Raw genomic sequence first — 72,089 nt, 5'->3', positions numbered from 1 at the left:
TACACATCCTAAGGGATCCATCCTTCTTCTTAACGAACAGTACTGGAGCACCCCATGGCGATAAAATCGGTCTAATGAACCCCAAATCAAGTAACTCCTACAATTGAATCTTCAACTCCGTTGGAGCCATTCTGTAAGGTGACCTAGATACTGGCTCCGCTCTTGGTACCAATTCTATAACAAAGTCAATCTCTCGCTGTGGCGGCAACCCCGGAAAATCTATCAGAAACAAATCTGGAAACTCACACACCAGTCTAGTCTCACCTGGTCCCACCGGGACCACACTAGAGGTATCCACAACGCTCGCTAGAAATCCCATGCAACCTTCCTGCAACAGGTCTCTAGTCTTCAATGCTGAAATCATTGGTACTCGTGGTCCACTAACCGTCCCCACAAATACAAAGGGTACCTCCCCGTCGGGTTTTAAAGTCACCATTTTGTGCTTGTAGTCAATTGTTGCCCCATACTTCGATAACCAATCCTTCCCTAGAATCATATCAAAGTCATCCATCTCTAACTCAATCAAATCCACAGACAATTCCCTACCATCTATCTCTACTGGCAATGCTTTAATCCATTTCCTAGAGACTACCAGTTCTCTCGTTGGCAACAAGATCTGAAATCCCCTAGCATACACACCACTAGGTCTACAAAGCTGATCTATCACTCTAGCAGATACAAATGAATGGGTAGCCCCTAAATTAAACAATACAGTATACAAAGAACCAGCACTAGACATCTGACCTGTCACATTTGAGGGACTAGCCTCCGCCTCAGTATGTGTCAAAGTAAATACCCTGGCAGGAGCAAGACTGTCACTCTGCTTCTGCTCCTCTTTCTTGACATGAGGGCAATTCCTCTTTAGATGACTGGCACTCCCACAAACAAAGCAGACCCTGATCCTGCACTCACCCTGGTGTCGTCGCCTGCATCGCGGACACACTGGAAAACTCCTCCAGTTGTCACTGCCACCCTGACGGCCAGTAAAAGCACCCCGTGCCCTTCTATCTGAACTGGGAGGAACAAAGAAATCTGGGGCCTTCCTCTTCTGCTCACTAAAGCCACCACCATGACTGGTCCCGAAAAAAGGAGGCACTGTCCTCCTGGCATCGCGCTTAACAGTGCTCTCTCTCCATATCTGATCTTCGGCCCTCTCAACTGTAAGGGCCTTGTCCACTACCTGGGCATAAGTAGTAGTCTCTGGATCCAAAGTAATATTCACATCTCGGGCAATCATAACGTTCAACCCCCGCACAAACCTATCCCTTATTGCCGCATTCGTCGGCACTAGGTCTGGTGCAAACTTCGCCAATCTGTCAAACTTTATAGCATACTCCGTCACTGTCGATCGGTTCTGAATCAGGTTGGTAAACTAATCAACCTTCGCAGCTCGACTGCCACACTATAATACTTCTCATTAAACAAGTTTATGAATTCTTCCCAGGTCATAACTGATACATCCCTTCTCTGAACCACCACGTCCCACTAGATGCGGGCATCCTCTCTAAACATGTAACTAGTACAAGCTACCCTCTCATTTCCCTGAACCCTCATAAAATCCAGAATTGAGGAGATCATATTCATCCACTACTCTGCCCGCAGTGGGTCTGGTCCACCCTCAAAGGTGGGAGGATGCTGCTTCCTGAACCTCTCATACAAAGGTTCCCACTTATTCTCCATAGTAGACTAAACTGGCACTGACCCTGCAACCTGCTGCACTGGCAGCCCAATAACCTGAGGTGAGGCCCGCTGCCTCAGCTATCGAAGCTCGTCCTCTGTTCGCTGCAATCTTGCTTCCATCTCGGCAGACATCTCTTGCCAATTTTGTGGGGTAGGTGGAGGGTCCTGACCCTGGTTGTCATCCTTGGCCCTACTGCCACAGAGTCTAGCTGATTGTCGAGGCATCTCAACAAATATGCCTGCAACCAACGACGCCGCTCATCAAGCATGATAACAACATCCCAAAACCACCTCCCAAACACATTAGCCATCCACAAGCAATAACTCATATAGCATACAGATATCATATAACACACAACGGGCCATGCCCTGACATCATGCATATGTTAACTCATTCATCATGCTCTATATAAGATAAGCAGGCAAACAGGGCATTCAAGCATACCAACCAACCCTGAGTCGAGCTTGTCTCTGACAGCGAGCGTACATGTTCGGTCAATCTCCAAAACCATTAACCTTGGCTTGCTCTGATACCAAGTTGTAACGCCCTACTACCTTAGAGTCGTTACTAAGTGAGTTTAAAACGTGCAATCACTCGCTAATCGAGGTTTTTAAAGCAAAAGTGTAATTAAGCAATAACCAGAGTAAAAACTTTAGAAATAACTCTATACCATTGAAAATCATAAAAGTTTAACACTTGGGATCCCAAAATACTGTTTAGAAATATTTACAACATATAAATACAACCAAGTCAGCTAAACGACAAAATCTAGGTTTTATTACAATCATCTCCCAAAATCCACTAGCTGTGGCAGCCAGGCAGACCAAACATGTACACGCCGCTTCATGCCTGCTACACTCATGGTTGGTTGGCTTTCACCTTGCCCTTACCTGCACCACAGAGCATCCGTGAGCCGAAGCCCAGCAAGAAAACCCACAGACAGATAACATATGCCAAACATACACCAGACATATAATTAGGCCATCAATACGCTAACACACATACGACCAAGTCGTCCCAGACGATTTACCAGGCCCTGGGTTCGCGGTCTACACCGTGAGGATATCCCAGGTATCCTTTAGGGTCCCACCCTGGCAGCTCGCACTCCACGTCCTGAACGGGGTATGGAAATAATCTAATATAATATTACATTATACTATAAAATAATATTACATTATATTATAAAATAATATAACACTAAGTTGGATATTAAACTTATTAATTTTTCTATCCTAATAAACTAATTTTGATATTTAATACTATATTTGAATATTAATTTTAATAAAAAATTTATTTTCTTTTATTATTAAAAACAATATTTGCGGTGACAATTCAAAACTATTTGAAGCAAGCATATAAAAAATTTCAAAGCAATTGATGTTTATTTGGGGCGACGCTGGAAACCTTTTCCGACGACATATTCAAAATATCCCTTCATTTCCAATACTATTTGCAGGCGACAAGTAACACTTTTGGTGATGACATATTTAAAAATGTAACCCTAAATGTTCATCAGATACGACGAATTACATCGTTAGTTGAGGCAACAATGCTAACTATTTCAACGACTATTAAGGGAATGGTGTCACCCTTAATAGTCTTCCTTCAACAGCAACAGGTGAAGACGTCGCCAAAGGGTCGCAATAGGTACGAGTTTATTTCAACGACTTTGTAGTGGCGACATGTCACCCCTAAAGGGTATAATAACGGTGATAGTGTGGGTCTTTAGAGGCACCCGTCGTTGCTAATGGGCCTATATCTTGTAGTCGATGCCGTAGGTGACTAGTTTTTGCGTCATTACTTTTTAGACATCTACAACTGATAGTGTCAATAATACATTGCAGCAAAACCATACCAAAAGAAAAAAAAACTAACGGGGTTAGTGATACATTCTTGCCAATACCATGTTGTGAATGCAAAAAATAGGACATGATCCTGAGAGGGCCATAGTCAACACTCGAGAGAAATGTTGAAGCTTACCCCTAGTGACCTCGGGCACGCCAAGCAACTTCGTGTCTCACCCCATGCAAGACCCTTGCCTCACGCGAGACCTTCGTGTTACTGTCCCATCTCTCCCCATGTGAGGCCCTTGCAAGGTGGTGACCCTTGGTACACCTCACCTCGCCTCGGCTAGATGAAAGTCTGAGGGGCCACGTTCTGTTATGCGTCGGCGTGCACGCCCACCAACGGCCTCATACCCTTGGCCCTTGGCAGACCGCCTCACGAGATATCAGCATCCCGTGCCTCGTGTACCATCGCACCAACACCCTCGCTCCCCTGACCCTCGCCAGACCGCCATGCGAGACATCAGCGTCTCGTGCCTCTGGCCCGTGCCTCGTGCACCAACGCCCCTGGCCCTCGGCAGACCTCGTCACGAGACATCAGTGTCTCGCGCCTCTGGCCCGAGCCTCGGGTACTAGCGCACCAAGGGCCTCGCTCCCCTGGACCTTGGTAGATTTCCTCACGAGACATCAGCGTCTCACACCTCTAGTTTATGCCTTGTGCACCAACGGCCTCGTGCCCCTGGCCCTCGACAGACTGCCTCACGAGACACCACCTCGCACACAGTCCTTTCCCATGCGACAGGCACCTCGAGGCTCTGACCTCCCGTTCCTTATGGGATCGTATCTACTATGATGACCCATAAAGGCTCCGACACTTAAAGCTTAAAAGAGCAGGGTGCATGATGAGTATATGAAAATCCATGAATGACTCAAAAGAGATCATACGAATACGAAGTACGCACGGGGGCACGACTCTGAATGCCTGAGGTGTCTGACCCTAAAGACCACACCAGACCTGGTGTGCTCCTTCCCAGCCAACCTCTAACGTTTATACTAAATAGACGGTGGAGGTATAACTAAGAACTATAGTGGAGGTGCTCCCGTAGACCTTGAGCATGTACAATGAGCCAATAGTGCTCTACTATATATATGACCTCCCTTCACCTGAGAAAAGGAGAGGATTTTTGGAGAGAAATTTGTAACCACACATTGTTAATGGGAATAGACACTACACATTCTTTCTATTTTTCATTTTGAAATTTCAGCATTTTCATTTTTGTGTTCTGGAAATCATGAGAAATTTTTCTTGAAGTTCATTTGATTTGAATCTATTTCTTTTATAACTCATAAAGTTCTCGATCTAACTTAGTTCATGAGTTCTTTCCGTCAACAGTTTGGCGCCTTCTGTGGGAAGGGTAAGTGCCAAATCACTGTTCTTCCATTGATTCTGGCAAAGGAAGATGCTGAGACGCTCTAAGAGATTGAGAGAACCACACTCGATGGAGGTCAGCTGAAGGCCTCGATAAGGAATCCTCCGCCATCCAAAAATGTGGATGCACCAAAGGAGCCCAGAGTTCCTAAAGATGAAAGGGAAGAGTCGTCCCCAGCTACCGCACCTGATGAGAACCGTCCGAGATTAGTAGTTGCTCCCATAAGAGATGTCAGAGAGTTTCCACCCCCAAAACCACCATAGGTGCAGATCTCTAGCCGGCAAGATCCGGGTCCATCGATGCACAGGCCTGACAAGAATCCCTGAGTTCATTTTGTAAGCTCGAGCTCTATGTCTCGATTTTAAAAAGATGAAATACGTGAATTACATCGAAAGATCCAAAGGCTAGAAACCACCTTAGAGAATATGTAAGAGGTGTTGAATGGCCTTCTAGAGGGGAAATCAAGCATGTCTCTTATCAGGAGAAAAGAGAAAGGCCAAGAGGGGGCAGAAACTGCAGTTCTAGTGGATGATGGTAAGACTCAGCTTTCCACGAGTAACATCCCTCGGATGAAGCAGCGTGAACGTCCCGGACAATCAAAACATTCCCAGAGGCCAGCAGAAGAACAACGCAGACCCTCGTAACAAAGTCAAAGTTGCTTCAAGGAAAACACCCTTAGACTTAAGGGAAGAGCTCAACAAGAAAAGGACGAACAAGAGGACTACACCTCCTATGGCTCCCAGGAAGACAAAGGGAAGGGAAAGGCTAACCCGTCCACTTTGAGAGACTCCTTGAAGAAAAGGAGACAAGACCTAGACAAAGAAATGAGGAGCCTCCGGAGTAAGATAATCACTGTTTCTGGAGGGCAGGCTTTCGACGGCGGGTTCGTATTAAGGAAATCCAAGCCGTTCGGCTCCCAGCAAACTTCAAAGAACCTCCCATGACTCCTTATGAAGGAAATACAAATCCCAAATACCATATGGACACATTCAACAACCTAATGAAATTAAGAGGAATCAGTAGCAGGGCCAAATGCCACTGCTTTGCTATCACGTTAAAGGGACCTAAGTACAAATTGTTCAAAAGACTCCGGCCAGGGTCCATCAGGTCTTGGCAACAATTTTCTGATGAATTTCTCCAACAACATCACGTCGTGCCTGATTACACGATGTCAGGCACCAGCCTCGCTAAGGTAAAACAAGGGGAAAATGAGATTCTAAAGAGCTATATCGACAGGTTCAATATGGAGGCAGCCAAAGTATGAAGCTTTACCCATAGAGAATTAAAAATGGCCATTACGGCCGGAGTACGCCTGGGTAGTAAATTGTGGGATAACATGCTTAAGAGGGAGATCACCGACTTGGACGATTTCTACGAACAAGGACAGAAATATATTTGTGTTGAAGATTTTCACGAGAGCCTTAAGGCCAGAAAAAGCAGGTCCCCTCCAAAACCCTCAATCTGGGAAGGCCTAAGCAGTGCAAAGAAGAAGAGGGTCTATGAAGGGTCGAGAGATGATAGACCTCAAAATCCCTAATGTCTTGATGAGCGCAAATAGGCCCCCTACACCTTTTGTACTGTCCTAACACACACTAGGGAACATATCTTCGTCACAAATGAAAATCAAGTCCCTTTCAGAAGGTCCCCGACAATGAAAAAAGACGATCAAAATGAGACCCCAATAAATATTGTCCGTATTATAAAGATATTGGCCACACCAGTGCAGAATGCACTCATTTGAAGATAGAAATCGAAGAGCTTATACGCAGAGGACACTTGGGCAGATACGTCCGCAAAGAACACCAATGATCGGAAGAAGAAGTATCCTCACCACGAGCACGAGAAGTAGCCCCAGAGGTGCAAGGAGAAGTTAGGACCATCTTCGGAGGGCCCGGGTTCAGAGGCGAATCAAGGAAGGATAGGAGACAAATATGCCAGGGAAGTCAGGCAAAGTCCACCTCCATGCATTTTAAGTTTGGAGAAACACCCCCAAAGACTTTTAAGGTGGAGAATGATTCGATAACCATCACGGAAGAAGATGCATGAGGTTTTCATTTCCCTCACAATGATCCCTTGGTGTTGATTATCCAGCTTGCTAACATGAGGGTGCATTGGGTCCTGGTGGACAATGGATGCTCCATAGACATCCTGTATCGCCCAGCTTTAGAGAAGATGGGACTTAACATCAGGCCCCTAAATCCCTACAATACCTCCCAATATTGATTTACATGAGATTCGATATAGCCCATAGGCACAATTGAGTTAGCCTTCACCATGGGAGAACAACCCAGACAAACCACCATAATGGCAAACTTTGTCGTGGTCGACTGCGCCTCGGCCTTTAACACGGTATAAGGAAGACCCTCCTTATGAGAATTGAAGGCGATAACCTCAGTATATCACTTATCCATGAAATTCCTTACTCCTGGGGGGATAGCAAGCATGAAAGGAGAATAGAAGGAAGCAAGGGACTGTTATAACACATCCCTTCGCATGGCCATAAAACTTTCAGTGCCTATAGTGATGGTTGTATATGGAAGCACAAACCCACACGAATTGGACCTGAGGGTCATGGAGGAACCCAGGGCCGAGCCAGTAGAGGAGTTGGAAGAGGTCATAGGGAAGTTGAAGGTAGGAAGAAACCTTCCGGATATCATGAAGGAAAAGATGGTAGAATTTCTAAAAGTTAACCTCGATGTATTTCCCTGGAGTCACGAGGGCATGGTGGGGATAGACCCATCAATAATGTGTCATCACTTGAACATCAACCCAAAAGCGAGACCTATGAGGCAGAAAAGGAGGGCGCTAGATCAAGAAAGATACACTGCCCTAAAAGAAGAACTTGACAAGTTGAAGGCGAATGGGTTTATCCGAGAAGCATTCTACCCAGTATGAGTATCCAACCTAGTTTTATTCCCGAAGCCCAATGGAAAGTGGAGGACTCGTGTGGATATTACTAATCTCAATAAATCCCGCCCTAACGACAACTACCTGCTTCCTATGGTAGATCAGTTAGTAGATGCCACAGCTGGGCACGAGCTACTCAGCTTCATGGATGCATATTTCGGGTACAATCAAATACCCATGAACCCGGCCGATGAGGAGCACACTTCGTTTATAATAGACAAGGGGCTTTATTGCTACAATGTAATGCCTTTTCGGTTAAAGAATGCAGGTGCTACTTATCAAAGGTTGGTAAACAAAATGTTTGCAAGTCAAATAGGAAGAAATATGGAAGTATGTGTAGATGATATGTTGGTAAAGAGGAGGGACAGAAGAGCTCACAAGCAACCTTAGTGAGACGTTTAACACCCTCCGAAAATTAAGAATGAAGCTAAACCTGCTCAAGTGCACATTTGGAGTTTCGTTAGGGAAGTTCCTTGGTTTTATGGTGAATTCCTGAGGTATTGAGGCCAATTCTGACAAAATCAAGGCGTTGTTGGAAATGAGCCCACCACGAAGCAAGAAGGAGGTGCAGTGCTTAACAGGGAGAGTAACAGCCCTCAATAAGTTCATCTTCAGGTCCACTGACAAATGCCTCCCTTTCTTTAACATCCTAAAAGGGAGCAAAAAGTTCGCTTGGGATGAAGATTGTCAGGAAAATTTCACTAACCTAAAGGAACACCTTGGAAAACCACCCATTTTGGCTAAGCCAGAAAATGGGGGAAAATTGTACCTGTAGAAAGAAGTGTTCGAGCATGCTATAAGTGTCGCCCTGGTAAAAGGAGAAAAGAAGCATCAACAACTTGTATACTATGTCAGCAAGCGGTTAGTAGACACAGAAACCCAGTACCCAGAAATAGAGAAGTTAGCATATGCCTTGACAGTGGCTTCGCAAAATTTGAGGCCCTCCATGCTCATGCTATTGAAGTGCTCACCAACATCCCTTTGTGTCAAGTCTTGCAAAAACCGGAGACTTTGGTAAGGTTGTTAAAATGGTCAATTGAGTTAAGTCAGTTTGACATCATTTATACCCCAAGGACATCGTTCAACGGGCAGATACTTGCATATTTTATAGTTGAGTTTGCATATCGACCCCACGAGGAGGGAGAAATAGAAGAGAATGAACCAACGGGCAAAGGGGAAAAGCAGCTTGAAGAATGGAGCCTCCAGGTGGACGGGGCATCCAACGAAGGAGGAGCCGGCGCTGGTATAGTAATGATGGGACCTGAGGGACATAAGATGTATTGTGCATTAAGATTCAGATTTGAAGCTTCAAACAACGAAGCAGAATACGAAGCACTACTTGCTGGCCTGCGACTAGCCAGGGAGCTGAAGGTAACACATTTGCATGTCTTTAGTGACTAACAGTTAGTAGTATTTCAGGTGAAGGGCGAATATCAAACTAGAGGCCAAAAATGGCTGCATATCTTGCCAAAGTGAAAGGGTATTTGGATAAGTTCGAAAAATACACCATAGAACAGATCCCAAGGGAGCAAAATACAAATGTTGATGCTCTCGCAAAACTCACCTCTACTCGAGGCGAAGACATGATTGAGTCTGTCCTTGTCGAATACCTCTCCACGCCAAGCATAGCACAAGATGAGGTTCACATGGTCAATAATCCTGAGGAGTCATGGTATACACCCATCTCGAGGTACTTAAGTGATGGAACGTTGCCTTTGGAGAAAAAAGACGCCCGTAAGCTGATTTACAAAGTCACGCAATACACCCTAGTAGATGGAGTTTTGTATAAAAGAGGCTTCTCCACCCATAGTGTAAAGACAAGGCAGAGGCTTTAAAGGTCCTGCAAGAGATACACGAAGGAGAGTGTGGAAATCATGCTGGGGGCAATCCACAGCAGAAAATGCCGTACGGCAAGGGTATTATTGGCCTACCATGGAAAAAGGACGCGGGCGATTTCGCAAGAAGATGTGACAAGTGCCCACAACATGCAAATTACCCTAGACAATCACCAAATGAGTTGGTCAGCATGACCAGCCCGTGGCCTTTTCCTGTGTGGGGGATTGACTTGATCGGAGTGTTACCAATAGAAAGAGGAGGAGCAAAGTATGTGGTTGTAGAAGTAGATTACATTACTAAATGGGTGGAAGCAGAGTCTCTAGTCAACATAATGGCTAAGAAAATCACCACCTTTGTCAACAAATTTATTGTCTGCAGGTTTGGAGTACCCTACAAGATAATCTCTAACAATGGGACACAGTTTGAAGGAGGGTTATTCGAAGAATATTGCAGAGAAAAAGGAATCAAGAGGATTATCTCCACTGTAGTGCACCCGCAAGCCAATGGACAAGTGGAGGCCATCAACAAGATCCTAAAAAGGAACCTGAAAACGAAGTTGGAAAAGTTGAAAGGAGCCTGGGTCGAAGAACTGCCCAATGTTCTTTGGGCCTACAGGACCACGACCCGTTCCACTACTGGAGAAACTCCTTTCGCCTTAGCCTATGGGTGCGAGGTTGTTCTTCCAAAACAAATGAAAATCAACTCCTTCCGCATACAAGCATATGATGACCAGGCTAACCACGTAGCATTGGCTGAAAATTTGGACCTGCTGGAAGTGAGAAGAGAAAGGGCACAACTGAAGTTGGCAATGTACCAACAACAGTCCGCTAGATACTATAACTCAAGTGTGTGAGAAAGGACGTTCAAGGTCGGAGACCTTGTATTAAGGAAAGTCCTGCCAAACACTCGAGACCCTAGTGTGGGTGTGTTAGGGGCAAACTGGGAAGGGCCCTACCATGTTGCCTAGGTGGTGCCCCCTAACACCTACAAGCAGGCACGTTTGGATGATACCATGGTACCTAGAGCACGGAACGCAGAGCATCTAAGAAAATATTATCAGTAAGACCTCCATGTTTGAGGCAAGAATATTATTGATTTGTCTAATAGCCATGAAGTAGAGGGCTAACTTAGACCCCTTGATCTGTAGTAAGAACAAAGTCACCGTAGGTAACTATGTACTTTACTCATTTCCAATGAATATGTTTCTCTTTGGCATCCAATGAATATGTAGTAAGAACTCTCGTGTATGAGCAAAATGATCACACTATCTAACTCTCATTTTCAATAATTATCAAAGTGCATGAGCAAAATGATCAAAGTGACCGACGAGATAAATCTTGCCAACTACTTGGGGGGCAGAGTACACAACAAAAAAAAAGGGATCCTAAAAGAGACCATTATATAAAAAGGGGTCCTAAAATAGACCCTTATAAATAAGGAAGAAGACCTTGCAAGGCTCCTATTGAGTTCACGAGGACTAGCTACCCTTATGAACATCAAGAAGGTTAAAAGGTCCTACAAGAAAAGCCTCCTAATAAAGGCTAGTACCTCCATGAGAGGAAAGGTCTCAGAAAGAGCATCCACCAATAAGTATAGAGTGGCCACCAAGCCATTTGGCCAAAAAGGGTCCTAAAAGGGACCCTTGCAAAAATAGTACTATGCATAATGACGAGAAGGACGCTTCTTGCAAGAAATAATAAGCGAGCACAAAAGTATATGAAAGGATGACTGGAACTCAAATGGTCAACATATCCTTATAGATACAATCAAAGTGCACCAAAGAGAGACCTATCAATCCCCTTTTTGCGACTTCAAAAGGACCTCAAGCATAGAGAAGAAAAAACAAATGATCACATATATATATATATAAAAAAAGTTGTGATAATGTGGCAGGACTTAGAAAAGTTCCAAAAAAAATGAGGTTCAAATGAGCATACAACCAAATTGAATTAAATGATAAAAACTACAGAAGCAAAATCTCAAGGCCTCCCGCAGCGAGCATTCCACTCGGCCACCTTGGCGACGACATGCTCACCAAAGGAGGATAAATCAAAGTTAGGATTTTGCCTCCACATTCCATAGAGGGTGCACTCTATGGATTTTTATTCAATCTCAGCCAAATTCACCTCTAGGAGATTAACCCTCTCCTACAACGTTGCAACCTTGACTTCCGCTCCCCCAAGATTAGCCTCCAGGCGAGCGACCCTCTCCTGCAACATCACAGCCTTGGCTTCCGCTCTCCTCCTCTTTTTTTAGGATGAAGAGGCCTTCGCCAAGGCATTCTCCAGCTTGAGCTTTGTGTCAGTAAGCTCCCTCTCAAGCTCCTGAACTTTGATTGCTAGATGGTCCCTTTCAGCGTTCAACGAAGAAAGGTCCTGTGCCAAGTCGGCAAAGCGTTGAGCCACTAGAGAAGCTTGCAAGGAAGCAAAAAGAGAAAAAAATGAAATGATGAGCAATCAAAGAACCCAAAATAAAAAAATAAAAAAAAGAAAAGAAAGAGAAAACCCAATGTAAGACGTATGAACTCACCCAGGCTGTGGAGGGCACAAGGGTCATCCCAAGCTCCGTCATGGTAAAATTCCAGAGACCTCTCCACTCGGTCTTAGGAATACCCTTGACGACTCGGGTATACCTTTGCCCGTAAGAGGCCGCCATACGACTCACCCAGGACGTCCCCTCTAAATCAGGGGCTCCTAGGTGAGCAGGGAAAGATGACCCACTCACCGAAGGAGGAGGAGGCGCGAAAACATCAGAAAAATGGGGCCACGAGGGACCAAGATTAATGGGAGCATGAGGAAGATTATCGTTGTCCTCAGAGAAGAGTATGAAAAAGCACCCTGGCATGGCTTGGGGACTGCAAGATTTAGAGGCAATGTCGTGGTCCACAAGGGCAAAAGGAGGGCACCCCCTGGGAGACGGAGATGATCGGGGTGGGCATTTAGATTATGGGGAAACCTCCTCATCCACCCACTCCGCATCACCCCCGTCCGAGTGAGGCTCGACTAGAGTCGCCTTCTTCTTTCGTTTGGAAATATGCCACAGCAAATCGGGCTCCAAAATAGTGGATAAGGCAAAGCGGTTAAGGTTGGCCACGATGAATAGATGGGCGACCATTTTTTTAACGGGGTCGGCATCCAGAAAGGTGTCCACTGGTGCTGCCTCCGACTTAGGAATGCTGGGGATACTAAAGCTCCCTGAATAATCAACACAATTATCAATATGAGCATAAGTTCCAAAATAGCAAATTTTGAAGTACTTACCTGGGGATGACCGAAAATGTTCATGTATAGTAAGGGGACCTTTCACAAAGAAAAAGTCCTGCTTCCAGGACCCCGGGTTGGACACGGAACCCCCTTTCAGGAAGACCTGAGAATTGGCTTTCTGCAGGAAGTAGAAGCCTTTGGGTTTAGGGATAGGCATAAGGTTGTACATAAATTGCACCTCTTAAACCGTAGGAGCATGATGGTTAAGCTCCATAAACCCCATGTATAGGCAGCTTAAAGTCAACCAGCTGTTAGGAGCCAGCTGGAGCGGAGCAAGGTCGAAATGGTCGAGGACCATGAAGAAGAACGGGTGTAATGGAATGGTCCCACCTACCTTCAGGATGTGCTCACTCATGGCCATGTACCCCTTGGGGGGATTATCGACCCGACACTTGTTAGAAAGAACGTACAGCTTGTACTCCTTTCCAATATGGTATTTCTCAGATAACTCCAACAGTCGATTCTCCGACACATTGGACACGATAGTAGATGCCAACAGAGGACCAAAATCTTGCCCCTCGGGAGCCACCTGTCACCGCACTCTCTTTGACATATCTGCAAAATCCAAGGAAAAAGGTGAGGTCGAAACAGGGCACTTTACCCTCCATTTTTTCTTTATAGCAAGAGTTTTCCACCAAGGAGTTGTGTGCGGAAGCACCGAACAAGGGTGGATCGAAGACAAGGGTTGAGGGGAACCCGGGGTGACCTCATGGCAACTATAAGGGGAGAACGGGGCAGGAGGTTTAAGTGGGAGGTTTCCCCCCATGAACTCCAACTCCATTTGTAGAACAAAAAGGCTCACTTTAAGATTTGTAATGTGGTCACTAAGGTCAAAGGGGAAAGGGACTCCATCACCCCTCAAAATTGAATCTATTTTGCTCTCCATCACCCAGATTTTATGGCTAAGTTCAGTCATGTGCTCAAGGTGACGTATACGGGCCTTCCTCAAAGTTTCATAGTCGTGGTAAGAGTTATTCTCAAGGGACCCCGAGTCTAAAGATAAGTCTATAAACTCGACCTCTGGAGGAACGCCAGACGATCCTTCATATTCCATGAAACCTCGCCTCGTTGATAATAAGGGTGCAAGTGTAAGTGAAGGGTGTGCTACAAAACACAAAGGAATAGGCTCAAAACCTCTAGACACAAATTCTCGAAACGACCAACTACGGGGCACAAACAAGGGCATGTGTGTGGATTAGCTCACAAGGAGCTCCAGCCAAGGCAACCCATCCTGAGTAGTGCTAATTTAGACCTATTGAATGTAAGAAAGAAAGAAAGTATACCTTGAGTAAGTAATATCGAGCACTGTCATGGTTGAAAGAAGGCCAAGGGTTAATAGCATAGTTGCGATCAAAAGAAGGCCAAGGGTTGAAAGCACCGTCACGATCAAAAAAATGCCAAGGGTCAAAAGCACCGTCGTGGTTGAAGAAATGCAAAGGGTTGAAAGTATGCGTCTGCAAATATAAAGGAGAAAGGTGTTTTAGTCTCCCAGCACCTATATGGACGTTTGCATAAAAGAAAGGAATTTAAATAATAAAGAGGAAAGACAACCAAAATGAGTTTGTGAAGACACTAATACCACCAAGCTAAGAAGAGGAAATGTAAATGTTGATCCGGTTCTTCGGCAACAGATAATTATATGAATAAAGAGATGGATTAGTGCTAAATGATGAATCATAATATGTGAATAATCTCAAAGGAAGGTTATAACTCATTTACTCTTTTTAAGTGGTTCGAAGGTTAAAATCCCTCTAGTCCACCAGTCAGTATTATTGATATATCTCTGGTATTCCTTACAGGGGTGTTTCTTTACAAATTACAAGCCAACCCCTTCCAATGCCCAGGGTCTCCATATTTATAGGGAGAGGACACCTGGGTATTGGCAAAGGCGGTCACCCGTGACCTTCTTACCCATCATGTCACTTCTGTGACACTGATGATTAATTCCTAAAACATGACAGTGAAGTGTGGTCTAATCGATAGGTAAGGGGGATAATGGGCCACATGGCCCGAACCAGTCGTGGGGTGCCTGAACACACACGTTTATGCTGCGTGTCTGAGATTTCAAGAATGGAGTAGACACGTGATGTCTGATATGCGCACGTTTACATTGCGTGGTTGACTTTATAAAGGGTCGGAGGTGTCAGCTCTAGGTCGTACCTCGAGCTTGATGTAGTCTTAGCTCGTGGTGCCCACACTGCTGACCCGATGCCTTCGAGTATTCTTACTAAACCTTTGGCTACCTCGAGCTAAAGAGGTAGAGACTCGTAATAGCAGCTCCAGGTAGATGGCTTCCACGTGGCTGATAGGATTATGCCCTTTTCCAGCTCGCTAATAACCCGTGGATATTTAGGGCATACATTTGCCCCCCAAGCCCCTGCTCGTGGCATATGACGTCACCTGTGGCCATAGTGGGGGCTTTTAGGCTTCCTTGTCGACTCTTCATGTTCCGCCCATTGCACTGGTATCAGATACGTGGAGCATCGTGGTTGGTGACGGTTCGTCTTCCGAGAATCGCATTAAATGGCCTAGCCTATCTTTGGCCGTCGTTTCGTCTTTCGAGTTATGACCCTCGTATCCCACATCAAGACGATCGAACGACCCTCATTCTTTTGCCTTTTACGTATATATAGGGTTGGCCACCTTTTGCATTAGCCACCTTTTATTTGAAAAAATTTCTCATCTTCTTTCTTCCCTCTTCTCAGTTTCAAAACCCTTTTTCCTTCAGGTCATTGTTCCAGACGTTCCTGAGTTCCAGACAAGAGGGTCTCTCCGTGACTCCGGTTCCAAAGATTCCACCAGGATACCAACTCCTACGCTCTTTTCAGTTTTTATGCAGCAAAAAACTTCTGTAAGTCCTCTGCCTACTGTATGCTTTAAATGTTTCCATTTTTCTTTACTTAGGTAAACTTCCTTCTTAGCCGCATACTGTAGGTTGTTCTTCTTTTGTTTTTCATTGATGGTATTTTGTGCGTAGGTTTTTATCCTAGGGGTATCGACCGTAGGACAGAGAATGCTTAGGAACATGACTCATAGGACAAAATTCTGGGGTGATATTTCTGGGTTATCTTTTTAAATGCCTATTTGGAGAGGGGAAGGCAACAAGTTTCTGGGGTGCAAAAACCGGGTAGCTTAGGGGACACGCTTCACAGGCAGTTTTGTCTTTCAAAACTTTCCCTCCAAGGCAAACTTTATCTTGACCCTCCTGACACACGGATCCCGAGCAATCGGGGACCTGTTGGGAGCACAGGCGCGTGTTCATAGAACCGCGTGGTGTCACTCATCGCGGGCTGAGATTACCTCAGCCCATGTAAAGGAAACCATTCTTCGTGCTAGATTCTTTCTTATGCTTAGGTCGCCTTTTCTAAACTTTCTTCTTCTTTGCTCTCTAGGCGACCAGATGGGACCCGGGAAGAATATGCCCAAGAAGAGTGTCGGCAGCTCTTCATCCCAGCAGGCCAGCAAGGGGAAAGAGGTGGCAATAGACTCCCCAATTCCCCACTTCGGTCCCACCATGGAGAAGGAGGTCGAGGTGGGACCTGACGCCTTCTTTGAGGCCGAGAGGATCGCCTCGCAGGTTATAACCCAGGGGAAAGTCAATAAGATTATGCTTTCCCACAATATCGAGATAGGGAAGGGCGCTCTGATCGCCCGTCCTCCCCTTGAGGGCGAGCGAAGCTGCGCACCGCTCGATGAGGAGTTCGCGGCCTAGAGCGATGAACACCTCAAGGCTGGGGCCTTTCTCCCCCTGGACAAGTACTTCGCGGATTTCATGAATTTTGTGAAGCTGGCCCCCTTTCAGCTCCCCCTAACTCTTACCATCTGTTAGGGGGGTTGAAGTACCTGTCCAGAAGCAGGAATGGGAGGTCCCCACATTGGAGGACATCCTCTACTTTTTCTGCCTCAAAGCCAGCCCGGATCAACGGGGGCGAGGTGACAGGTTCTACTACCTGACCCGTTTTCCCAACTCAGCCATGGTCATTGAGCTGCCCAGCCACCCCAATGACTTCAAGGATCAATTCTTCATGTCAACGGGGTTTCGCAACTGCGAATACCATTACTTCAACCGTCCTCGTAAGTTCCTTCTAACTTTAGCTCACAAGATCGCTGCTGATTAGTATATTTCTATTCGTTATTGACTTGAAAACTATCGTGCAACTATTTTTGCGAGGACGGCTAAGTCGGTGACCCTTGGGGGTCAATACGAAACCTTGGCGGGGTTTCCCCCAAGTGAAAAAGACTACCGCCAGCTTGCGTTTGATGGGATGATGCTGGCGTGTAAGTTAATTTCTCCGGGCCAGACTCTAGCCTTGAAGAGGCCGCGGACCATCCCTGCAGCTCGCGAGATTGCGCCCATCCCCGAGGACGAGGTCGTGGATGAGGATGAGGACGAGGAGGCCGAGGTGCCCCTCGTGCGCTGGAAGTGGACTCTTGAGGTCGCCCAGGAGGTCAACGCAGAGCGGACCCAGTCCAGGGCAGCAGCCGGCCCCTCTGGCCAAGGTAACCCTTACTTGTTTAGGGATTTAGACAGGGCTGCCGCAAACCTACGGCTTTCTAGGTTAAACCCCAACCAACTCGTTCACCGCCACCAAAATGACCCAGCCCGCAACATCACGCTACTTCAGTGTGTTGACTAACTAGTGTTGCATCATGACATGGGCTGCCCTAGGGGTACTATAGTAGTAGATAATACACTGGCCTTTAGGTCGGCCTTCTTTGAGGAGTATGGGACCAACCTTAGGTCGTGACCCTCTCTTTTGGAGGGTGTAGTAGCTTCGGGTCTTAGGCAGTACGTAGAGGAGTCCAGGCCTGAGGCGGATCCAAACCCAGAGCCTCCTCTCACTCGTGAAGTCATTATCTTAGACTCCCCCATAGAAGCTCCGGGGTCGGAGGTCTTGACAATAGATTCTTCCTCTAGCTCGGAGGGTAGGACCTTTTTCAATACATTCTTTAGATTTTTTGCAATCAAAATATTTTTACATGCATACTTATGATTTGTCTTTATTTCAGATGAGGAGATGTCGCAGCCCGGGGACAACGTTCTGCGATCTATGTTCCAGGGGGAAATCCTTCCTCCAGATCATCCGGGCCCTTGGTGAAGAGGCTCCGGCTGGCCAAGAAAACCGCCAGGACCTCCTCCAAGTCTCCTTCCAAGGGGAAAAGCCAGGGTCCTTCTGCCATAGAGAAGGTACCTCCACCCCCTCCTGCTATAGAGAAGATGGCTCCACCTCCCCCGCGACCTCTTGTCTCTACCTGAGAACAGGAAGTACCAACCGGGACCTTGCCAGCTCCGATTCTCGGCGTGCGCGTCCCAGTCAACCCTCAGGCCTTGGAGAAAATCCCCGAGGTCTTTAGGGGGATGGTTTACGAAACCGCGACCTACATGGTGGACCACTGCTACAACGCCACCTCGAGGGACTTGCAGGAGATTGAGACGAGGAGCCCCGAGCATGTTATGGAGTCTTCACTGGGGATGACCCTCTCTGTGAGTTTGCCTTACCACCGGTTCTTTCTGTTTTTTTTTCTAAGACACTTGCCTTATTATCTTTTTGTCTTGCAGGCGGCTTTGGCTCTCCACCGGAGCATATCTTGGTCCAAGGCCAGGATTGATGAGATCAGGGGCGAGCGTCAGGCTGCCCAGGCCGCCCTCGCGTCCGCTCAACAACAGGAGCAGGATGCCAAAGCTGCCCTGGTGACTGCCCATGAAAGCGAGAAGGTTGCACAGGCTGCCTCGGTTGCTGCATAAGCCGACCTGGAGGCATATCGGGCCAAGCTGCTGGAGGCCGAGGCTACTAAGGTTACCTTGGATGCTGCGAAGGTTGAACTTGAAGAGGCCAAGGCCACTCTTGTGGCGGAGAGGGCATCTTCCAGCTCTTACATGGAGGCCATGTTGTACCATTGTTGAGCCTTCAACAAGGATGCTGACTTTTCCTTCCTAGGGCCGGACGTGTGGGAGTCCTTCTTGGAGAAGTTCAAAGATCGCCTTCAACAAGAGGCGCCCTCTGAGACCGAGGACACTTCCACTGCAACTGAGAAGGATGCCGAGGGGGTGACTTCATCGGAGCGGCCTGGCGGGGTTAGGATTTTTTTCTCCTTTTCTTTTATTTTTATTTGTAACCTTACATTACGAGGTTTTTTATCCTCGAGACAATTCGTATCCTCAGATTTATTTTAATCCATTTACATATTTTTGTTTTGACCTTATTGTTGCTCCTCTTCAATGCATTTGGTGAGAACTTAGTTTCTGTTGGTGTTATGATTGACATCTTATGCTTTTTAGGAAAAAAAACATATGTTAATCAATTTGAACCAACTTCTAAGTCTTAGGACCTGGTTGTATCCAGGACATTATTTTTAAAAACTTAGTTCCTGTTAATCCTTTATTGATATCGCATGCTTTTTAAGAAAAACATCGATCAATCAATTTAAATCAACTTTTAAGTTTTAGGACCTGGTTGTATCCAGGACATTGATTTTAAAAACTTAGTTCGCGTTAATCCTTTATCGATATCTCGTGCTTTTTAAGAAAAACATCAATCAATCAATTTGAACTAACTTCTAAGTTTTTGGACCTGGTTATATCCAGGATATTGATTTTAAAAACTTAGTTCGCGTTAATCCTTTATCGATATCTCATGCTTTTTAAGAAAAACATCGATCAATCAATTTGAACTAACTTCTAAGTTTTTGGACCTGGTTATATCGAGGATATATGCCCCCCAAGTAATCTGGAAACGGTCTTTCATGGTTACTTGACGTTACATCCACAAACATATACGATAATGCAAAAAGATTAACTCTTATTACTTAATAAACTAAAAGATGGCTTTTCTAACTAAGCCTTACAAAGATATTATTGATAATATTTCTTTAAGTGTATAGAGTTTCAAGTTCGTGGGACTGCTTCTCCATTAAGCCGAGCAAGCTTGTAGGTTCCTTCTTTCACGACCTCGGTTATTTGCTAGGGCCCTTCCCAGTTTGGTCCCAACACTCCGTCCTTGGGATCAATACTGGCTAGGAAGACTCTTCTGAGTACCAGGTCGCCAACGCTAAAGACGCATTTCTGGACCTTTGAGTTGAAATAACGAGTGACCTTCTGTTGATAATGCGCGAGCTGCAGCTGTGAATCTTCTCGTTTTTCGTCAATTAGGTCGAGGGACGCGCAGAGCAATTCGTCATTCCGGTCTTGGTCAAATGCCTGGACTCTATGCGAGGCTACCTTTACTTCGATAGGAAGGACTGCCTCACTCCCGAAAGCTAGGGAGAAAGGAGTATGACCCGTCGACGTTCGATGTGAGGTATGGTATGCCCACAATACCTGGGGAAGCTGTTCGGGCCAGACTCCCTTGGCTTCATCCAGTCTTTCCTTAAGGCTTGCCTTAGCATCTTATTGACAGCCTCAACCTGCCCATTGGCCTGGGGATAGGCTATGGAGGAGAAGTTTTTAACAATGTTGTGCCTCTCGCAGAATTTGGTGAAGAGGTCACTATTGAACTACGTCCCATTATACGACACGATCTTCTTTGGTAGCTTGAATCGACAGATAATACTCTTGACCACGAAGTCGAGGACTCTCTTTGAAGTGATAGTCACCAGCGGCTATGCTTCTGCCCACTCTGTGAAGTAGTCGATAGCCACCACCACGTAGCGAACTCCTCCCTTTCAAGTTGGGAGGGCACCAACTATGTCAATACCCCAGACCACGAATGACCATGGGGACGAGGTCATCTTCAGCTCGACCAGGGGAGCCCGGGCAATTGTGGTGAATCGCTGGCACTTGTCACACTTTTTGACGTAGGAGATCGAGTCCTTTGACAAAGTGGGCCAATAATACCCTTGCCTTAGTACCTTCAGGGCCAGGCTTTGCCCTAGTGTGATCTCCAGAAAAACCCTCATGCACCTCCTGCAAAATGGTCTTCGCCTCGCTTGGCAGAACACACCGTAGGAGAGTTAAAGAGTGTCCATGCCGGTATAATATCCCATCTATCACTGTATACCTTGGAGCCTGGTAAAGTACCCGCCTTGCATCGTTTCGCTCCTCGGGTAACTTTCCTGCTGTGAGATACTCAAGGATGGGAGTCATCCAAGTCAGTCTGGCGTCAATCATCTCGACCTCCGCCCCGACTTCCTCTATGCTTGGTCTTTCCAAGAACTCTACTGCCACCAGCCCCAAAGTCTCTGCCTCCCCCGAGGTAGCGAGCTTTGCCAGGGCGTCCACGTTGGCATTATGCTCCCGGAGTATCTGCTCGATTGAGTCGCGCTCAAATGCGGATAGCTTGTTCTTTACCTTGGCCAGGTAAGCAGCCATCTTGGTTTCCCGTGCTTGGTATTCCCCTAACACTTGGTTTACCACAAGCTGGGAATCGCTGGAACACTGGACGGAGCTGGCCTTCAGCTCCTGGGCCACCCTTAGCCCAGCCAATAAAGCTTTGTATTCGGCCTCGTTGTTAGAAGCTTTGAATCCGAATCGTAACACCGAGTGGAATCGATGTCCCTCTGGGGATATCAATATGATTCCAGCCCCAGAGTCATTCTCGTTAGACGAGCCATCTACGAAGACCTTCCATGAGGACTGAGCTGAATCTTCTCGGAACCCTGTGCACTCTGCCACAAAATCAGCCAGGGCCTGGCTTTATATTGCAGTTCGCGGTATGTACAGTATCTTAAATTGGCTGAGTTCGATAGCCCACTTCAACAGACGCCCCGATGCTTCAGGTTTCTGCAAAACGTGCCTTAAAGGTTAATCAGTTATGATGTGTAATGAGTGGGACTGGAAATACGGCCTGAGCTTTCCAAAGGCCATAATAAGGCAGAAATCCAACTTTTCACTCAACGGATACTGGGATTCAGCTCTGAGAAGCCTCTTTCTGATGTAATAGACTGGCTTTTGAGATCAGTCTTCTTCTCGGACTAATATGGCGCTAGCTGCATCTTCCGTGAAAGCTAGGTAAAGGAAAAGAGGCTCTACTGCCATTGGTTTGGACAATACGGGCGGCTCGGCTAAATGAGTTTTCAGGTCGAGGAAGGCACGTTTGGAGCAGGTTGTAGAATGGCAAACACTTGTCGGTAGATTTAGAAATAAACCGATCAAGGGCCGCCACCCTTCCTGTCAGACTCTGGACGTCTTTTCGCGACTGGGGTGAGGGCATCTCGAGTAGCGACCTGATCTTATCGGGGTTCGCTTCTATTCCTGTGGTATTAACAATGAAACTCAGGAATTTTCCTGACGCGACCCCGAAAGTACACTTTTGGGGGTTTAGCCTCATGCCGTATTCCCTCAAAATCTTAAAGCATTCCTCCAGATCGGAAACATGGTTATCGGCAGTTTTTGACTTGACCAACATGTCATCAACATACACTTCCATATTTTTCTTGATCTAATTGGTAAACATCCTATTTACCAACCTCTGGTATGTAGCTCCTACGTTTTTCAGCCCGAAAGGCATGACCTTGTAACAATAAACGTTAGTTGGGGTCATGAAGCTAGTGTGTTCCTAGTCTACTGGATTCATGGCGATCTGATTATAGCCCGAGTATGCATCCATAAAAGACATGAGCTTGTGCCCCGCCGTGGCATCTACCAATTGGTCGATTCTTGGCAAGGGGAAGCAATCTTCGGGGCAGGTTTTGTTCAGATCAAAAAAGTCGATGCAGGTCCGCCATTTCCTGTTGGGCTTCGGGACCAACACAGGATTGGCGACCCAGATCGGGAACTTTGCTTCGCGGATAAAGCCGCACTTTAAGAGTCGGGCTACTTCCTCCTCTAGGGCCTCAGCTCGGGTTGTTCCCAGGCACCTTTGTTTCTGGGATTTTGCAGGAACACTTTTATCCAAGTGGAGGGTGTGCATGATGATGCTCAGGTTGATCCCTATCATGTCTCCATGAGACTAGGCAAACACATCTAGATTTTCTTGTAGAAACCTAATCAACTCTGCCTTCCTTTCGCCACATAGATTTTTCCCGAGCTTTACCACCTTCGAGGGGTCTTGTGGGTCGATATTTACCTCCTCGAGCTCTTCGATGGCCTGGAGCTCGGATCTATCATCGCCTATTCTGGGGTCGATATCATTATTTAAGATGATATCCTCCCCTTTGGCATTCTGAGGTTTTTCAATCTCAGGACTAGGCACAAGTTCCTGAGATTCCTCATTCCCGCCCTAGATGGTCATCGTCTGCTGCTCGGGTTTTGATTTTCCCTTCATAGAAATGCTATAGCATTCCCTAGCAATGAGCTGATCACCTCAGACAGTGCATAACCCTGTGGAAGAGGGGAATTTTAGCATGAGGTGGCGGATGGAGGTTATGGCTTCAAACGCTATCAATGTACGTTGGCCCAAAATAGCATTGTACGCGGCGGGACAATCAATGACCACAAACTCGAGGAGTTTCGAGACAGTCCAGGGTCCCTCTCCCAAGATGATCACCAGCTCGATTGTTCCTATTGTTGCCGACCCTTCTCTAGAAAATCCATATAGCATCATGGAGGTGGATTTCAACTCAGTAACAGATAAACCCATCTTTTCCAGCGTAGACCGGAACAACAGGTTCACCGAGCTCCCATTATCAACCAGAATCCTCCTAACTCTCTGGTTGGCGAGCTGGGCGGCTATGACCAACGGGTCGTTATGAGGGAACTGGACGTGACTGGCATCTTCCTCGGTGAATATGATTGGTTGCCTCTCCAGTTGTTGCTACTCCGGGACAAACTCCACTCCGTTATGGGATTTTAATTCGTTGACATATCTCTTCTGGGCACCCCTGCTCGTGCCGGCCAGATGGGGGCCTCCGGAGATCATGGGGAGCTCTCCTCCTATCACAGGAGGAAGGGTGTCCTGATTTATCCGAGACCCGGGCTGACTTATCAGAACTTCCGGAGCTGGTTGACCGGCGAGAACTCTATTCCGCACATACTGAGCCAAGGGTTCGGCTCTGATGAGAGTCTCGATCTCATCCTTCAGGTGCCTACAATCGTCAATGTTGTGGCCAATGTCATTGTGGAATCGAAAAAACTTGGAGGGGTCCCGCTTAGCCTTCTAGTGCTTCAATGGTTCCGGCTTCTTCCAGGGGAGGCGAGTAGAGTTTGCTAGGAAAATGTTCTCCCTAGTGTTTGTGAGCACGGTATAACTCGCGTAGACTGGCTTAAACTTTTCTGCGGGCTTGTTCTTTTTTGGGCCATGTTGGCCACCTTCGCCACTCCCCATTTCTCTTGCCTCCACCCAACTAGTTATTCTGCGTAACAGTTTGGGTCGCTGTCACGACCTTCGTTCCCACTCCAGCAGGCTGATCAGAGGCTTGGCTGGTCTCGCGGCCGATGCTCGCACCTCCTCCAGGTTTATCCATCCCTGGGCCCTATTTAGGAATTCGTTTACGGTGCTGACACCTTTTCTCTATATCTCTTCCCAAAGTCCGCCTCCAACGAGGATCCCGGTCGTCAAGGCCATAAGTTTGGAACTATCATCCGTGTCCCTGGCTTGAGCCACGATGTTTGCGAATCTGCTCAGGTAAGCTTTCAAAGGTTCGTCGGGCTGTTGCCTTACGTTTGCCAAGGTGTCGGCTTTGATACGGGCAGCCTGAGAAGCTTGGAATGCCCTCTTGAAGTCGGCAGAAAAGGTTTTCCACGAGTTGATGGACTGCTTTTTATTCTGCTTGAACCATTGCCTGGCTGGCCCAGTCAAGGTGGAAGGAAATATTAAGCACCTCAGCTCGGGGCTGATGTTGTGGGCCATCATCAGGGTCTTGAACATACCCAAATGATCTAACGGGTCCCCGTCTCCATTGAACTTAGAAAAGTGTGGCATACGGAAACCAGGTGGATATGTCGTGGCAACTATGCTAGGGGCAAAGAGCTCGAGTTCGTCCCTGAGTCGTACTCATCTTTTTCTTTTTCCGATAGGAGCTTCCTCATCAGCTCCTCCATCTGAGCTAGCCGCTTCAGGGTTCGGTCCTTACTTCCTTGGTTGTTCTGGGGCTGTTCAACAGCTCCAGTTCCATTGTACGCGTTAGGCGGGTTATTGTCCCTCCTTTCTTGAGATAGGTTATGTGGGACATTCCCGCTGTCACGTACTTCCGATAGACCCTCCCCTTGGTGAGCACGACTATCGTTTCTAGCTGGTTCTCCTCTCTGAGAGTTGAGGCGATCTCGGAGGTTGGCCCGAGGGCTTTGAGCCAAACTCAAACGATGGCGCAGGTCTTCGCTGGACATGCCACTTAGATTACTCCCAGTCCAGTAAATTCCGTTTGAAAAGCTTGGAGCCCGCTGCTGAGGGTGAGGATCCGGGATTTCCCTGGGCGCTCGGCTGCGATGGGAAGGTCCGACGGAAGGAGGATTTCTCCTACTGCTCCCATGAGCCGGAATGTCTCGGACTAGATAGGGAGGAGATGGGTATCTTATTGGTGATGGGGGATGCCTAACTAGTGATGCGATCCTGGCCCCGTCGGGGCGAATTAAGCTAGGTCACAGCCGCTCCGCTCTACCATCCCCTGCGTCCTTCCCTCAGCGGTCTGATCGTGGTGCAGGACGGCTGGCCGGGGCGGGCTGTCGCCGCAACCCCTCCCCGGATCTCCTTCGCGAACTGCCTCGGGCCCTCCTGGGTGTACTCAAGGGTGGAACTGAGCTTGGAGTTAAGGTCCAGACCGAGTAGCTGAATTATTGATCAGCCCTAGGAAGTTCCTCAAATACAGTTTCCTGGCGGTGTGACGTGGGAGTAGAATTTGATGTCGAGGGTCTGACTGACCGACTGGGTCTGGACCGGTTACCCCGTCGGGACTTATGAGTCCCACCATGCCTCTTTTCAACGTTAGCATCGGTTGTAAGAGGGGTTAATCGGGCCAAAACCTCTTCCATCTGCTTGTTTGCTTTCGCCAGGTGACTCCTCAACTGTGCATTTTCCATTTCTACTGCCGTGTAGAAATCCGGGTTCGGATTGGGCGGCTGGGAAGCCGAACATCCAGTGTCGTCTTGGCCCATAGGCTGCTTTCCCGGTCGCTTTTGAACCTCAGGGTTTTGCTCATCGGATATGGCGGCATGATGGGCCTCCTGCCCTTCACGTTGATCCGCTTCATTACCATGCCTTGAGCGAGTAACCACCATGGTTGGGTTTTTGCAATATCACCAATCTAAATACTCTCAATGAAAGCACCAAATTGTTGACGTGGTTCTTCGACAACAGATAATTATATGAAAAAAGAGATGGATTAGTGTTAAATGATGAACCGTAATATGTGAATAATCTCAAAGGAAGGTTATAACTCGTTTACTTTTTTTAGGTGGTTCGAAGGTTAAAATCCCTCTAGTCCACCAGTCAGTATTATTGATATATCTCTGGTATTCTTTACAGGGGTGTTTCTTTACAAATTAGAAGCCAACCCCTTGCAATGCCCAGGGTCTCCATATTTATAGGGAGAGGACACCTGGGTATTGGCAAAGGGGGTCACCCATGACCTTCTTACCCATCATGTCACTTCTGTGACACTGATGATTAATTCCTAAAACGTGACAGTGAAGTGTGGTCTAATCGATGGGTAAGGGGGATAATGGGCCGCATGGCTCAAACCAGTCGTGGGGTTCCTGAACACACACGTTTATGCTGCCTGTCTGAGATTTCAGGAATGGAGTAGACACGTGATGTTTGATATGCGCACGTTTACATTGTGTGGTTGACTTTATAAAGGGTCGGAGGTGTCAGCTCTAGGTCGTACCTCGAGCTTGATGTATTCTTAGCTTGTGGTGCCCACACTGCTAACCCGATGCCTTCGAGTATTCTTACTAAACCTTTCGCTACCTCGAGCTAAAGAGGTAGAGACTCGTAACAGCAGCTCCGGGTAGATGGATTCCACGTGGCTGATAGGATTATGCCCTTTTCCAGCTCGCTAATAACCCGTGGATATTTAGGGCGTACAGTAAATATTATGCTTGAGATGAAGGTCTATTTAGCCATTGTATCCACGGCTTAATCAATGGCCAAGAAGGGGGCTTGGCACTTGCCTTGGGATCTACGGAGCACAATGCTAGGCTCACTTTCACTCTCAACATCTCATAATAGTTTTCAACTCCAAAGTATGTTTCTCTATAATGCCACAATGAAGAAGCAAGCTAATACCTCACGGGCATCCTAAAAACATCGCACCTAGAAGTCTACCAGAGAGCCTGAAGACCCTCTCATAGAATGGAGGGCAAGTGTGAATGCCAAAAAATGGATATGATCCTGAGAGGTCCATAGTCAACACTCGAGAGAAAAGTTGAAGATTAGTCCTAGTGACCTCGGGCACGCCAAGCAACCTCGTGTCTCACCCCATGCAAGACTCTTGCCTCACGCAAGACCTTCGCATTATAGCCCCTTCTCGCCCCATGCGAGGCCCTTGTGAGGTCGTGACCACTGGTACACCTTGCCTCACCTCGCCTAGATGAAAGTCTGAGGGGCCATGTTCTGGCGTGCGTCACCTCGCACATCCACCAACGACCTCGAATCCCTGGACCTCGGCAAACCGCCTCGCGAGACATCAGTATCTCATGCCTCTAGTCCGCACCTCGCGCACCAGCTTACCAACGGCCTCATGCCCCTGGCTCTCAGCAGATCGCCTCATGAGACAATAACGTCTCGTGCCTCTAGCCTACGCTTCACGCACCAGCGCACAAACAACCTCGGACCCCTGGCCCTCGACAGACCGCCTCGCGAGACATCAGCATCTCGCGCCTCTAGCCCGCGCCTCGTGCACCAGCGCACCAACGACCTCGTGCCCCTGGCCCTCTGCACACCGCCTTGGGAGACATTAGGTTCTCGTGCCTCTAGTCCTCGCCTCGTGCACCAGCGCATCAACGGCCTCGCTCCCCTGGCCCTCGGCAGACTCCCTCGTGAGACATCAGCATCTCGCACCTCACGCACCAGTGTACCAAGGACCTCGCACCCCTGGTCCTCGGCGGACCACCTCGTAAGACACCACCTCACACACGGTCCTTCCCCACGTGACAAGCACCTCGAGGCTCTGACCTCCCGTGTCTTGTGGGATCATATCTCCCATGATGACCCATAGAGGCTCCAACACTTAAAGATTAAAAGAGTAGAGTTCATGATGAGTATAAGAAAACCGAAAAATGACTCAAAAGAGATCATACGGATACGAAGTACGTACGGGGGTATGGCTCTGAATGCCCCAGGTGTCTGACCCTAAAGACCACGCCAGACAAGTAGTAATTGTACGAAAGGGGGACCTGACGTGGTCCTTCCCAGCTAGCCTCTGACGTTCGTACTAAACAGACGGTGGAGGTATAACTAAGTACTAAAGTGGAGGTGCTCCTGTAGACCCTGAGCATGTACTAGAGCCGACCACCACGCCCCTGGCACCACTACTATCTATAGACTACATGCGCAAGGCCGTATCCCTAGGGACCACCATTTACAGTGAGCCAATAGTGCTTTACTATAAATATGACCTCCCTTTACCTAAGAAAATGAGAGGATTTTTGGGATAGAATTTTGTAACCACACATTGTGAATGGGAATAGACACTACACATTCTTTCTATTTCTCATTTTGAAATTTCAGCATTTACAATTTTGTGTTATGGAAATCATGAGAAAGTTTGCTTGAAGTTCATTTGATTTGAATCTATTTCTTTTATAACTCACAAAGTTCTCAATCTAACTTAGTTGACGAGTTCTTTCTGTCAACACACGCCCACAAATAAATCATAAAAAATACATTCATAAGAACTCCAAACAATATAATATACACCAAAATCATATTCGAATTGAAATATACCTTAAAAAAATATAATCAAAACCATAAGATTTAATACAATATTTCAAGACATCTAATATATTATTTCATATCTACATTCTTCAATAAAGAACCAAAATTAATATAAATCTGTAATACATTACAAATAATAAAACAAAAATAAAAAACAGAATGCATTACAACTATAGAAGAGTCACAAAAGTCGTAGCGCCACCACTAGTCATGCTCATTGGCACTTGCAAAACAACTAGACACATAGAGGAAGAGAGGCACTTGTTCGCAAAGAAGTAAACATGAAAAAAGATGAAGAATAAATACCTTCTCTAGTCCACGAATAAGATGTAGTCGGGATGATTAAGAGTTTCAACCTCTGCCTATCTGTAGCAAAGAATGTAGTCACTCAATCGTCGTGCTTGAAGAGATGAATTGATGCCACTATTGTTGAGTATATATGAACTATGAGATAACAAGAAGGAGAAAGAGGGCTAGTGAAATGACAAGAGAGAGGAGTCGATAAGAAACAGAGGGGGTGGTGATTGAGAGATCACAGGCGGCTAGAAATGGAAATATGACGAGAAAGGGTTAGGTGGTAAGGGGAAATGGGATTTTGGCCTTGTTCATTTCTTTCATTCATTTTTTTTAAAATATTTTTTATAGACTATAAGCATCGGTATATCACTGACATCTATAGTTAGGGCATTGGTGTCAGTATACAACTCATGTCTATACCCAAAACACAATGATACAAACCACGCCAACTTATGACAAAACCCATAACAAAAATTAATTCCTTGGACCGTTCTGTTGTATATTTGAATGGAAACCATAACCCAACACCTATAGAAAGAAATGAAATTATGTTTCTGTCCAAATAAGCAAATATGTCATGGTTGTCGGAGTTTATGCATCGCATATAGGCCTTAAGGACATGTATAACGATGTGAACCTTGGTATAATGAGGATGCCACAACTAAGGAATATGGAACGTGATTGATAAGTCAAAGTATGAATGCCTCAGACAAAAGTCTAATAAGTTTGAAAGCTCTTTAGATAACCAAAGAGGAATTTATTTGTGAGTAGGGTTTCGCTATTTATATTTAACTGTCGTGAGACATAAGCAATCACCTTCCCAGCCTACCTTCAAACGTCATAGTAAACCACAAACTTTTCTAAATCTGAAGGAAGACTATTCTCACCTTTTAAATCAAAATTATTCTATAATTTTATTGAATGAAATATCCTATTTATATTCTTTACAAAGTGAAATTTCTTTCATAGCAAGAAAGGGAAAATACCATGGATAAAAAACAAAAGAAACTACCCTAAATAGAAGAAAACATAAGGTTGTTGCCCAAAACAGAATAAGGAAACTTCCAAGTTTCTTTCTCTCCAAGCTACATGCCCATATAAAGGACAATAAAAAGGAAACTAAAATAAATGGCGCATGCCTTATTTGTGTAATAAAAAATAGAAACTTATCCCTCAAAATATTCTAACTTCCTTGGTTGAATTATTCAAGAACATGAAGTATGTTGATGTATCTTTGTTGAACATGTGATCCTTTTTCTACGAACCAAACACATTGAGTCAATAAAACAATAGAAAATTAAGAGAATTGAATAAATAAAATAAAGAACACCTGTAATTTATAGTGGTTCAACCCTAAGAATTGGTAAAGACCTACGTCCACTTGACACTTTTATTTAATGGAATCTTAAACCCAAGATTAGAAGAACAAGATTCAATTAAGTTTCTTGAGCGTAAGAGATAATACAAAATAGTAGAGTTTCTCCATTTAAAGTGTGCATGAAAAATAAATGAATCATTCGATCCTGTATTTATAGACTTCTTGACTTTACATAATATGCTTTGGGCCTTAGACAACCTTTTATCATGATATTTACATATAAATGAATAAAAAAATACATTCAAAATAGATATTTTTAGAATAAGCTGCTCGAGCTCCGTGACTTGAAAATTATACTCGATCAACTACATATACAACGACCAACATTATTCTTATTATATAGCTTTTGAAGCACATTCTTCACTTATCTTGGTCGCTATATCTGACCAAAATTGATGTCGTATAACATTTCCTTTTGCCATGTGTCATACAAGAGTGCCACATTGTCAGGCTCATTTTTAGGGATGACCATTTTGTCCTCAAATCTGCACCTACATTGAAAGGACTCAAATCAGACGCATTAAAAGTAGCATTGACATTTTACTCACCATGCAAGTCTATCTTGTAGGCATTGTCATTGATCTTTTTGATGACTTGAAATGGGTCGTCTCCTTGAGGTAGAAACTTTAATTTTTATTGTCCTAAAAAATTCTCCTTTTTATGTGCAACCCCATCTAATCGCTAGGTTCAAAGATTAGCTTATGATGCCCATTTGCTGGCGTATATTTTAGTTATTCTTTCAATGTTGAGCCTTGCTTTCTCATGAATCTCCTTAACAAAATCTACTTTATTTTTGCCATTTGAATTAACACGCCCAGTCATTGATAAAGGAGATAAATCGAAAGGAGTTAATGGATTAAAATCGTACACATTTTCAAATGATGAATATTTATTAGTAGAATGAATACTATGAATATATGCAAACTCAACATGTGGTGTAAGCATTCTTCCCATGTTTTGATGTTCTTTTTTATGATAGCTCTTAATAATGTAGACAAATTATTATTCACTACTCTTGTGGGTGATAACTAGTAGGAAACAATAACTTAGTTCCACAAAGTCTTCCAAAAGTATTAATATCGAGCAAGGATCAATGCATATATTTATACATTAAATCAATGCATGAAAAAAGAATAGAGAATACCTTTTGTAGCATATCAAGAATCATTGAGTTTTTTCGTATAATCAAACGATCATCGTATCGATGCAAAGACTCACACCAAAGTCTTTAGAATGATTCCTCAAACACACAAGGACGTGTGTGGCTGCGTGAGATTCACTAGTTTGATTATTTAGGGTATCTAGATGTTCTCAACACATGAGATCTAGAGATTTTAGAAGAGAAGGCTTAGAGAGTTCTAAAAAAAATTCAGGCTTAGAAAATTTCTATCGACTTATGCGACTTAAGCGTCAGATAAATTTTGCTTCTTTTGAAAGATAATAAAACAATTTTAATTTTTTATTTTATTAATTCAAAACTCATCTTTTATATTGTTAATTTAATTATTTATTTTAATCAAACTAAAATAATAATTAAATAAACAAATAATATTTGAATTTAAACAATTCAAATTCAAATCCCAGGGACACATGGTATGAATTAATAATCTTGTATCGAAATACATCTTAAATATCATTAATTCACGAGTGAATAATTAATCTATAATCATATCATAGATTTGAGCTCAATAACTATTCACTTCCAGAATTAACCCTTAAAGGGGACCAATATTCGATCCAATAGGAAAGCATGGATTCCATTATTGTAGAATCATGTTCCCAGCCATTCAAGCTTTTGAATCTCCATAACAAAAGTTAGTAGCCTCATTATATTAAGAGACCTTAACGAATGAATCAAAAAATCCAATAATCATCAATTGGAGTTCATGACTTCTCGGGATTTAGAATGATCTACAAATGATAATCTATTAAGATATGAATTAAATCCTTACGGCGAACAGTAATTTTATAAGAAATTAATTCACATCGGTCCTGTCATATATAATCATACTTATATAAAGTACATTTACCAAGATGTCTAATAATATCAGTAATCTGACTCTAGATTACTTGCATCCAACTATATACTTAGCAAAACCGATTGAGTAACCATTGATTAAAGATTTCATGCTTTAATATGATCTTATTCATATTAAAGTATATATGATCTTAATTCTCTTGTACGCATACAAGATTATATTCTCATAATTTAATACAATCTTTATGTATAATTTATTCAAACTATAATTTTGATAATCAAATATAATAATATTGTACTTTAATTTAAATCAATAAAAAAATATCTTTTCTCATGCTTTTAGGGCACAAACCCTAATACAACTTGTCTTGACCCTTTAGATGCTTTAATGACTCATGATCAGTGTGGATCACAAACTACTAAGGCCAAAGATAGTGTTTCCAAGTTTCCAAGGCTGAACCAATGCATAAAACTCCTTGTCATAAGTAGGGTACTTTAAGACAACCCCGCTTAGTTTCTCACTAAAATATACAATTGGTCGTCCTTCTTGCATATAATCTCAAAAGTTTTTGCAAAGTAATGTAAATCAATTAAAGGAGCATGGGTTGATTTTTTTTCTTAAGCAAATGGAATGCCTTTTCTTGCTCTTCTCTCCATTTGAACCCAACATTCTTTTTTATGACTTCGAATATTGGTGTGGGTATGCTACTAAAGTCTTTCACAAATTCCCCAAAAAAATATAGCAAGTCCATGAATGCTTCGAACATTACTTACACTTGTAGGACTTGGGGACTCTTGGATTGCGCAAATCTTTTCTTCGTGAACCTGTACTCCTTGTGCACTAACAACAAATTTACGAAACACAAGCTTATCAGTGCAAAAGGTGCACTTCTTTAGGTTAGCAAGTAGTTTCTTTTTCCTAAGCACATTAAGAACATATTGTAAATTCATCAAATGGTCTTCCAAATTTTGGACATAAATGAGAATATCATTACAGTAGAAAACTACAAATTTTCCAAAAAAAAAAACACGTGATTACGCCCAAACTTGTCTTCAATACTCCAAATATTATGTGTGTACTAAACCAATTTCCTCTTACCACATACCACAATACATATAACCTCGAAAATTTTAGCCATGTTGAAGTCTCAACTTCATATCCTCATAGGTAAATTTTATCAATTTGGTCTTTAGAATAAGGGTGTTCATTCATGGAGTCGAAAAGCAGAAAGACACTCATGGATAAGCTATATTCAGGACAACTCATAAACAAACATTAATCAAAAGATAAGCAAATCAACTATTTTTTTTATTTTTTTTTTGTTTATGAAAAGCTTGAATCATGCATTGGAATATCAAATGGTCAATTTTCAGATTTTACATTGGAATGATAAAGCCTCAAAAGAAAAAACAAAAATTTACTAAAACATACATAAAAGATATAAAAAAAATTGATGCACCACTTCATATTAAAACAATCTTTTGTTGCTGTGGTGCCTAAAATGCAGTGGCAAAAGACTTATTTTATGGCGTGCTCCATGAAACATGCCAAGAAAGTCTGTTTCTATTGTAATGTTACTAAACCTCTGAGAATAAGGCTTTTATTTTTCTCCATAATAAACATTTTTAATTACATCAAATTATTAATAGTGCTAACTATTAAATTCAAAAGGAACCCTAAGCAAAAGCATATTCTTAAAGAGGAATTAGAACTAAATTCTCACGAGAGGGATACAGGGACAAGAAATATCCAAGCATTCCAAATGACTTAACTGATTAAGTAACTCTTGATTACAAAATTGAGAATAAACTCAACAACAATTAATAAACAATGAGAAGACAGTAAACTTTTTGAAATCAAAAGGTGTTAAGAAATAAATTCAAATAATGTTACAAACTATCACAAAACTAATTTCATAGACACTGGTAAAAAAAGCACAATTCAGATCAGTACCTCACTAATTCAAAATTGTATACGATTCAGTTTAAAAAGTGGAGCGAAAAGTGGTGACTCGAATTCACTAGATTTTTGGTTCAAATTTAACATTTGGGACAATACAGAACTGACACAAATGTTACTTTTTGTAACATCTCAGATCATAAAACATAATAATACACATAAGTTCATAAACTCAAACAAAAAACACAATCTTAAACACAAAATATAATGTAATAAACTCAAAAAAATAAATACAATATCATAAACTCATTATTGAGTTTTATAAAAGACAAACTAAATAAAAAAAACCATTAATCAGCCCTGCAACAACCTCTGAACCCACTGCCATCTTCACCACAAACCTATCCTCACAGCCATGAACCCACTGCCATCTTCACCACCATGAATTAACCCTGCAACTGAAAAAAGAAACCAGAAAAAGAGAGAGAGAGAGAGAGAGAGAGAGAGAGAGAAATAGAGAAAGAGTTACCACGAGACCTTGCCGTTTGTTAGATCCCAAGTCCCCCTTTGAGTTGTTGTCATTGTCGGCCACCACCACCCTTGGCTTGTCGATTCTCCTCGTATTGCCACCCCAAAAATCTTACCACCATGGTCGAATCCTGCAACCCCATGAAACCACCATCACTTGTTGGGAAAAGAGAGAGAATAAGAGTGAGAACGAGAAAAAGATCAGGAGGGAGGGAGGTAAACCAAAGAGAGAGAGGGAGAGAGGGTATGTGTGTGTGGGTGTGGGTGCAGCTGGGAGAATGAGGGAGAAAAATATAGCATAAAGATTGTAAGGACCAATATTTTGGGTATGACAAATTATGTCCAGTCGCTTCTGGAATGGTCTTTTGTTATGTCTGGAGTTTATTCATTTTTAGTTAGTGTCCACGTCAGCAAGTGTGTAAAGCAAGGTTGTTAGTGAGTAACAGATGTTAGTTGGTTCTGGGTTATACCTAATTGCAGCCAAGGATATATATTGGCCTGGTTAATTAGTTATAACTAACTCTTTTTGATCGATAGATTGTTTTGTGTGTTTTGGATTTTCCTTTCTTCTTCTTCTATTGATTTTTGCAGATTTTGGCAAGAAACTCCATTGAAGATGGTTGAAGGTTTATGTGCAAGCTCTGGAATCAAGCCGTGATTGCTGAAGGAGTTCAGCTGGGTCTTGATGCTATACATCCGAAGGTTTTCGGATTTGAGATATTGTTGAAAGGAGTTCAACATTGAAGCAAGGGGATCTTGCATCTATAACCAAGGGATTTGGTTATTTAGGGTAAAAAGCTTCACTGTATTTTCAGATAGATTGTATAGTTTTACAAATTGATTCTTGAACTTGTTAATGTAAAATTACTTCTGAATATAGTGAGAGTTATTACCCTGGTTCAGGGAACCCTAGCACTAGTCGGCTGGAATGAGTTTTCAGTACAGACGAAGCTTGTAATTTCATGTGTCAACTCTTATGATTGTGTTGTTAATGTTCAAGCATAAATCAAGATAAAACCTAGATGAATATTGTAAAACTGGAAAGATAGGCTAAAACTTAGGATTTTCAAAGATATTAGTAATGGTTAAGGTTGCCCCAGTAGAATAGCAGCCACTGAACGAACAATTTTATTTTGTTAATTCTAATCTCGTGTGTTATTATGACTTAACATTTCTCTTATATTCTCAATATAATATATAACATTTTGTTATCGATGTGGAGAAGAATAAAACTTGTTTTTTATTAAAGAATAAATGTCTTCAAATTAAATTATATTGTGTCTGTAATATCGAGTTGATATTAATTATGTTGTAGTTAATTTTCTTGTTATTTATCTATTATTTTATGGTCTAATTAGAATAATACTTGATGTATGGTATTTTTCTAATTACAAAGATGTTTGAGTTATTTTTCGTTGTTTGATATTTTTATGTGTATTGGTGTGTGAGTGACCAACACGGCCGACATGATAGTGTGTAGAGAGCTAGAGTTGGTGGCATGTGAAGAAGAAACAAAAGAAAATGAAATGTTCGCCATTTTTAGAAATAATGTACTTGGACATAATTTGAGAGATAAAGGAAGAACTTCTAGAGTATTACAACAATATTTTTTTAAGGATTTGATTTAGATGATTTATTGATAAATTAGGAAATAAAGAGAATGAAGAGAAAGAGAGTGGGGGCGTGTGGGAGCAGAGAAAAAGAAAAGGGAATTCTTTCCATTTTAAGAAAACTTGTCAATCTATTTTTATTTTAACACAATAAAGGTGGAATAATGGAAATAAAGGAAAATGTGAAACTTCCTTTTACCCTTTGTATAGGGTTGGCCAAGAGCTTATAACAACGGGGCAAGAGTTTCATTTTCTTTCATTTTTTGGAATAGAATGAAGAAGGAAGAGGAGGCTGAAGGAGAAGAAGAGAAAGGGAGGAAGGAGAAGCTAGGGTTGAGGTAAGTTCTTATTCTCACAAGTTCATAGCTAATGTAGAGATTATGGTTTACTTTAGTTATTCTCATCATGTGTAACTAAAAGAAATATGGTGCTTTTGTTGGAAGGGAATTGAATCACACATAAAGAAAGAAGAGTGTGGGGTTCAACAACCACAAATAAACAAGGTAAGTGATGTTTTGTTTTCTAGTGCTAATCCCCAATGATATTAGGGTTGATGTAGAAATTTGTGATATTTGTGATTTGATTTTTAGATACCCATGCAAGAGAGAAGGCATTAGTGTTTTGGCCACCCCAAAGAAATTAGGGTTTTGGATTATTCCATAAGATTTAGAATTTTATGCATGCTAAGAAATTTTTATTGGGTGTAGATTATAGTTCTTGAATAATATTGCATATTTGAAAATAATTTGGGATGTATGCTAGAAGGAATTTTAGCCAACACTAGAAATTAGGGTTGGAATTGTTTCTAATACCCTAAGTGATTTTGTGGGTATATAATTTATGTTAGATACATTTTGAGGAGATTTTATGTAAAGATCAAAATGGAATTTTGTGATAATAGCTAGGAGGGCCGCGACCCAGGAAGAAAATTGTCCACACGTGTATGCATGGCCCATCCAAAGATAACTTGGAACTCAACTAGTGGCATAGCAGAGTTAGAATGACCTAGGTTTGGATTTTATGCAAGTTGTATTTTTCTATGTTTATGAGTAATGTGAATTAAGGTAAAATTTATTTCTTTTATTTTAGGAATTTTTTGAAGCAGTTTCACTCTATTATTTGCAATGACTCAAGGTAAGGAAATTAGCTAGATTTCATGAACATGTGATGTGTATGTTATGTTTATGATAATGTTTGCAAGAATGAGTATTGGGTAGATGAGTTACCATGTATAAATGTTTGGCATATGTGCCCGAGAATTGAACATTATGATCCCAGGAGGATAGTTTCGTCACCCAACTTTTATTTAATAATTACTTGTCGCCTTTAAAGTTTTATGTATGATTCTATGAATGTTAATTTGACATATGTTATGTGTGAGAATTGCATACTATAACCATGGTGATGTTATGTTATGCCTAGTTTGTAGACATGTCATGTCATGTGGATGGTTAGATCGTGAAGAGTTAAAGTTGTGTTTGATAGATGTCATATATGCTAGAGAACGCATTATATGATATTATGTTTTGTGAGTATTACAAGATTGAGATATAAGGATGCAAGTCAATGTACATGGTCATGATGGAATGCCTTGGAAATGATTCGACATTGTATGTATTAGGAAAGCCTATGATTTTATGCTAGTTGCTAAGATAATGTTTTCTATTGAATGTTTGTACTTTCTTACTGGTCTGTCAAGCTCAATCCCTTACTTTCCCTTTAGTTATAGGTATTTTTTGAATGTTTACTTATGAGAGTGACGAGTTGAAGCCTATCCAAATGAAGTATGTATACCATGGGGGCATATGAACCAGAAAGCGATTAAGAACGCTTCAAGTTTATTTTATATATTAAAGCATTTTAAATAAGTTCAGTATCATCATAAAAATGTTTTAGGATTATAAAATTCATTTATCATGTTGCATTAAATATTTTACTAGAATTTGGATCCAGTATTTTCTGCATGTGTTTATTATTAAGATGATATTAGTAAATATTGGTATTTTTGGTATGAATTATGTAAAATTATGTATTTTCTTAAAAGATAGAATATCTAGCGCGTTACAATATCCCTTGAATATTTTTGGGAAGGTTATAGAATTATTTCATGTTGATCATGTTTTTATGCCGCCTCTTTCAAAGTTAAAAAATAACCTTATTTGATTTTTCTAAATTTAGAAAGATTCATTTTTTAAGAGCATAAAATTGTGTGATGTTTTAAGAGACAATATTTGTATTTCTTTCATTTCCAGTTGATTAATTGATTTGAATATCTTCAATACTTCTCTAATCAATGTAGGAAATTCGTTTGTTGGAAATTTATCAAGTTCACTTTGTGAACTAGGTACGTTACATATTTGCTGAGTCAACTAATTAAGTTGCTCGAGCAAATCTTGACAATTTTTTTATATCGTCTATTTTTCTATTGTCTTTGATTTTGCTGATCAATTTAATAGTTGTGAAGGATCTCTTCTCAATATATAAAGTGAAGAAATCAAAGACATGTTTGTTACCACTTTTGAATATCATTTTTGTATTTTTGGAGAAAAGTGTAAAAGCTTGTTAATCATCTTTGTTTCTCTAAGACTAAGTTTAGCACCTAATTCTGGCTTTTGCATTTGGCTATAGCACATTATACACTTTGAGTTTCTTGAGTTCCTTGGGGATAAATGAATCATTTGTCTTCTGGAAAAGACATTCATAAGTCTTTCTCCTGGAGAAAGAAAGTACTATATCTTTGGGAGAAGACTTATCACCATCATTTGATGGGATTTCAAGCAAGATGGTGATTGCAAAAAACGTGGATTGAAGATTTGTACAATGTTCTTGCGGCTCAATTAAAGAGGGAGTCTTTTTGTGCATAAGTCAAGTAAATTGTTTGTATATTTGATAATCTTATTATTCATGTTTTATCTGTGGGCGTGACCCTATGAAGTAGGGAAACCGGACCAGGTAAAAATCATTATGTTATTTTTACATTATATAGTTTTTGATTTTGAAAGTTGCAAAAGCATCAATCTGTATTGTTTAAGTAACTGTTCCAACAACAACTACAACTTTTATATTATTGTAAGAGAGAGGGAGAATGTCATTCATATTAATTTCCACGTATATAACATAAAATAAATTATAATACCTTAGATTTAACAAACTTGGTACAATTATTAAAAATATAGTTAAACTAAGCAATGAGTTAAAAGCATATACACATAGAAAATCGACTGTAAGTTGTGGAAAAGAATGCTTTGAGAGCTCATAAAAGCAAGATTGGTGGAGGAAAGAGCTAGGGCTTGTCCAATTTATTGTGGTCATGCACGAGAAAGAGAGTTCTTTATTTCTTTCTCCTTGGGGACAAGGGTTTCCTTATGGAGTAAAAAATGAACTATTAGATGATTAGGAATACTGGGAAAATAAACCTTGTAGTTGTTATCCACCAACTACTGAGAAAATAAAATATCATATCTTGTCTTCAAATTATTGAGAACTACCTTTCAATTTTTTTTTAAAAAAAATAAGTCATCTGCGCACTACAAGAAATAAGGCTTGCGTCGGCAAAAAAAAAAATTTATCGGCGCATAGTGAATCACGCTGGCAAAGATCTATCAAATTTTTTAAAAAAAAATACCATAAACTTTTGCTGACGCATTTCACTTAATACGCCGGTAAAAGTCAAAACGTGCGTTTTAAATTTGTGCACGTTTTCAACAAAGTAGGTGGCTAGACTTTTGCCGGCGCGTTTTGTTGCGCTGGCAAAAGTCTATTTTTGCGTCGGTAAAAGTTGTACTAATTAAAACGGCACCGTTTTGTCCTAGGGTTTTATTAAAGACTTTTGCCGGTGCATTTTTAGACTTTTGCCGAGACAACGAAACGCATCGGCAAAAGTCATAGCGATTTTAGTGCAGCCGTGAGCCCTTCTTCCCCATTTTCAGAAATTTTTTTATCAACTTCTTCTCTCGTTTCTTTGGTTTGATGTCCGACCACCCCATGCCATAATCCTACCGTGGCTCGGCTCAGATAGTGAGTTCTTCTCTCTCAAGGTTAGTAAATCCATTGGCAAAAATTTTAACATTTTTAGACTTTTTTCTCTGTATCTCGTTTTGTAATTGTATTTTTTTTTTTGTTCTCTCTCTATAAACAGGTCCACCAAAGTGTGTGCAGCTCCAGTCTCTCAGTAGAACAACTTCAAGGGTTAGTTTATATATATATATGTATGCTTATGTATATATGTATATATGTTTATCTCTGTTTATATATATATATGTATATATATTTATATGTCTGCTTATGTATATATATTTATATTTATCTGTCTGGTTTATGTATATATGTTTGTTTATGTATATATGTTTATATGTTTGTTTATGTATATATGTTTGTTCTCGGTTAGAACAGCTCCAAGGAATGTGTGTGTATATATGATTATTTAATGTTAATTAAATATGTGAATATGTGTATACATATGTTTATTTAATGTTAATTTTTTTATAAAATTGATTAATTAATTGTGAACTATTAATATATATATGTACGTGTGTGATATTTGGTATTATAGTTATATTTTTGTGTTAAAAAAACAAATAAATTTGTGTAGTTTTAGAAAAATGAGATTAATAATGAAAAAGAAAAACAGAAATATGGTTTTAGTATTTATCAAAAGAAAAACTTATTGAGTATGTATATTTTTTAATTTTAATGCTTTTTATGTATATTAAAAAAATAGATTAAATTATTATATTATATTGTATATTTGCATCATACTTTATTTTTTTATATTAAAGATTATTTGTTTATAAATATTTACTAAATAAATTATTTTGACGTTACTGACATAAAAAGATTTGATATATGTTATTAATTTTGGTTTATGTTGTGCATGCTCTCGGAATATTATGTATATTGTGTGTAGTTTGCAAGTTTTATAAAATTTTGGGATAGTTTAAAATATAGCTGTTATACTGACCAAATTTCGTTAGTCTTAGGAAAATTAACATTAATTACAAAAAATATAGCCATTAACATTAATTTTTATTTTAATGTTTTATATGTATTTGTTTCTCTTAATAACAACTATTTTAAAGTTATTTTTATAATATATGTATTTTGTATTTATTAATTTTTTTTTGTAAAATTAAAAAAACAGATTTGAATATGTATTTTTTTTATTTTAATGTTTTATATGTATTTGTTTATTTTTGCTTGTTAATATTTATTATATTGTATTTTGTGATATATATATTTTAGTTAAAGTATGAACTTAAAAAAAATCATATTAATAATGTATGTTTATATTTTTAAATTGTGTTTATATTAAATGTGATATGTTTGTAAATATGTATTTAATAATTTTTTTGTATTAATAAAAAAATCAGTTTTGGTATATGTTTTTTTGTAGTTCAATATTTTTATATATATAAATTGATGTATTTATTAATGTATATATATGTTTTGTATGATCTAGGAATATTAAGGTTATATATGTGTTTAATTTGTAGGTTTTAAAAATTTTAGGATAGTTTGAAATATAGTTGTTATGCTGCCCAAATCCTGTTAGGGTTAGTAAAATTAATAAACGTTTAATAATTAATTAAATAAAAGTTTAAGTATAATTAAAAAATACATCAAAACATTAATTTTTAACTATAATTTAAATAAAGTAAAATTACCAATCATAATAATTAACAATTAATTTTAACATTAATATTAAATGTTTTGTAATTGAAAAAATTTAAAAATATAAATGATTTAATAAAATATAATTAAGTAAAATATAAATATAATAAACTTGTTATTAATTAAGCAAATAATCAAATACAAATTGAAGAATTTAATAAAAAATTACAAAATGAAATTAATGTATAATTAAATTAATTTTAAAATAAAAGTAATAAACAAGTAAATGATTTAAAAAATTGTAATAATTAATAATTAGTTATATTTTCTTTGGTAAATATAAATAATTATTTTTGCCAGAGATAAGATATTATTATCACTTAGTGATAATAAGGGAGACAAACGGTCATGAAATATTTTGACTATCATTTCCCTTATTTTAAGACGATTATTAATATTTTCTGACTTATTTCGCTTGAAGATGGTGAGCGACAGAAGCTGGATGAGTGCGAGGAATCGTTGGTCTCTGGAGTATAGAAATGGTGTTAAGGGGTTTTTCGAGATCGCTAAAAATCAGGTGAACAATCGAGGTTTGGTTCATTATCCGTGCAAGAAATGTGGGAATGTTAAGTTCCAGCCTATAAATGCAATTTCGATGCATTTATTCAACAATGGCATCATACAGTCCTACAAAGGGTGGCATTACCATGGAGAGGCGTTGCCGCCGCCACCCGATGTGGTACGAGATCAGGATAGCAGATATCTTGGAGGATGTTTACGCTGAAGATGATGGTCCTGCTGGAAACTATAATGATCCTCCCCAAGATGATGTTCAACATCGCGATAAGTATGACAATTTATTCAAGGAGATGTCAAGTGAATTGTACCCGGGTTACCGAAAGTATTATGCGTTGAACTTCTTGGTGAAGCTGATGCATCTGAAAGTTATTAACAAGTGCAGCAATCATTACTTTGATGGTTTCCTAGAATTGTTAGTCGACGATATGCCTGACGGAACAATTTTAGCTAAGTCTAACTATGAGGCGAAGGCGAAGTTGCGGAGTATTAGATTGGGATATGACTCCGTCGATGCTTGCAAGCATGACTATGCACTGTTTTGGAAGGAGAATGAGAATTTGGAATTATGTCCGGTTTGTGGTGAGTGTCGCTGGCAAGATAATTGTGGGAACGGGAAGAAAGTGGCTCATAAGGTCATGCAGTACTTTCCGTTGATGCCGAGATTGAAAAGGTTATACAGTTCGAGATATACTACAGAGGATATGAGATGGCATTATTCTAAAAGGCCAAAGGAAGATGGTGTGATGAGGCACCTCACTGACAGTAAGGCGTAGAAGCACCTTGATGAGTTGTACCCATCTTTCGCAGCCGAACCTCGAAATGTTAGGCTTGGGTTGGCTACAGATAGTTTCAATCCTTTTGGGAACACGAGCAACTCTTACAGCATGTGGCCTGTGATACTTGTCCCATACAACTTGCTGCCGTGGAAGTGCATGAAACCACAATCATTAATGTTGTCTATTCTAATTCCAGGTCCTTCTTCACCTGGAAAAGATACCGATGTCTATATGAGACCTTTGCTTGACGAGTTGAAGGAGTTATGGGTGAATGGTGTCGAGACACAAGATGCATACAAGTGCAAGAAACCGCACGCCAGTTACACCCTTAGTGTCCCGGAGCGTCGAGTTTTCTGTGAATTTGTGAAGTCAGTTGAAATCCCGGACGGTTTTGCTACAAACCTTTCGAAGAATGTCAATGTCAATGATGGCCATATAACTGGGCTGAAATCACACGATTGTCACGTGTTGTTTCAGCAGTTGTTGCCCGCCGCAATTAGGTCATTTTTGGTTCCTAAAGTTCGGAAGCCAATTATTGAATTGTGCGGTTTTTTCAAAAAACTTTGTTCACGGACATGGAATGTGAAAGACCTTCAGAAGATGGAAATAGACATTATCACCATTTTATGCAAGTTGGAAATGATTTTTCTTCCAGCATTTTTCGACATTATGGTGCATTTGGTTTTGCATCTTCCGAAAGAGACAATTCTTGGTGGTCTCGTGCACTTTAGGTGGATGTATCCCATTGAACGTTCAATGGCGGTTTATAAACAGTATGTAAGAAATCATGCACGTCCGGAAGGGTCAATCGCAGAAGCTTACGTGGTCAACAAGGCCTTAACCTTTTGCTCAATGTACCTCCGGGGGGGTTGAGACTCGATTTAATCGACCTGAGAGGAATGATGATTGCATTGAATCCCAGCCAAATCGGGAATATTCTATTTATAAGGCTGTTGGTCATCTATTTGGTAAGAAATCAAGTATGCTCCTCAATCCGCAGTTAAAGCAAAAGGCTGAGTGGTATATCTTGAACAATTGTGCCAAAATTAAGGAGTACCTTAGGTGTGTTTTGTAGTCTTTTTCACTAAATTTGTTTGGTTTATATACCGAGTAAAGGAAAAAATTATAACATTGTTGTCCGTTTTTAGTGAGCATATGGATGAATTAAGAAGACGGGGGGGCTCAAATCTTGAAGTACAACAAGAAGCTGATTTTCCTCAATGGTTCAAAGAACGAGTATGTATATTAGTCAATTCTTTTCTGAAACCCCACTTAATCAATCCACAAATAACATTCAATGTTAATGTTGATAGGTGAACAGTTTGCATGAGTCAACACCTACTGAAGTGAATAATGAATTGTATGCTCTCGCAAACAAATCAAGCGGCACCGTGTTCTCATATCCAGGGATGATAGTGAATAGTGTGAAATTTGTGATTCATGGTCATGATATGAAGCTTAAAATACAAAATTGCGGTGTAATGGTGCCAAGTGAGGAAGGAGTGAACTACTATGGAGTTCTGGAAGAAGTAATTGAATTGTCCTACTTGATGGGTTACAGTGTTCTCCTATTCAAGTGTAGATGGTTCAATACAAGTAGAATTAAAGTGGAATCCAATTTTACGAGCGTATATGTGAAGGAAGAATGTTATAAAGATGATCATTTCGTTCTTGCATCTCAAGCGAAGTTGGTGTATTATCTTCGAGATGTGAAAAATGGGGATGATTGGAGGCTCGTTAATGAATACATTCCAAGGAATGTATGGGATTTCTCAAATTCCAATGTTGATGATACTGAGACCACAAATGATTTACCAATATTGCAAGAAGTTAATTTTTCTTCATTTCAGTTGTGGGTAGAACTTCCAATTTTTGATAATCTTCAGTATGATCAGGTTAATGTCAATCCCACTGAAGTGTACAACGTTGATGATTTGGTTGGCGAAGGTTTAGATGAATTTGTTGTCGATGATGAAGCTGAATTTGAAGACGACACATTGGCCAAGTATGAAGACGATGAGGATGACGACAATGTTCTAGTCGATAGTGATAGTGATAGTGGTGTTCGTAATGATGTTGTAGTTAGTGATGATGAGGACAGTGATATGTAATTTAAACAAGTATATGTAATTTTTTATTTAATTCAATGAAAACTTTATTTATTATCATTAATTAATGATAGTATCAGATATAGGTACACATGCACCTAGTGGATGCCTTTGCGATAATCAATGTATTCATGTATTGATTCTCATTTTTTTCAAGATATTTGATGAAATATCTTGAAAAAATGAGAATTAGTACATGATTGCTTGCTATCTCCAATGGATCCACTAGGTCAGAATAGGGTAGGTTGGGAAAGACAATAAGTAATAAAATGTTAATTTTATATGTATAAATAAAAATAATAGACATGCACCTAGTGGATGCCTTGGGGATAACCAATGTATTCATGTACTGCTCCTCATTGTTTCAAGATGTTTAAGAAATATTTTGAAAAAAATAAGGAGAAGCACATGACTGCTTGCTATCTCCAAGGGATCCACTAGGTCGAAATAGGGTAGGTTGGGAAAGAACATAAGTAATAAAATGTTAATTTTATAACAAAAAACAATAGACATGCACCTAGTGGATGCCTTGGGGATAGCCAATGTATTCATGTATTGCTCCTAATTTTTTCAAGATGTTTGAGAAACATTTTGAAAAAATGTGGAGAACTACATGACTGCTTACTTTCTCCAAGGGATCCACTAGGTCCGAATAGGGTAGGTTTGGAAAGACCATAAGTAATAAAATGTTAATTTTATAACAAAAAACAATAGACATACATAATTTGAATTAGTTAATTAATGAATCTTTTAATGTAGAATGGCCGAACCAAGCAATGACACCAGTGGTGGCTCTAAGAGGGGCAGGGGAGCTTATTACGATGCCAATATCGAGAAGGAGCTGGCCACCAAAAAAGTTAGCCATCTGAAAGTAGATTTTGATGCACAAACTGGAAAAGCTATTCAAACGTATGGCAAGTGGTTCAACAATTCCATGGCTCGTAATTTGCGTGACACTGTACCCCCAACTACACTAGCTTGGGAACAAGTAACACCAGCTGATATCCAAGTTATTTGGCAGAGGCTATCTGTAAGCATTTTTAAAATTTTTAATAACTCACTATTAAAGATTTTGTCTATCTTCATAATATTTTAACAAATTCCAAATTTAATTGTGATTTTAGGACAAATTCATTTATCCACAAGACAATCCAGTAATCAACGATGCCATGGTAAGACAAATACAAAAGCATCTGACTGATTGGCGGCGCACGATGAAGAAACATTGGGTAGAGGTTGGAGGAGAGGTGGACAACGAGAGAGCGGAGTCAAAACCTTTTGGGTCTATTACTTCTTTTGATTGGGCAATTCTATGCGATTTTTGGACTTTTGATTCTCAGCAGGTATGCCTTAGATTTTACATTAATGTTTAATTATAAAATTTCAATCTAGATTAATGAGTACTATTTTCTGTTTGAAGCATATATCGAAGAGAAATAAAGAAGCTCGAGCAAAAATGACCATACCAGGAGGACACGGTTCCAAATCCATCGTTGCCCATGTTTATGATAACGTAAATTATAATAACTTATATCCTTACATTTACGAAAATATTATAAAGGTGACAATGTTTATATAATTTGCATTTTTTGATGGACCCGTCTACTAGCGAGCTTCCGAGCATGATTGACACATTCGAGCACCTCCACAAGAAGAAGGCTAAGTGGATTAGTGATGTAGCGGCGACAAAACATGTAAGTTGCATAACCTTAACTAATTTATGATCATTTAACTTTAAAAAAGTTTAGTAAATAATTAATAAATATTAATTATTAATTGGTTGGTGTCAATTAGTAATTATTTATTAATTATTAATTAAATTTTTAACAATTAAATCTTTATAATCTATGTGGCAATATTTTTATGATTAATGATTGTCGACTAAGATAAAAAAAAGAATGTAACTAATGTTGTCCTCGTATAAAAGAGCTTGTGGGCTAAGTTAGTTTGTTCATGAAAATCCATATCTAAATCACAACACATGCAAATATAGTTGATGTATATGTTTAGAGACGTAAATTCTCCATTAATGGAATTAACTACTTTTACTGTATATATCAACAATATCTTCATGTTTTTTATTTAGATATAGATTTTCATGACCAAATTAACTTTAGCCTACTTGCTCCCTTATACAGGAACAAAATTAATTACATTCTTTTTCAATCACTGGTCTGCAGTCATTAATGATAGGATGTTGGTAGATAGATAATAAAGTTATATTTTATATGTTGTTATATTAAAAATTTATAAGTTAGATTTTCAAATAATGTTATATTGGAATTCGAGATACATGCTTTTTATTGTGCAAACTGAGATGACCGAGCGTCGAGCATCGCAGAGTACGACCCCTGTATCATCTGCTGCTTCTTGTGTTGGCGATAATGTCGACGGTCAGTTCCCGCCTGATATGGATATTATTACGGATGTCCTTGGACCCCGCTCGCGTTATAAGAAAGGGTTTGGGGGGTTGCCTAGGTTGAAGGCAATTGGCGCAAAGAGGGCAGCATCTTCGTCAACTTCTCAAATGTCTGAGCAATTGCCACCTGAAGTGGACACCATTTTGCAGAAAACTCAGCACATTATGCTGGAAAATGAGAACCTAAAGAAGTATACGACTAAACTTGAGAGTCGCCAACGGCGTCAAGATGTACTACTCAGTGCTTTGTTGAAGCAGGTTGGTGAATTGACTCCTGGTTTTACTGTCGACTTACCAGAACAGGATCCAAACGAGGATGATGATGCTCAGGGGGGCGGGGATGATGAGAAGGACAGTACACATTTGTAGAACTTATTTATTTATTTAAAGTTTAATTTATTAGAGATTTGATTTACTAAACTACTTTTATATTTTCATGTTTGGTGGAGACAATAAAAATTAATAGTTATAATTTTTTTTAATTTATTTATAAAATTTTAATTTTAATTTTATTTCTAATTAAATAATATTACTAAAAAATTAAATAATTATTAATATATTAAAATCGAAATTTATTAATTAATATTAATATATTGAAAATAAAATTAGTAATATTATCAAAAAATTTATTTAAAAAATAATTTTACCGGCGCAAAAATGTGTGACTACATATATCCACCTTTCCCGGCGCAAAAACGCGCCACTAAAAGACACATATTTTGCCGGCGCAATTTTGCGCCGCTAAAAGTGTTTTCCTCAATAACGCGACAAAAATTTTCCCTAGCGCATCCTTATTTTTCTCGGCGCATTTTTTCGTCGCCAAAAGATATAATTGCTGGCGCATTACGTTTTGCGTCGGCAAAAGTGTCATTATCGATGGGGGTATGTCGTTGCTTTTTGCCGGCGCAAAAGTGCGTCGGTAAAGCCCATAGGACTTTTGCCGGCGCAAAGCTAGCAAAAGTTAGATTTTTTGTAGTGGCGGTTGTCAACACAACAAAACGATCTAATCGGAACCATATTGTGAATTAGTGTTTTCTAATTACATTCTTTATCATGTGAGTAAATAATGATTATTTATTGTGGTAGTTTAGTCACCATAATAAATTAACTAAAACATAAACACAACTATATTTTAAACACAACATTGATCTATTTGGGAAATTCTTTAGTGGGCTACCGGTGTACCCATTTGTGTTTTCAGTATATAAATAGTTCGAATTCTAATTTTTTTTATATCACCGTGTAATTATTATTTTTTGTGGTAGTTTAGTCACATAAAAAATTACCTAAAAAATGATCACAAATATATTTTAGACACAACATTTATATATAGGAAATTCTTCACTAGTCTCCCATTGAAATGAGACTACGAGTGTACCCCTTTGTGTTTTCAGTATATGCATAATTTTAGCTATGTTTGTTTTAATTTACTTCCAAGAGTCTCAAATGTTGTTGTGGATATATCAGCTAATTGGACAAGAGAATTCATAATCTCTAGTCAAGGAACTCTTACGAAATAGCCATCCATGTCACTACACTAAAATATCTATTTTGTACCAGTCAAATGCGTCAGTCAACGCAGTTGACTGATGCCGTTGACCGAGAATCAACATTTGTGATAGTTGAGCACTGTCACAAATGCAGGGGCATTTACGTCTATAGTAACACTGACGCTGTTAATTGACGAAGTTTGCATCAGTGGCCAATTGACGTCGTTAACGGAACGTTTTCGACAGTGGGCAACTGACGCTAACGGCTTGTTTGCGTCAGTAGGGCACTGACGCAAACGGTTAAGCAAAACACTCGCTTAATCGTTTCTGTCAGTGCCCCACTGACGCAAACGGTCCGCCCAGTAATAAATCTCAGCCATAGTCCCAGAGCCCATCATTCTCCCAAATTCGAAAAGTTAGGTTTTCTACCAACAACTAGCGGCGTCTCCTACTTTCTTGACCCATTTTGGTGAGTTTTTTTTTTAATATTTCAATTTTAAGGTTAAATTGGTGAATATAATATTTTATGAACCTTATACATAGTTTTTTTTAAAAAAATTTTGTATAGATTTTTTATTTTGAAGATTATTGTTTGACAAACCAAAACCCAAAATTTCTCCTCTTGATTTATTTCTCTAACTGAGTTCACAGGGGTCATGGGGGTGGCTAGGGTCGCGGGGGTTGTGGGTGGTGGCTGGGGTCGCAGGGGTTGAGAGGTGGTTGGCTTGGGACTGGGTACAGGGGGGCTGGGTAGACGAGTCAGGCTTCATGGCATTTTTTTTTTTTAATATAGCATTTGTGTCAGTGCTCAACTGTCACAAACGTGACATTTGTGGTAGTGTCCAACTGACGCAAACGAGTACAGGTTGGTTTGTGTCATGGGATTCTACGTTAATTTGAAAACTGACGCAAAAAATCAGTTGTGGCAGCTAGGAACTGTCAGAAATGACATTTTTTGTAATAGCGTGTGGCACCTGTCATTTCTTCTAATTAATATGTTTGAGATTTATTGAGAAAAAAAATGTGTACATTTTAATTTATAGAAGGCACCCCCATCAATTTTTAGAAAATTTCAAATAACTTAAGGTGTCGAAAATATGATTCAAACATTAATGTTGCATGTGTGTGTGTTTGTTTTATACATGGGTGCAACATAATATTTGAACCATAAATTCAGCACACTCAATTATTCAAAAAAATTTAAAAACCGGTTAAATATTTGTTGTAACTATAATGTACACGGTCATTTACAAAATTAGAATTATAACTATCCATGTGTTGAAAACATGAAGGAGGTGCACCATTACTCCCCTTCTACTTGAAAATTACCCTATACATTGTTGTAATAAATGGCGACTAAAAATATATTATAATGATTTTGACATTATCTCTAAAAAAAATTAGCAATTTTTATTAATAGTTTAAAATCCTAAATTGTTCTGTTAAAAAAAGTTAGTGAGAGAAGTACAAAGTATAATCAAAGAAGAAAAAAAGAAAAGAAGAAATAACCTCTTATTTGCTAATAATGCTAGCATATGGATCGCCTTCCTCGGGCCCCTAACCAAAAATAAAAAGTTTATGATAGGGTTGTCCTAAAATCTATCGATTTGGTTGGGGACGAGGGTTCAGGAGATCACAAACTTATGCCCACTGCAAACTTTTATCCTTAGCTTCATCTGGACTTTCTAACATATTTATTAATTTCTCACTTCCTGTCTATCGAGATTATTCACAACCATATTTTTCAACATAAGACTTTGACTCTACTCACACAGACATTTCTACATACATACATACATACATTTACATATACATATTTAGTATTTTGTAAAATTAATTACCATTCGTTTTATACTTAGACTTCGATTAAATAAACACGATACTGTACTTTACGAGAGCACTGGCGTCAAATGTAAACCTGTGAGTATGTGATATTTTCGGAACTAAATACGTTTTGAAGAAAGAAAGCGAAAGCAAAACACATGCTTGGATATCTGAGCTAATATGGAACATGTAGTGTGTTAATATTCGAAAAAGTAAGATGATATTATTAAAGTTATATTGATAAAAGATTACAAACTAGAAGGCACTCAGAGTAGTGTCTTGATAGGAGAGAGATATCGATTTTTGGTATTTTTTTTTATGTATAATTAGTATAGTTGAATATTTGATTATTGAAATAGGATATCATTTAGAAGAAGGAGCACATACAAGGTTGGTTAGCGGCTTCTGCATGGCAAAGGTTAGGATAGTCAGTGTACTCTTCTACACTCCAGTAGTACACAGCGGTTCCCAGCTCTACTGCGCCGGCCTGCTATAACAGCAGCTGCATGCCTAAACAGTACATCACTTCTTTCACTCTCTCTTGAAAATTAAAAGAAAAAAAATAGAAACATATTTCATTATTGTGAGTTTGATACCTTTCTCGCATTGACATATATTATAAAATTATGACATAGTTAAACATTAAAACAGAGTAAATACAAGATAACCTAGACTTTATGCATCTTTTATGATCAGCAGAGCAGAAACTATTTTTATTATTATTCCATTAAATAAGAATGTTATTATATTTATATATTGGATTCTGATATTAAATATATCTCTTTGTCAGTAAGTACTATGTGGCAATATCGCTGCTCATAAATAAGTTTCAATTAGATTGGGGACCGTCGACCGTGGCACATGTATGATTGCGACATAATTAATTTGACTTGCATTAAAAGTGCCTATAATTATATATATTAGTCAATAAATAAGTACAGATAAATTCTTATAAATTAAAATTTGGTCTCATATGTGTATATATGTCTTTATTAATTCTAATGACAATATTGTTTGACAAAATATTAATGCACGTGATTCTGGTGTGTCAAATTACACCTTTTCATTTTTCTTTTTCTTTCTGCTCTTGCATAATAAATTTCACAAAAACCTTTCAATTCTTTCACAAATATGGTGTTTATTTTTCTCTACTTTTGCAAATGTAGTTTTTATTTCAGGCAGTTGGGATATTTGTTTGGGAAGAAAAATAGCGGACTAAAATTTTCATTTTATTTATATATTGGGATAATTACATACTTCTATCATTTATAGTTTATTTACAAAAATAACATGTAAATTTGTATTTACCCGTATACCGAATTTTCAATACCAAAAAAGCAAGTTTTTTCTTTTTCTATTTTCTTTCTCTTTTTTCATCTCTGTCTCTCCATGGACAGTCATGACAATACTCAGTCACCACTAGTCCTTGCTCCAACCACCACACACGTCGGCCACCTAAGAACAACGCCAAATTATGATGACCTCGACAACAAAGCTTCAAAAGCAAATGTCGTCAAAGCAAGCCACACATACATTTTAAGAGACGTGACCTTGACTATATTTAATAGCCAACTCCAGCCACTCCAAGGTTAGGGGATGATACCATTGGAGGAGCATTTCGAGACAGATAAACAGCCACTCCTTCCCCCTACATCACCCCTATTCTCTGGCGAATTTGTGGTTATTCACCATTTTCTAAGCTTTTTCCAGCACAACCAATGATCGTCTAGATTCAAAAGTGGTACCAATGTGATCTACTTCTTGAGGAGATCATTTTGATATATGGCAAGCAATGGTTTCTTGCATTGTCCAAGAAGATGAGTAGAATTGTTATGCTTCATAAGTAACTTTTTAATTGTTTTTATATTTGGTTAAATAAAAGTAACTAAATTCAATCTTAAGCACAATTCAATACCAGCTAGCCTTATGAGTTACAAAAAAGTATTTTGTCATTTGTACTCTAAATAATCATATTTTATAAAGCAATTTTGTTAGGTTTCTAAAATACCTTATGAGGTAACCAAAATGTATCTTAAACATCAAATGATCATTTACATTACAAAAAAAAGTAACTATACTTATTTGTTCCCGAATATTAACTTTAATAATAAGTTGTCAAATAGTAACTTGTAGAATTTTATTTATGATTAAATTTTAGTAACATCTTTTAATAACTAAATTTAAAAATGTAACTTAGATGGGCTTGTTTAGAATACTATATTGTAACTTTTAAATGTAAATTAAAAACAAAAATTTTTGTAGCTCATTAATTTTATAAAATATGTTTGAAAGTAACCAAAATAACTCATAAATAATAAGATACTATAATATAAAATAAAATAAAAAATCGTTTTAAAAGGTCACTAATCGACATCGTAAGTAACAAATTGTTTCTTTTTAATAAGTCTTTAGTAACATTTTTAATAATTAAATAAAAAAGCAACCTAAATTGGCTTGTTTAGAATACTATATTGTAACTTTGAAATGTAAAATAAACACACAATTTTTGGTAGCTCATTAATTTTATCAAACAACTTTGAAAGTAACCAAAATATCTCTTAAAGAATAAGATACCATAACATAAAATAGAATAAAAAATTATTCTAAAACTTAACTAAAATTTGCTTGTTTAGGATACTAATATGTGATAATATTACATAAAAATAATGTCTACTGTAAATAGGTAACTAATAGGTATCATAAGTAACTAAACAGTTTCTTTTTAATAAGTCTATAGTTACATTTTTCTAATAACTAAATAAAAAAAAGTAACATAAATTGGATTGGTTAGAATACTATATTGTAACTTTTACATGTAAAAGAAATATATAATTTTTTGTACCTCATTAATTTTATAAAATAGGATTGAAAGTAACCAAAATATCTCTTAAATAATAAGATACCATGATATAAAATAAAATAAAAAATTGTTTTAAAACGTAACTGAAATAGGCTTGTTTAGAATACTAAGATGTGATAATATAACATAAAAATGACGTCTTTTATATAAAGGTAACTAATTAGTATCATAAGTAACTAAACGATTTCTTTTGAAAAACCAAGAAAACCGGAAAAAAAATTCTGGGCAGCAAGATCGCTCCCATTTTTTCTACAATGTGTAATGTCCCACTACGTCGGGTTCTTCTGCCGCATACTCATAGGTTAATTCCTAAAATTATGTCAGGCATTTTAAATTTAAAACTATAAAAAAACACCTATAAAAATGCAAAAAAATTTAAATCTTTACAACTTTAGTAAAACTTTCAATCTTTCAAGAGTAAAAGATAAAACTAAACTTAAATAGTTATACAAAACTCCTGAAAATTCTATTCATAAAAGTCCTTGCTACTGAGTGTAGAGTACACATATGGTCAAGAACCAAGCCACACCTGAGTAAATCTCATGCAATGTGTAACGTCCTACTAATCCCAGACCGTGATACTACGTGTTTAAAAAATAGTGCTTAACTCGTTAAGCGGGTCATTTTGGTTTAAAAGTGTAATTAAGATTAAACAAAATTTTCGGTATTAAAAATTTTGGCCAATGGAGTTAAACTTTTAATTAAAAAGGTTTGACTAAATACAAGGGATCTTAAAGTTTCTGAATAAAAATACAAATGTATCAAAATTACGAAATTAGCAGACCTTAGCGACAAAATCAAACTAATAATCCTTGTTCCTCAAAAGTATCTCGACCGTGGTGGTTGAGCAGACTGAGTATGTATGCGCCGCTCCTACAGCTCTCCAACTCATGGCTGATCCATCTTTCCTTTGCCCTTACCTCACTACACCAAATACCCATTTCCATAACACATGAATATAATACTCATAAAAAAGTATTATCCTAGTGCCACTTTATAAAAATTGGGCAGTAATAATAAAACCATCCCGCCACTTACACTTAGCTTTTTTTTTTCATTTCATTTGGGGCCAATTCATTTCCTTCTCCTTTTTCCTCATCATTGTCTCTCCTCTCTCTCGGATCTCTTTCTCCCACCAGACCTCTCTCCTTCACTCTTTCTCTCTCACCTTTGTCTTTGTGGAGACCGACCGCTACCTTCCCCTACACGCGCCGGCTAGGGATCTTCAGAGGCCGTCGAAGCTTCGACCACGCGGACCCAAGCCCTCACACGACACCGGAGTCAGTTCGAGCTATTCGCTTGCAGAAGGTCTGTTCTTTATCATTCTTCTTTGAATTGGTTTCTCCAAAGTTTTGATTGAGGTATTTCTATGATAATTGATTATTATATATATATGTATTTTTCTTTTTAGAAAATTGTGAAAATGATTAACTCCCAACTCTAGGTTTTGAAATTAGACGTTGATTACGTATCCTTGTTTGAGGCAATTAAGTAATGCCCATAAACTGTTCGGCGAAATGTGTGTTAGAGGGACATTGTTATTTCAATACTGCTCAATAAACATAGGTCTGTGTGGATGTGTTTTGTGTAGATAGAAGAATTGAGAAGCAAAGGGCTGGAACCGTATGCATATAAGTGGGACAAGACTCACTCTACTAATCAGCTGCAAGAGACTTATAAAAATTTAGAAAATGGCGAAGAAATGAATGGTGAGCAAGACTTATAAAAATTTAAAATGGCGAAGATGAAGGCCTTTAGAATTTGGAGGAAATTGTAATAAGCACAAAGCATATTGCACTGGCAGTTAATGAAGAACTAGATCTGCACACCAGACTTATTGTATGGGTTTTGTCTCTGATATTTCACCTTCATTGTTTATATTTTAAAATGTACTCTGCTCTGTACGAGTAATAATGCAACTATGTTGTTGTGCAGGATGACTTGGACTACCATGTGGATACTACATACTCTAGGCTGCGGGTAATAATCTCATTGCTCATATAATTCTAATAAGCCTAAGTTGCTTGTTTCAACTACATGTGCTTTACTTTTATACCTTCAGTGTGCGGTCCTGTCCTTAGTCAAAACTTGTTAGTGCCTGATTTGACATAGTTTAAGAATATTTGGAATTCTTGGAGTCATCTCCAAATAATTAGATGAATCGACCTGGAAGGAAGCCAAAGAGAGAAAAGAAAATGCATATATCTAAAGACTACTAAATTACCACCTGTAAATCATTATTAGATGCTTACTTTTGTTAAGAAACTATCACACTAAAAGAATCCTCAACAAAAGATGGTATTTTTGCTGAAAATGTTGTGTTCATATGTCGAATTCTGAAACTAACATCATCTTTATCTTTGTTATCTATTTTACTTAAACAGAGTAAAATTTTATGTTCATACATCGAAATCTGAAACCAACACCTTATGTTCATTACTGTTATATCAAAACAAAGTAAAATGTTGTGCTCTTAAATGGCTTGCAAAACAGAGTAAAATGTTGGCTCTTAAACCAACACCATCGAAATCGAAATCTAAATGGATTTTTAAAGAAAATATATATTTTTTGGGGTATACTTGGTAATAACTGAACTTTACTTTTCTTTTAAAGGTACATTGATATGATTTCCAATCCTGAAGTAGCTGATGTATTTCGGAAGAGAGCAAAGGTAAGTTAGGCTGAGGAGTAATTAAAGACCTTTTAGTTATTTAAAGTATATGTTCTTTCCAGAAATAGTATTTTTATTAACTTGAGGACCTTAGAACTATCTTACATGATTGCTTCAAGTGTACTTAGCTTCTGATGAAGAATTTGAATAGACAAAAATAACATTCAATGACCTTTCCTGAGTTGAAGCACGGTTCATTGGATTTATTTTTTTTCTAAAAAAAAGGTTACAGGGTTATAATTTCTATATTAAGTTCCTTAACAACATTAACACTTAAGGAGATAATTTATTTATGCAAGTTATGGATATTTTATCTTTCTTTTGAACAAATTTGCTCTAAATATTAGAGTGCTTACGGTGGTTGAATGTATTTAGCAATTATGGAGTTGTTGAAAACTTGAGCAAAAGAAGGATGGTATACTAAGTTGTTTCTAGTTTGGGCATTTTGAAGTATACATATATAAATTCAATATTATTCCCTAGATAGAGTGGTTGAGGCATCTTGCTGTTTATACATTAAAGATGTTTTGCTATTTTTTCTTTTTGGTGGATTAGATTGTATCAGAGTTATGCAAGAAAGTGGAATCTTTTGGATTTCTCGAAGTTGAAACTCCAATTCTACAGGTTTGTGGATTTTCTAACCATTTTATGGTCATATGGTTCATATCGATATTTAGCATTTCTATAATGGAATTTGACTTTATAGTTTGGCAGAGTTCTTATGTAAGATTACTGTTACTTCTGGTGATGCTTGTTCAATTGATTAGCTTTTGTTCTTGGCCAAGATACAACTTATAGAGTACCCTATTCTATAATTTTTTAAAAAAGATAATGTCTAGTTTATTGTAAAGATGACTGGAGGTTGAACAGTTGAAATGCTTAGCTGGGAATTCTTTTGGTTCATATTTTATAAAATTTGATTAACTGTATTCATTTCCAGGAATAGTTTTTACTTTTTCTGTATATGACAATTTTTGGTGCCTTAATTTACATACATTAGTATTGTTTCTATTTGAAGGTTGGTTTTTAATTGACTTAATCAACTAGGGAGTAACTGGTGGAGCAGAAGCAAGACCATTTGTTACCTACCATAATTCGCTAGGAAGGGATCTTTATTTGAGGATAGCAACAGAGCTCCACATGAAGAGGATGCTGGTGAGGATTTAAAGCATATTCATTTTCTTTCGATTGCTATACTAACATGCATAATCTCTTCAATCGCCCTCTGGTATTTCCAAGGTGTAATTTCTCCAGTTTAACTTGGTCATTTTCCCGAAGTTTCTTTCTAATTTTTATTCATTAGTTTGTGTGTATATGTCAGATTTTATCACTTCCATGGCAGTATTGTTTTGCTAAGCAAGTTTTTTCTGTGTAAAGATTTTATAAAACATTCGTTGTTTCCAATGTAGATTTCTCAAGGCTGACAACATTTATAAGAAATTCATTTGTCTTTTAATGATAATTCTTGAGCTCTTCTTTATATCTGTACAAGAGAACACATACAGAAAAATTATTATCCGTCTCTATGCCTACACCAAATTTCTCCTCTTTATAGATTTTACTTTTTTTTTTAAATTGGTTTATATAACTATTCCCATTCATTAGTTTATTAAAGATTTTTCACAGTTCCTGTAAGATTGGAGGCTTTTTTATTTCCTTCTTTCTTGGACTAGGAAACTTGAGACTTACAGTTTTTCTTAACTTACAATTTGTCCTCTTATTGGCATGGATATATGAACCCTCATTTGTTTTTTAAATTAGGAGGAACTGAGAGCACCGTATAAGTCAATACAGTGAAATATCTTTAGTCATTGAGTTGCAGGATTAGACAAGTAGAAAAGTACAGGACAACTTTATTATTTACAATGAAATGGGGAAGGACTTGGATTGATGGTATGTGAGACTGTTATCCAGGTCGGACATATTCATCTGTTATAGTTTATATAAAATTTAATGAATTTTAATTATTTATTTTAAATTTTTTTATTGGTCATTTTATTTATAAGAAAAATGATAACTGATATTGCTCTTTTATTTGTAGATTGCAAATCTGTTAACTTTACAGGGAAATACTGAGCCATTAATCCGTAATGTCATGACCCTTAAGTCATGTTCTCCTATAGTTGGTGTCGACGTGATGTCCTTTGATACAGAAAGAGAAGTCTTGCTAGCTTGGAGGGTATTAGTTTTGCATTGCTTTTCTTTTATGAAAATGAAAAGTGTTTGTTAATACTGTTAAGGTGCATTTGTTATGAATCTGTTCTCAATATTTATATCTTATTTTTCATACTTTTAGGGATTTTCATTTATAGGTTCCTTTTCATTTCACTCTTATGGTGGGAGCTCTAGCTTTAGAAAACTATTTCTCTTGCCATAGTGAAACATAATTTTCATTCTAGTCTAGAAAAGCAATCAGACAAGCAAGCAAGTTTTGGGGATTAACTTGAACTTGAACCCACCAAGCAAGTTTTGGCGATTTATGCTGGGATATTAGAGCACACATGTGTGTGTGCATATGAAATTATTTTCGTTATATATTATAACAACTTTAGTTTGTTCAGATATTGTCTATAAGTCAAAGGCAACCAGCCAAATGCTATTTTCATTTTCAAATGGTAATGCATAGTATTGAACCTTTTACCATGTGTGATTCTTTGCATCATTAACTGATATTATCTTGCATTTTAGCTTAAATTATTTTGTTCTCAGTAATGGTTTTCTAATTTATATTAATAGGGGACATTATACACCATCTGAACAAACTAGCATCGATATTGCTATGGTAAACCTTAATAGATTACATTTCTTGATTGTAAAAATAAATTTGGTGATTCGTTGATAAACTTCTAGCTAATTTTACAAAAAAATGTATTATTTTATCATTCACAATCATGAGCATAATTGCAAGGTTCTTTGTGTTGGAGCAAAAATCCTCTGCTGGTTCGATCCCTGAAAAACTCCTACAATTGATTCCCAAGGTGATGCTTTTAATGTTTCTGGCTGATTCATTATGTAATGCATAAGCAGCAAATGGAGGTTTATTCTTTCCGTGTACAATGCTTGTGCTTGAAAGTTTTATTTGGAGCTCTGGTACATATACTAATGTGCTGTTGTCAAAATTTTCAGGACTGTGGTTGGAAAGGATGGGGTGAGATATCTTATGGAGGATATGAATGTGTTAAACATGCAACTGACTCTTTTTATTAACATATTTACTAATTTTCTAAGTGCAATATCCCTGTTTCTATAAGTTTTCCACTTTCATTTTTCGCTTTAAGGGGAAATGAGTTGTTTTCCTTAAGCAACTCTCATATTGGCTTCTTCTCGTTACTCGTGAGCTTTTGGCATTTTTCTTATCTCAAAATTTTTAAACATTTTTGTTTTTGGACTTGCATTTCTGAGCACTGAGATATAAAAATGATAAGAAGGCATAATTTTTTTAAGTGTATTTTTTATTTGTCTTGGCTTATTTTTTTTGGATTTGAAATGGGAAAGAACTAAAATTGTTTGATGGCCAAAGACAGAATAATCTATATATACATACATATACTATATATATATATATATACTATAGTACTCTCTTGCATATCCTCAAAGTTGGTCAGCCATAGATTTTGATGGATAGAATTTGCCATTGATATGAATTGCTATGTGTTTTTTGACTTTGGATTGAAATTTTAGTGCCATATTGTGGATACGTTCCTCTGTTTTCATGTGATTTATTTTTTATGCATCTGGTTTAAATTTCAATTCTATTACTATTGATCCTAAATTAAGTTTATGATTTCATGGGTTGTGTTGAAATGCCTATTCTCAAGTGTTCCCTCATTTGCTTCTGCCTTATTTTTGTGCATGCATATTTAATGCTTATTTCTATTCTTGCTTGTTAATTTATTGGAACATATATAATACAGTACTAATTGAATATATATTTATATATATTTTTCTGAGAACACTCCTTGCACTCATGTCCATGGTATATATAGTTTCTCATTGTTTTAAACATTGATTTATGTTTTTGCTTGTGTATTTCTCTCTTGTTTTGGACATTTAGCATTAGCTACTTAGATTAAGTTTATTTTTCATTAAAAATATTAATTTATAATAGAAAAACTTGTTTTAAATAATTGGGTGAATATTTTATAATGTTATCTAATGGTGATCATATTTTATTTTCTCTGTTTATGACATTTTAAATATGTTTTTTCTTCTTCTATTTGTTTAGTGTACATTATTCTATATTAAAAATATCCCCTTTCCATTTTCTTTATTGTGATTTTAAAATAAATTGTAGAAGTTATGGAAGGATTGGTGCCAATTACCATTTAGCTTTCATTCATATTTGGGCTTGCAGCAATATTGAAATAACAACCACATGGAACTAATTATTTGATCTGACCCAATGATTTTGATCCCTTATTGGGGTGCTTTTGGTGCACTTTTCATCAACTAAAACTTGTTATGGATTCACTTATATGGGTATTTTGGTACATATTGACAGAGTTTCAAGTTCTGCAATCAATTCTTCTAAACATGCATTTTGACCATTGAGCATACAAACACATTTCACAACCTGTTTTAAGTGGCATATTTTGGTTCTTTAGCAGTTGGTTTATATGTTTATACTTAATGTTTTATACTTATTTTTGCTTCTATTTTTATGGGTATGTTTTATTTAGGGTTTAAGCTCACATTTCTCGAGGAAAAAAAGGGATAATAGTTTAGTGTTGGTTTGGGTCTTGATTCTTATTTTCTTCTCTGAGATGATGGATATGATGTTTACAAGTCAACAAAAGGAGAAAGGGGAGGTTTGGCAGGATTGCAGAATCTGGGAAATACTTGCTTTATGAACAGTGCCCTGCAATGTTTAGTTCACATGCCTCCTCTTGTTGAGTATTTCTTGCAAGATTACAAAGATGAGATCAATACTGAAAATCCTTTGGGAATGCATGTAGGTTTTAGTTCTTTTTTTATCTTCTTTCTATTTTTTTTTATGGGGATAACTTGAATTTTAAGTAGGTCTGGTGCTTATACAATTTCTAAAGTATATTTTAGCTGTGCAGGGTGAGCTTGCAATCGCTTTTGGTGAGCTGTTGAGGAAATTATGGTCCTCAGGGCGAACTACAATTGCACCACGTCTTTTCAAGGGAAAATTAGCTCAATTTGCTCCCCAGTTCAGTTGCTATAACCAGCATGATTCTCAAGTTAGTATTGTATATTGAATAATAATCGCAAAGCTTTCAATACTGAATACTTCAATGTTTAATGTATTTTTATGTCCTGATGTTTATTTTTGGGAGAAATTTTAGCGCATGAAGTTGGAGAAATCAATCAGTTATTTATGTTTATAGTACTCTGGTTTTGGACTTGTGCTTGCAGATGATACTAGGACTAAGTCTAAGTTTTGCTTTTATTTTTTCTCAGCCTTTTTAAATTGGGCAAATGCTTTTCTTACTAATATTTAGTCACTTCATTGAGCTGATGATTTTAAAATTAAAACCTCTTTGTGTGGCTTCAGCAAACAAATTTGTATTGTGCTTATCTGTACTTTATGACGTGAGGGTCTGTTAGATATGTTTTGTATGATTAGTTTGTCCATATTGCAAATGAGATAAACCATTCAGGGTAGTTTACATGTAGCACACATACATGTATATATAATATGGGGTCGTCGCAATAGGATTTTTTTCACTATCAATCGAGAAATCAATTTTGACTTCTTGATTTTAATCTATAGTCCACCATATATCACCTTTATCCATATATCATCAATCCCCAAAAAATTTAAATACTACTTTTCATACAAATTATTTGTTCCATTCAATAGGCTAAAGAAGCATACCGATTGAACTGACTCCTATATATATAAATATATTTTTATAGTTTACTCTTTTTTATGATCACTATATTGCTTCATGTCATAAAATTTTCTCTTTGCAGGAACTTCTTGCATTCTTGTTGGATGGACTGCATGAGGATTTAAATCGTGTTAAACGAAAACCTTACATAGAAGCAAAGGATTCAGATGGTCGCCCAAATGAGGAAGTTGTCGTTGAGTGTTGGAAAAATCACAGGGCCCGGAATGACTCATTGATAGTGGATGTTTGCCAGGTGAGTGGGAATTAAAGTCTTCTTTCTTGAAAGCTATATTTCTTCTTTCCTTGAACCATAAGCATTTATTTTTTCCTGTACTGGTACAAAAGTATTTTCTTCTCTTACAATGTTTATATGTTAATGGTCAGAGTCAATATAAGTTGACACTGGTTTGCCCAGCATGTGGAAAGATTTCAATCACTTTCGATCCCTTCATGTATTTGTTGTTGCCGCTACCTTCAACTGCAACTAGGCAAATAACCGTGACTGTGTTTTACGGCGATGGAAGTGGTCTTCCTATGCCATACAATGTTAGTTTGCTAAAGCAAGGTTGTTGTAAAGATCTTAGTGAACAACTAAGTAATGCTTATTGCTTGAATGCTGATGAGATTCTTCTGCTTGCAGAGGTAAATTTGGTTTCTATTGATATCTGCTACAATTTATTTTATTTATTCCCTTAATTTTAGTTCTAGTGGTTGAGTAACTGTAATTTCGATTGCCAGGTTTATGAACATAAGATTTTTTGCTATTTGGAAAACCCCTCAAAGCTATTGGCTCCAATTAAGGAGGATGACCATATTGTGGCTTATAGACTTTCTAAAAACGTCGTGGGAAGATCCAAAGTTGAAATAATTCATCGACCACATGAAAAGTAAGCTTTCATCCCTATCCTTATGTAATTGGTAAATAGCACTGGTAAACATGTGATGTACAAACTGGTGTTGCCAATCCATCTATTGAAAAATTGCTTTAACTAAGTAATTTCAGAAGGGGATTATAGTATCAATTAAAATAATTATTGGCCTTACATAAGTAAGACTTGTTCATTAAGAAGCTGAAGTCCGTATGAATAAAGTTCAAGCGCTCCAAGTCAAGTGTTGACTGGATAATACTGGCTATATTATCTGCTTTTGAGAAATATATGTTTTAATTTTTTGTATCCTAGTCATTTTATGTCTTGGATCATCTACGCAGACTGCTTGTTAGACTTCTGCTGGATTTCCTAACTTAGATAGTTGGATTTCAGGTGCCCGTCAGACAGTGTTAAGGGTTGTCAGGGAAAGCTTATCGGTACCCCTTTTGTTACTTATTTAAAAGAGCCAATATGTGGAGCCAATGTTGAAGCCACTGTTACTAGATTGTTGTCACCTTTGAAGAGAATGCCTCCTTCAGTTAAGCTCCAGAATGGTAAGGAAAATGGATTTGAAAAAGAGGTTATTGAAGAACCATCAAACAGCTACAATTCTAAGAACCTGTCAATTGATGATGCAGAAGTAGAGGAAAAATCCAGCGAAGCGTTATTTCTTTGTGTTGAAAGTAGTAACTTTTAGACTCCTTGAATACTTAAAGAATATTTTGTTGTTGATGACAGTGTTGAATGTTTTAAACTAAATTGTGGATTGTTAATTCAATGTAGAATGTTCTTACTTTTTGTTATTTGAAAATCAAGTTCATTTGATGATGCTAGTATATATTAGAAAGCTAATTTTAATTATATAAAAAAAATTCAAATATAATAGAATAAATTAGTGTTATATAATGAGAATTTAAACATATCTAAATATAACAATAATACGAAAATTGAGTTATAATATCTGTTACAATAACACTTTTTATGCAAAGAATTATGTTATGCAAACTTTATTATATAACACAAATAATGTGTTATACTAAAGTGTAGTATAACACAAAAAATGTGTTATACTAAAGTATAGTATAACACAAAAAATGTGTTATACTAAAGTGTAGTATAACACAAAAAAAGTGTTATACTAAAGTGTAGTATAACACAAAAAAAGAGTTATATAATCGACTATAAATAACATAATTCAAGACTTATCTATATATTAAAATAACACAGAAATTGTGTTATCGTTGACAGTACAATAACACATCTGTATAACATTGATAAAGTGTTATGTAAAGTACCCTGACCTACGATAACATAGTCGGTCTTAACACATCAGAAAGTGTTATTGTATGTTTTGATAACACATTTTCGGTGTTATTAAAAGCATTTTTTCTTGTAGTGCCTACACCACGAAGCCCCCGTGAGCCAAGGCTCAGCAAGAAAACCCAACACAAGTAAAATAGATACCCAGATAGACATTAACATGCATTGCATACTTTTAAACAACACAGGTTCACATTAATTTTTCAATGAGCATACGATTCATGCCGAGTGGATGCATATCACACCCCTGCAATGCCCCGCCTCCACCCCTGTAATGGCCCTGCCACTACGGCCTACATTACGCATGTAATGCAGATAACGGCCTCATGGTCGATCGATCATGATCACAGCCAATCAGTTATAAAACTCACAAGTTTATACAAGTCAGACATTTAACTTTAAACAGATTCATGACATGGTCATCCCTGTGTCTTATAATCAGATCCCATGCCCTACACTAAGTGAAAGTGTCAGTTTTCTTACCTCAAGTTCTGAGCAATAAAGAGAGGTGACCCCGAGCACGATCCTTTCCTCCTGAGCCTAATGGAAACCCCTAGTCACAACACATTAAGGAATATTCATCAAGAACTAAATTGACACAGGGCTTCAAGACCTCGAATTCCTCTAAGCCAGGTAGTGGAATCGTTCCCGAGCCCTTTGATTCGATTTCCCAAAACTCAAACTTAACCCATTATAAAATCCTCATTTAGCGCTGCTGCACTCCACACCTGCACCGCGACCCTGCACCTACGCCACGACCCCACACTAGGCTGAGAGGCCACCCTAAAATTCCAAGCATTTTGCGTCGCAACATCAAGGCAATCCGAGGAATACCCACCATCGAAGATATTCAAGTTGGTCACGACACTCCTACCAAGCGGCGCGGTGCTACTGCGAGAAGTCAAGGAATTGTGATTTCAGAAATCGCAATCCGTACCAAATGACCAAAAAAACGAGCCCAAATCAACTAGGCAGTTCACATACAACATCAACAAATAAAAAAATACTCCCATTAACACCTTAGAACTAACAGTCAACAAATCTAGAGTCTAAACTCAAAGAACCCACCAAGAACACCACAAGGAAATGAAAACCATCAAAACTGTGGCTTACCTCTTTGAAATTTTTGACAATATTTTAGCAATAAAGATGCTAGCAGCTCCTAATCCCTGTAGAACACTTCAATCCTCATAGAAATTCCTCAAATTCAAAGCTTGCTCCTTGGGTTTAAATGTTGGTCTTGAAATCACCTTGGAGAGAAAACAATTAAGGAGAGATAGAGAGAAAAGGAGTGTAACATGGAACTAATGGCTTCAAGGGCAGCTGGTCATTATCACTATACACGTGGTCAAATGACTATTTTGCCCCTATCAACAAGGGCATTTTTGTCATTTAATTACAATTATACCCTCAATAGGTCAAAATTACAAAGATGTCCCTTTTCAACAAAAGGGGGCCTTTAAGCACATTAAATACACTTAAAAATTGAAGGGTAGTCATATCATAATATAATTCATATAATCACATATAGATATTCAATAAAATCACATAATATCACATATAGATCAAATTATGCCTGGCAAACTAATAAGACTAAGTCTAATTATAAAATTTTGGGACGTTACACAATGCATGTATGCATATATACATATATCATGACATGATAATACATGACGGGATAACATAGTCATGAGTGTAAACATACATAGGACAATCATATGTGTCCAAATTCTGTCACAAATTCAAATTTTAAAAAGTTATGGTCCAATAATCAATTATACGTGTGACAAAATAATGCCCACAATTATTAGCTTTTAAAATAGTATAGGCTTACATTCATCTGATATCACAGTACTAAGCATAACATAATCCCTCAAATAGGGTTCACCTATAGCCTTCACACAAGCGTGTCTTCAGGTTTAGTAATTATTGTGATACCTCATCCTCAAGACCTTAACGGTTAAGAAATTATTCAGTGCCAACACCATGATCGGTAATAATTATTGGAACACCCATTTGTATAGGCCATCAACCAAAAAGACCTTTACCTTTTTGCCCTGCTACACCTTTTGTAGCTAATGTCCCTTAACGAGCCTTGCTCAATGTATCTTCCACTATACCGATCTTAACATTTAGTCTTAAGCAACTCGTAACTTGATATTGGTCAATATAATGACAAGTGCGTGTTTCACCCGATAACGCTCTTTGATATTTCTCTTAGACCTATCCTAGTTTTTAATTTTCTTTCACCGCTCTCTACCTGAGTCAAGAACCTGTCTTGGTCCCTTAATATTTTCAGCATACCGTTATCTTATACTTAGGTTCACGTAGCCCACCCACACATTAACTAGTTTTATAATTTATCTTGTTTTCACTCGGGCTTTTACTATCCTCAATAAAGATAATTATTCCTTATAACCCCAATCACTCTTTAGTACAATAGACACATTTATGGTAAAATTATGTTAAGATGATCGGTAAAGGTCTACAACTTTATCATACCCTTAGGCCTACAACTTTATCTTTAGTATAACTCATGAAAACTTGTTTAAAGCCTTTAGTTGTGCTATATATTGTAACTCGTATCGAAGCTCATTAATCAATGTTTATACTTATGCATATTGAATGATAACCTTACACATTAGGCCCAAGGCAGGATAAAGGAATACACGATTAGGCCACAAGGTCAACTAGGTAATCATAAACTATATGTACTCTTTAGAGTACTATTCCTGGTCATGGGACATAATTAAACTCTGAAAGATCATTCTTGATACAATTTCCTAATTCGGGTTTATCTAATCACACCCTTTGACTGATCATCTCCACTGACCATAATTCAAGCATATAACTCAAAATTGTTCACGACTTGCAACAATTACAATAATACAACAACAATTCAACTCACGGGGATAATAGCCAATGATAGTATGAACCTGCAAGGTAGCTGAGAATAAACAAAAACTAACACTAAAAGTCAACTTGGGAGTTGCCAAAATAATTTGGGGCTAACAAGTTCCCCTAAACTTGCATACAGTCAAAATGGGGAAGCGACCATCCACATCATCCAATCAAATTATAAAACTCCCAAAAGGGTAAGCATCGATCCGTAAGGCATAAATATTATCACAAGTGTAAATGTGACTACACCGATTTACATAGACTCCTAGCTAATACTAGACTACTCATATGATGGCCAATTTTCAAGGACTTGAACCATATCGAATAATAATCATTGTTACAGACTAGACCAAATAATAATAATTTTCACAGACTTCAAACAGACCAAATAATAAAATGAGCGGATTCAAACCACGTTCACAACATACTCAATTCTTTGGCCAATTGTCATAGACTTGAACCCGACCTAATAATAATTATCACGAACTTGAACCGAACCAAAAAATAAATGTCACGCACTTGAACTGGACCTAAAATAATTGTCACGGACTTGAACCAGACCCAATCATAATTATCTCGGTCTTGAGCATGACCTATTAATAACTATTACAGACATGAACCAGACCTAATAATCATTGTCTCAAACTTGAACCGGACCTATTAATAACAACGAGTGAAATCAAACCGCGATCACAAGCAGAATCAAACCGCATCATGAGGAGCGCCCACTAGGTCAACAGTCTCCTTGTAAACCTTCTACAAACGTACATCATACTAGCTATTCCATGTTGTAGCCACTTAAATAAGAGGTTGGCTTACAGCATAACAAATCCCAAAGTTCATCCTACTCATACCAACTGCACAAGATTACAGAGATGGGAAACTCACTCATCAACAAAGTACCCGTTGGTATAAAATCAAACCATGCAAGCATAATCATAAAGTATGTCATTCTTAATTACACCGACAAAGCAAGTACAAGTATAAAATTAATTGTATTCTCAATTGCATAAAAATGCACTTATAATTACCACATCAATCTTTTTCAATTATTGAGACACCCAATATCACATAACTCGACACAGCATGCACATTCATGCAGTTTATGTGCAGCCATATAATTAAACATATGAGCAAGTAAATCATGTATGGTGAGATTTGCTTACCTTAGGACCTTAGATAGATAAGATTGCTCGACAAAAGCTATCAACCAAGCCTTTCCCATATTTTTCAATCCTATCCATGGATCATAATTGCGTTAATTACTAACTCGCTAAATTATACAATGTTAAACTTAAATCAATAATAGTAATTATCATATTAATATTATCGAGACCTCATCGTCGTAACTTAATAACGATTTTGTTATTCCATAAAAAATCATAATAATAATCGACAAAAGACGATGATATTAAATATCATTTCATAAATTCCCTCGCCCTTAAGGAAATTCATTACAAGATAATAATAATTAATTTATTATTATTTCATAGTCATTCTCATTTTTATTAAAAAAAACTAATTCCATATTATTAACATAATAATAATAAAATCAACATACATATATTCTGTAGCGATAGTAATAGAAATTCTCTAAACTCGCAAGGCGCAACCTCCCTTGAAAATGCTAAGATTTTGTGCTCCCGACACTCCCTTGCAAGTGAAGGTTTCTAGATAGAGGAGACTCCTCGACAGTTGGTTCCTCTGGTTGGTCGCGAAGCAATGATAAAAATTAGGAGTTAAACCAGTGATACCCGTGTGAGTGCAACTTTTCGAGTTCGAGGTCTCGGGACATCTGAAACAAAGACGAAAAGTTAAGCACCTGGGCAAAGATGACAACACCAAGGTACCTCAATGGACAAAAGAGAAAGCATATGCTGCTTCTGGAGGCCCAGAAGAAAAAGAGAGAGAGAAAAAACCAGAAAGGGGAGGCAAACCCTAGAAATCCTGAATTCCAGAAACCCCAAACAGATACCAAATAAAAACAAAACCTAAGGCGAGTCTACAAATTGAAAGTCATATGGGAAACTTTGAAAAGAAAGAAAGACTTACATGATAGGAAACACTAATAGGTTTGGTAAGTAGTCCTCTCTCGAATAAACGGACACCCTTCGACCTTGAATATCCTCGCGCGAACTATTGGGATTGTTGATTGGCTAAAGACCAAAAGTTGAACGAAGGTGTGGCAAATTCTTTAATGTAGAGAGAAGAGAAAAATCTGCAACTTGAAGGAAAGGGAAAGGCAAAGTATTTCTAGTGAAGGGGGAAAGAAGAAGGGTTTCGAGTTTAAATAGGGATTTTTAAAAATTTTGAATCAACGAATGGATCATAATCGCAGGTACTCGAGTACCATCCGATGGTTCATCGTGAAAAGTACCATCTCGAGACACCCGTTGAGTTGACAGTCTACTCCTTGGGATAGGCTAGTAGTGGAATTCGCAGAGTCCCGACCAGTTATAAGGAGACAAGTGTCCCCCACATTTAATGAATTTGCAGAGGTCTAACGACTAACCAATTTCCACGTGCCTCGACATTAATAGCAATCGCAGTTTTTGAGGTGACCCCCATGCCCGACACGTGTCCAATCAAGCATGAAAGTACTGACTAAGCGGCCAAATAATATCTGTTGCATGTCAACTGCCGAGAATTCTCCACCACACGAAGTCTCTATTAGGATTAATGCCCTAAATGCATGTAAATATATTTTATTGAATTAAATAAAAGAACAATTTTATTATATTTTTATATTATAATTATTGTTTGAATTAATATATGATAATATCAAGAAAATTAATATCATATATAATGAATAAAATATTTCGTAACATATTAAAGTATGGAATCTTTAATGAATGGTTGCTAGTGTGGTTTACTAAACAAACGGGATGCAAGTGATCTAGATACGGAATACTGATATGGATAGACATCTTAGTAAATATGATGTATATAAGAGAAATTATATATGACAAGACCGATAAAAATTAATTATCTTTACCGTTTGACATAAAGATTTGATTCTTATCATAATATATGATCATTTGTAGATCAGTCTAAATCCGGAGTATTCATGAACTCATGTTTTCGTTTATTGGATCTTTTTATTCACTCGTTAAGGTTTCTTAGTATTATGAGGCTAATGACTTTTGTTTTGGAGAATCAATATCATGAATAGCTAGGAACATGAATTACAATAATGGAGTCCATACTTTCCTAACATATCGAATATTGGTTCCCTTAAGGGTTAATTCTGGAACTTAATAGTTACCCAGCTCAAATCTATAATTTGATTATAGATTAACTATTCGCTAGGGAAATAATGGTAATTGAAGATCAAGAGGTAATTTGAAGGGTAAAACAGTAATCTTGACCACCTCTAATTAATGAATCAATAAATGGAGGGCAGAACTACATTTATTGATTATATCAATGGACTAGAAGAGAAAACTCTATAAACATAATTCTGTAAATACTTAGAGTGAAATTCCATATTTATAGTGGAGTAATCATGGAATTAATGAATAAGAGTATTGGATTAAAGAGTTTAATTAATAATTTAGTTTATTGGAGCTTAGTATTATAGCTCCATGGTCCGTAGATCACCTCTGTCCTACATTGTAAAGGGTAAGGATGTCAAAAGAAAGATTTCTAGAGAGAATGACTTAATTGCAAAGGAATTAATTTTCCAGGGCAAGAAAATAATTATGTGATAATTATAGGCAATTGACTAATTATGTTTTAATTAATTATTTAACTATATAGTTTTTATTTTGAAAAACTATAGGTTAAAATAAATATTAATCTTGTTTGGATTAATATATAAAGAGAGATTAATAATTTTCTTATTTAGAATAAGATATTTATTTATATAAAATTGTTACTTTAAGATAAAGTTAATTTTGAATTAACTGATGTTTATGTTGGGATAAATATATTATCTTAAAAGTTGATTAAAGAAACAAATGAGAAAATTAGGTAAAATCCAAAAATTGGGGCGACACACTCACTGTGAAGTGAGTGTGACGCCACATAAACAAATTCCACAATCCGTGGGATTTGAATTTTGAATTTCAAATTATTTGTTTAATCAGTTATATAGCTGTTATTTTTTAAATGTGATTACTATTCACGCCACCCGTTTACTATTTACATGGCATAATACCATTCTTCATAAAGCATACAAAGCAGGGAACCCTTAGTCCCATTATAAATCCACAACCGGGTGCAGTTTTCTTACCTTTAGTTTCCAAGTGTACTAGTTACGCGAGATGCCTTGTGGATGCCAAAAATCCACCAAATAAGAAATCTCTAGTCCCTGATTAGAACAGAGGGATAAAGGCCACTTAATCATGCAATTGGACTCGAGCCTGTAGGCCCTTTTTGAATACAGGAGATTGTCTCATGAGAAATGTGGATGCTCGAAATTCAATAGTTATAAAAAGGCCAAAAGCGCATGATAGGCTCCC

General features: G+C 38.3%; 2 protein-coding genes across 2 annotated transcripts; both read left to right on the top strand.

The window, feature by feature from the left end:
• The first annotated feature begins 61,176 nt into the window (after window positions 1–61,176).
• Window positions 61,177–62,926, top strand: LOC133780408 (putative ubiquitin carboxyl-terminal hydrolase 11). Its single transcript, XM_062220173.1, has 3 exons — window positions 61,177–61,629; window positions 61,742–61,882; window positions 62,619–62,926. The coding sequence occupies exons 1-3, from the start codon at window positions 61,525–61,527 to the stop codon at window positions 62,802–62,804; spliced, it is 432 nt and encodes a 143-aa protein (XP_062076157.1). The 5' UTR covers window positions 61,177–61,524; the 3' UTR covers window positions 62,805–62,926.
• Window positions 62,927–62,986: 60 nt separating this feature from the next.
• Window positions 62,987–64,208, top strand: LOC133779138 (ubiquitin carboxyl-terminal hydrolase 9-like). Its single transcript, XM_062219131.1, has 3 exons — window positions 62,987–63,178; window positions 63,275–63,423; window positions 63,799–64,208. The coding sequence occupies exons 1-3, from the start codon at window positions 62,987–62,989 to the stop codon at window positions 64,100–64,102; spliced, it is 645 nt and encodes a 214-aa protein (XP_062075115.1). The 3' UTR covers window positions 64,103–64,208.
• Window positions 64,209–72,089: the final 7,881 nt, after the last annotated feature.

Source organism: Humulus lupulus, chromosome 5 (genome assembly GCF_963169125.1).
Source record: "Humulus lupulus chromosome 5, drHumLupu1.1, whole genome shotgun sequence".
Classification (NCBI taxonomy): domain Eukaryota; kingdom Viridiplantae; phylum Streptophyta; class Magnoliopsida; order Rosales; family Cannabaceae; genus Humulus; species Humulus lupulus.
The sequence above is the reverse complement of the archived record's forward strand: the minus strand, read 5'-3'. Positions and strand labels throughout refer to the sequence as shown.

Excerpts from the sequence above, each read along its gene's own strand:
- LOC133780408 (XM_062220173.1), top strand. The coding sequence starts at position 61,525 with ATGAACAGTGCCCTGCAATGTTTAGTTCACATGCCTCCTCTTGTTGAG. Across the intron at positions 61,630-61,741 it reads AAAATCCTTTGGGAATGCAT|GGTGAGCTTGCAATCGCTTT; the intron begins GTAGGTTTTAGT and ends TTAGCTGTGCAG. Across the intron at positions 61,883-62,618 it reads ATAACCAGCATGATTCTCAA|GAACTTCTTGCATTCTTGTT; the intron begins GTTAGTATTGTA and ends TTCTCTTTGCAG.
- LOC133779138 (XM_062219131.1), top strand. The coding sequence starts at position 62,987 with ATGTATTTGTTGTTGCCGCTACCTTCAACTGCAACTAGGCAAATAACC. Across the intron at positions 63,179-63,274 it reads AGATTCTTCTGCTTGCAGAG|GTTTATGAACATAAGATTTT; the intron begins GTAAATTTGGTT and ends TTCGATTGCCAG. Across the intron at positions 63,424-63,798 it reads ATTCATCGACCACATGAAAA|GTGCCCGTCAGACAGTGTTA; the intron begins GTAAGCTTTCAT and ends GTTGGATTTCAG.